This window comes from Lytechinus variegatus, chromosome 4 (genome assembly GCF_018143015.1).
Source record: "Lytechinus variegatus isolate NC3 chromosome 4, Lvar_3.0, whole genome shotgun sequence".
NCBI classification, from domain to species: Eukaryota; Metazoa; Echinodermata; class Echinoidea; order Temnopleuroida; family Toxopneustidae; genus Lytechinus; species Lytechinus variegatus.
Window position 1 is genome coordinate 62,840,229 of NC_054743.1, and position 59,878 is coordinate 62,900,106.

The following is a 59,878-nucleotide window of genomic DNA, read 5'->3' on the forward strand; positions in this document are numbered from 1 at the left end:
TGTGAACATGCAAATATTGTTGGTTGATAAATCAAATAAAAATTGAATATATTTTACAAACATACATTACCCAACACAGTGGACAGTATGCTGCCGAACATTTTAAGTGTGACCAAGATGGCACTCGATATAATTAGGTCAATAAATATCTTAAAGGTATTGTTTAACTTTGTGAGCAGCCGATTTAAAAAAATTCTCTAACCAAGATGAAACATTTGTACAAGTGCATGTATTAGAACTAATAAACCCTGAAAACAACCATTATTGAGAATGAAAAGCTAAAACTACAAGGCAAACCCCGATTTTGTAAATAGGCGTCTTATAGACACCTAAATAGGACACATAAGTGTATTGGATGAATTTTTAGAAGGTGTTTCCCGTCACTTTATATTTCAATTTTTGAAGCACTAAATAATTATTTTCGAACGCAATTTTTTCTGGGCTTCACTTTTGTAACATATCAAATACACAGGTGACAAGTGTGACCTTCTAGCTCAAATTTTTTCAAAGTCAAACCAATGTTGACCAATCACTTTAAATCCGATCTTGACCCCTATGGGATAAATAAGAAACAACCATTATTAATTGATTTTATGGTCTTCTTGAAATGAAGACCTGCTTTAGTTATTTCATTGTATTTCATTAATTGTGGATATGTATATTTTTTAATGTAGTCCTCTTGGTTTATTTCCTGTACTATGTGTCTTCTTAAAATGTAACCAGAGATACGATATCACCCTCACACTGATATGAACATTTCATTCGCTTTACTTTTGATTCCGAAATCTTTAGGGCAATTAAAATACCCATATTATTAAAGATCAAGTCCACCCAAGAACATGTTAATTTGAATGCATTGAGAAAAATAAAAGTAGCATAACGCTGAAAATTTATCAAAATCGGATTAAAAAAGGAGTTATAACATTTTTAAGTTTCGCTTATTTTTCACAAAACGGTGATATGCACAATGCAGTGACCGCATGCAAACAAGACAGTCTATGATGTCTTTCACTATTTCTTTTGTTTTTCAATGTTTGAATAATACAATATATATATATTTTCACATAATCATATTTGACAAAGACCCACTCGAATGAACCATACAAGTATTAAACAATGCTAATTCCACATGTCCAGAGTGGAATTATTGTTTCACTTGACGATGAGAAAATTAAAATATTTCATATCTTACATAATGAAACATAAAAGAAATGGGTGGATGACATCATCAGTCTCCTCATTAGCATACCGACCAGGTGGGTGTTTCATAAAGCTGTTCGTACGTTAAGAGCAACTTTAAGAATGACTGGTAATCCTTTCTTGTGGTAAATGGTTTGTTGAATTAGAGATGGTTTAGTGCTTACGAACAGCTTTATGAAACGGCTCCCAGGATATGCATATAACTGTTTTGTGAAATTAAGCAAAACTTTAAAATGTCACAACTTTCTTCATCAGATTTTGATGAAATTTTCAGTGTTATGCTATTTTTCTTGTCTTATTCAAATCAATTTTTTGTTGGGATGAACTTGTCTTTTAGGGATACTTCCTAACTTAGGACTCTAGATTTAATTTCTTTATTAATGTATGTCCATAATCTGGGAACAAAGTATGATATGATCATTTGAACAATATAAACAAAATGAACTTATTTCTCTGAACTGTCTTAAGGGTCAATGAAATTGAAAAAAAACAAGGCAAAAGCGATTTTGTGTCTCGCCCACTTATGAAAATAACCAGAAATATCGTGATTTGCGAGGGCACGCAACAGAATTGTATTGAAACTTAATTGTGAAATGACTGGGATGGAATAACAATTGACATAAGAGCCTTGCACGTAAACTTTAATGTTGACCTGAAAATGATCTTTGACCTTACCATGTGACCTCCGACTACAGCATAACGTGCAGGTCCCCAAGTCCATCTACCATCCAAGTTTGGTTGAAAAGCGACTCACGGTTGCAGAGTTTAATAGGTGTCATAAGAGAGTCTTGCATGTAAACTTTAACGTTGACCTGAAAGTGACCTTTGACCTTACCATGTGACCTCCAACTGCAGCATAATATGCAGGTCCCCAAGTACATCTTCCATCCAAGTTTGGTCGAAAAGTGACTTATGGTTGTGGAGTTATGTGTAATTAGATTTGTGACGGACGGACAACATTTGGATCCCTAGGTCTTGCCTTCACCTCTGGTGGGCAAGACGAAAATAATTTAAAGGGTATTGATTTATCTTTAATAGTATACATATTTCCTCTATATTTCATTCCGCTTGTTGCGTACCCTTCAATCTTAAAAAGATTACGAAATTGCACTCATATTGGTATATCATTTCGATGAAAAAAATAGGCTCCCTTTCATTTGCACCGGTAACAATTGCTCCGCTGCAAATTCTACACAATAATGGGATGACCAACTTTAACCCTGGATTTAACACTATACCTACCCTTAACATATCCCTCAACCTACCACAGAGCTACCAAGTCTCACGCATTATGCGTGAGACTCAAGCATTTTGGACTCTTGTTCATCCCCTCCAATCTCTGTCTCACACAACTATCACAGCCTATCCCCATATACATTGTACGCAATGTCTGTGATCTCACTCAGATTCACAGAAAATCTCACACATAGCTGGTCTTTGAACTTGGCATCTCTGCTACCATAAAACCCTATTGTAACCCTAACCCTATATCCTAGAGGAAATTAGGACCCGAAGCAATTATCGCCGGAGCAAATGTCATGTCAGCAATTAATCATTGTACTAGAGACTCCACACAACCTACTATAAAGGCTTCAAGATTAAGCTATATATCTTTTTAATTAAAATTTAGTGTAATCCTGCACCCCTTTAAAATAATAAATGTTTTATATGGAGGATAGCAGCATAAGTGTGCATTTTCAGGTGGGCAAATGTCGCAGGAGCAGACGTCATTGAATCAAATATGCAGCACAACCCAAAATGTCATTTCATATGGCTTATATTTATTGTTAATCATACACGAAGTACAAATTTGATACAGGTTGACAATACAAATTATATAAAGATACAATTTATAAGTGTATGGCAAGTTCCCCAAAGTCTGTGCAGTCCCCCTGGTCTGCGCACACGCGTATCTGCGCGTTTCTAGTATAAGAAGATAAGCAATGAACACACACTTTACACATGCAATACAGACAGATATTCAGTAAAATATCCGACTAAAAATGGTGGAAAAATAATTTTAAATTCTATGGCCCGTATTCTGAAGTCGGGTTTAACTTAAACCGTGGTCTAACTCTGTGCTAAAATTATGGGAAGCCAAAAGTGTCAAAATTGTTATTAAGTTTTATGTTTCTTATGTTTACTGTGCTCTTTCTCGATTCATCAATGGTGAAGACAATCATTTATTTATACTTTATAGACAATTATAAATGATTTGAGAGCAAAATGAGCTGAAATATGGTATCCCTACTGTTAGTGATTTATGTAACAATTGGCTGTCCATACTTAAACCACAACTTTAAACCTGAGTTTAATAAACCCGACTTCAGAATACGGGCCTATGAAATGAGACCCAATTGTCAAATCAAATCTATACAAAAGCAGATCGCAAAATTATAACTAAACTTTCAACTGCATACATGATTTATTTGGTTTCTCAGCTGAAGTTTTTTTTTTTAACTTTACAATTATACTTGCTTCTAGACATGTACATAGCACTTAACACTTACTTTTATCAGATGTCTCTAAGCACTCTTACAGTAATGCAGCATAATTAACCTGGCTCTAGCAGAGCAGCTATAAAGGGCGCTGCGTTTCAAGGAATCAATTTTTAACAGGTACCCATTCACCTCACCTGGGTTGAGTGCAACACAATGTGGATAAATTTCTTGCTGAAGGAAAACACTTTAATACCTTAATAACAGAGTTTGGTTTCATAGATGTGGAACAAATGTGATCTTATCTGCCAATATTTCTGTAAATATGTCAACAATTATCTCAAAATGTTTTTCTGTTTTTGTTTACAGTATTATCTTGGGATTTGGATGATGGGATTGTTTGAAATAAAGACATTCACAATAATAAAATATGGATTCCATGAATAAATTTCTTTTCGAGTGTGGTATTTTGAAACTCCTCACTGAAAACTAAGAGGTGCAGTGAGGCAGTCATAATAATATACAACCAGCTTGATTTGGACAGCAGTGGTTATGGCTACAGCCAAGAAGTCCTATGTACCAGGTGGACTTGCTAAGAGGAAGGTAATGGGCAATTTCAAGTTCAGTGTTGACCTTTTGATGTTGGTGTTAGGTCAATTTTTACATGATTATAACACCAATCATAAAATGAAGATTGTCCCCAAAAGTCACTCACTAGTTGTTGAGATGTCAATAATGGGATCTGGATCAGTTTTACAAACTCTGAATAAGTTTTGGATCTGGTGGAAGAAAATTTCAACACCGAAGCCAACACCGGACTTGAAATCCCCCAATGACTCTTACCATGGATGTACCTCCAACACAAGCACAAACAATTACAGAAGGACCATTCAACAAGAAGCAGCCTTGAAGGCAGAGTTAGCTGTGATCAAGAGAATGCCATCGAGGTAAAAGAGGCCACCGGTCAGAGCTTAAAGAGGCAGTCCATCAGTTTGCCCTGAAGAAGGACAAACCAAGTTCAAAGAGCCTCAGTAAGAAGGGTTTGTTGAGATATAAGCAGCATAAGATGTGGATAAGAAAGATGCAGAATCTTGTACATCACAACTGGACAACATTCTAACGGCATCTGAAGGTGAGACGATGTCATGATTATGTCGCAACCATGGTAAAAAAAAGTAATTCCAAGGACAAAAGTAGCTGGGATAAAGATAATAATTCCAAGAATGAAAATTGCAGGGATAGGGACAGTAATACCAAGGACATAAGTAGCTGGGATAATGACAGTAATTCCAAGAATGAAAATTGCAGGGATAATTCCAAGGACAAAAGTAGCTGGTGGGTGTTTCATAAAGCTGTTCATAAGATACGAATGACTGTACGCATGACTGGTGATCCTTTCTTGTGCTATGTGATATCCCTAAGTAATTGAGATATGACCCGAGATCATGTTTCAGTCGTGCGTAAAGTCGTTCATAACTTTACGAACAGCTTTATGAAACACCAACCTGGGCTAAAAACAGTCATTCTAAGGACGAAAGTAGCTGGGATAAAAAAAAATTCCAAGTACCAAAGTAGCTATAGGACAAAGACAGTAATTCCAAGGACAAAAATAGCTGGGATAAAGTCACCAACCCATTGGCACCGATGGCTCAATTCTTCAACAGGAAGCACAGTGTGGTATCAGAGAAACTGGCTGTAACTAGCCAGCTGCCCAGGCTTGAGAGACCAGGCATTCAAGGTGATTAACACACTGTGGACAATGCATTTGATGGCATGATCGATGCAAAGCTACACTATTTTAGTATCTATGTTGTGGGCGAACCGAAGGAGGTCATTGAACACTACCTACTGCTGGTACAAGCAATGCATATCGGAAAGCATGGGACCTATTTGCACAGAGGTATAGGAATGGAAGCATTATGGCATTCACTTAATTGACATATTCTTGGCATTTTTTTTTATCACTTACTGCTATATTTTTACGAGGTTAAAACCAGCTTTGCGTCCATTTTTTCCTACTATCTTCCCCCCTTCTGTTGGTCTTCAATTTTTTGCCTTCATCTGCCCCTCCTTTACCTTTCCTTTCTGTTTCTTTCCACCCACTCTTTTCCCGTCACTCTTTTTTCATCATTCGTCCTATCTCATCCTCTTTTTTTTCTTTCTCTTCCTTTTCTCATTTCCCCTTTATTTTTGTCCCAATATTACATGATTATACTTGTAATATATCATTCAATGCCCTAGTTGCGTTCTGTTCGAATTACACTTTCACACTTCTTGACGTTTGTACATGCTTCGTTGATCAATATGTTACTTTTTAAAGTTTCTTTTTTTTTGGTATATCTTTTATGATTGTGTAATATGATTATCGGTTGGTTGTAATTGTTTGCTGTTATATCATCTTTATAATATTGTACTTTGCCTTTGTTTATACTGTGCACTGGATTTTTCAGTCTTTGGACTGTTTTCCCAGTTTCTTATTGAATAAATACCATACTACTACTACTACTTCTATGCCCAAGTCATGGCTACATATTCTCAGACTTTCTGAAATTAAAAAAAAAGAGTTTTAAAGTAGCTGTGACAAACATGAAACCAGCATAATCAGTCATCATCATATCAGCCATGTTCAGCCCACTGCAGGGCGAAGGCCTCCTCAAGTTGGTGCCAAAGGTGCTTGTCTTGTGCTGACGCAATCCAATTTATACCAATGAATTTTGTGAGCTCGTCACTCCATCTCAATTTCTGTCTACCCCGATTTCGTGATCCTAGCCATGGTCTCCATTCTGTGATGCGTTTGGTCCACCTATTATCATGTGATCTTGCAAGGTGGCCAGCCCATCTCCATTTCATTGATTTAATTGCTTTGATTATGTCTATTACTTTAGTCTGGTTCCTAATCCATTGTATGGTTTTCCTGTCACGTTTTGATATCCCTAGCATTATACGTTCCATACTGTGTTGAGTGGTTTTTAATTTCTGTTCCATTTTCTTTGTTACAGACCAGGTTTCGGAACCATAGGTCATTGCCGGTATAACACATTGATTAAAGACTTTTCTTTTAAGGCAAATTGGCATATTGCTCTTCATAATGTCATTGAAATTCCCAAAAGCGATCCATCCAGCTCTTGTCCTCCTTTTAACTTCTTCCAGTTGTTCATGATCCATTCTGACATGTTGCCCAAGGTAGATATAATGATCTACTCTCTCGATTTCAGAATTATCCATTACGATTCTTTGCTCCGTAACAAGTTTGTTAAACATTACTTTTGTCTTTTTCATGTTGATCTTCAGCCCTACTTTGTTACTTTCAGTGTTGAGATCGTTAAGCATATTTTCTAGCTTGAGGCCATCATCAGTGATTAGAATGATATCATCGGCAAACCTTAGGTGATGGAGATCATAATCAGTAATGCATGCCAAAGCCCATCAATCGAATGGTTGCGTCAGGTCATGGTTGTAACAACAGAGAGCTGGAGAAGGTATGGAACAGTTCTTGTGTGTCTAGGATTGGGCTCTATTACAAAGTAATATACCGAATATATGTCACATGTAGCTCATGAGGACACATTAACAGAACACAATCTCTTTAGGGACAAATCAGAGTGGAGGACCATGGACAAACAGCTATGTGCTCGGTACAAAAGGAATCTGATGTTTCTAAAAGGACAGTGGAAGGTTCTAGTCAAGTACAGGTCGGTATCAACGACTTGGAAAAATACTTCAAGCTACGATCCTTGGTGACAGAAGGTACCCATCTCAAGTAGTTTATCTCCACATCAAGCAAGGAAACATGTCTTCTCCTTGATTCCTCTTCTTTCTTCAGGGAAGCCTCAAGATAGCGGAGTTTGCTAGAACAAGAGAATCTGCCGTGTTAGAAGAATCGCGTGCCTGCGGTTCAATGCGAGTCCGGATGAACTCCTATAAATGGGAGAAAAGCTGCAATTTAAAATGAAAGCCAACCGTCTCTTCTTCAACGATGAGTAGAGGTAATTGCTCGTTAAATTAAGCAAAGAAAGATGGCCATTAGCAGACTTCCAGATAGTTCCAAGCAGAGAACAAAGTAGAAGAATATGTATTATGCACACTGCATCATTGGTGTTTGTTCTTTTATGTGCACAGGGACCATGTTCATTGTTAGCATCAGAAGCTTCATAGCCCAGAACAACAAATAGCAGTCCTGCCAACCTGAAAAAGAACATTTCAGTATTTTAAAGCTGAAAATCAGTATTTCAGTGAGGAAATCAATATTAAAAAAAAAAACATAGGACAAGACATAAAGCTGAAACTTTAGAAATCAGTATTTTACATGAAACAAACAGTATTTCTCTCACTTTTCAGTACTAAATACTGAAAATCAGTACTAATTGGCAGCTTTGAAATAGACTAGGTTCTTATTTATGAACACGGTCAACTCTCCAACATGCCTACCGTTGACTGCCCAATACCCATAGCCCAGAACAACAAATAGCAGTCCTGCCAACCTGAAAAAGAACATTTCAGTATTTTAAAGCTGAAAATCAGTATTTCAGTGAGGAAATCAATATTTAAAAAAAAAAACATAGGACAAGACATAAAGCTGAAACTTTAGAAATCAGTATTTTACATGAAACAAACAGTATTTCTCTCACTTTTCAGTACTAAATACTGAAAATCAGTACTAATTGGCAGCTTTGAAATAGACTAGGTTCTTATTTATGAACACGGTCAACTCTCCAACATGCCTACCGTTGACTGCCCAATACCCGGCTGTGACTACTCCACACCAGACCTTGATGCTGCCCTCTTAACTACCCACAGTACCATTTACACCTCTGGACAAGCCGCAAAGGTTGAGAAGGTCAAGAGACCAACGATTGCTGCTGCTGCTGCTGCTGGCACCAGCGAGGAATGGGCATACTTCAAGTCACGGTGGTCCGACTATGTTGATGCCACTAAGATCACTGGGAAAGACAAGGTTGTACAGCTTCTTGAGTGTTGTGATGAGCCCCTACGGAAGGACCACACATGAGCTGCTGGTGGCAGCCTCACCAACAAAACTGAGGATGAGGTGCTGTTTACAAAGTTGTGAAGAAAGAATCATTCAGAGAAGGAAAGGTTCTAAAAAGTACAGATGCTATCAGGGGAGGGGCACAGGCTACTGTGGTAGATGCTATAAAAAGGACTAAATAAGAACCTTGTCTATTTTTTGCTCTGGGCTATAAAGCTTAAGATACTATGGCAGCTGACAATGAACATGGTCCCGGTGCAAATAAAAGAACGTTTATACCAATGATGCAGTGTGCATAATAGTCCCCCAAGTCTTTGGTGTGTATTGTAGAGAAGACGGCAATACCGGAACGAAGACTGAAGAAGTAAATTTAACGAAGATGGTGCAATGTCGAAATGTGTCCATAAGCAGATAAGCTCCATGTATAAAATCAAAAACCATGGGAATAACATAACTAAGGAACGTGAAAACAATGTGCAAAGTCAACACCAGTGAGTAGTAGCCGTACCTCGCAATACGTGTGAGTACCGTACTACATGTATGCAGATTATACTAGCAATCAGCATGCCATCAGTTCAGTGACAAGGCCAAACCGAGAGATTTCATTTTCAGCGAACTTGCCTGTAAGCACGTTTAGCCGGAAATCATATTATGCAGCCAAGTGGGGGCCCGTTTTTATAAGTAAGAACCTTGTCTACTTGTTGCTCTGGGCTATGAAGCTTCAGGTGCTATGGCAGCTAACAATGAACACGGTCCCTGTGCAAATAAAAGAACAAACGTTTACAACACTGATGCAGTGTGCAATTTGCAATTTACTCTGCCATTGGATATGAAGAAAACAAATAGTTGTCTGCATTCAGTTGCACAAAAAGTAGTCAATATGTCTACTGTACATCTTCAAGTAAATTACTCCTAGTCTTACAGGTTTGGTACGTGTGGAAAGATGCCTCATGCAAATATTGGCTGTGGGCCGAGAAGCAGGCATGCAAGAATGAAAGTTTTAAACTAGTTGTGACGAACATGAAACCACTATTACCAGTAATAAATGCAATAAAAATATAAGTCATGTGCAGCTCATGAGAACAAACCAACTGAACACATTACTCTTAGGAACAAACCAAAGTTGAAGACCATGGCCAAACAGCTATGTGTTCGATACAAAAGGAATTCCATGTTTCTGAAAGGACAGACGATGTGAGAAGTTGCTGGTATCAGCCACGGATTGTCAGAATATGGAGATACTATCTATTCAGACTTGGAAGGAGGTTAAAGAAACCCTGGAAGGTTCTAGTCACGGTATCAACAACTTGGAAAACTACCTTAAGATACGATCCTTTAGAAGATACCCAAATCGAGTAGTATAATCTCCACATCAAGCAAGCAAACCTGTCTTCTTCTTGATTCATCTTCTTTCTTTAGGGAAGCCTCCAAGAAGGCAGAGTTTGCTAGAACAAGAGAATCTGCCGTCTTAGAAGAATCCCTGAGCCGGCGTTTTAATGCGAGTCCGGATGAACTTCAAATGGGAGAAAAACTGCAATTGAAAATGAAAGCCAACCGCCTCTTCTTCATCAATGACTAGAGGTAATCGCTCTTTAGATTAAGTAGAGAAACATGGCCATTAGCAGACTAGCGGATAGCTCAAAACAGAGAACGAAGTTGCGAAGAAAGCATCATGCAGAGAAGGAAAAGCTTCTAAAAAGTATGGATGCTATGAGACGAGGGGCAGAGGCTACTGTGGTAGATACAATTTAACTCTGCCATGGGATATGAAGAAAAAAGATTGTTGTCCGCATGCAGTTGCACAATAAGCAGTCAATATGTTTACTGTTAAAATGTATGCCTACCCACAATATCTTCCAATAAATTACCTCTAATCTTAGGGATTTGATATATGTGGAAAGATGCCTCATGCAAATATTGGCTGTGGGCCGAGAAGCAGGCATGCAAGAATGAAAGTTTTAAACTAGTTGTGACGAACATGAAACCACTATTACCAGTAATAAATGCAATAAAAATATAAGTCATGTGCAGCTCATGAGGACAAAGCGACTGAACACTCAGGCTTAGGAACAAATCAAAGTGGAAGACCATGGCCAAACAGCTATGTGTTCGATACAAAAGGAATTCCATGTTTCTGAAAGGACAGATGATGTGAGAAGTTGCTGGTATCAGCCACGGATTGTCAGAATATGGAGATACTATCTATTCAGACTTGGAAGGAGGTTAAAGAAACCCTGGAAGGTTCTAGTCACGGTATCAACAACTTGGAAAACTACCTTAAGATACGATCCTTTAGAAGATACCCAAATCGAGTAGTATAATCTCCACATCAAGCAAGCAAACCTGTCTTCTTCTTGATTCATCTTCTTTCTTTAGGGAAGCCTCCAAGAAGGCAGAGTTTGCTAGAACAAGAGAATCTGCCGTCTTAGAAGAATCCCTGAGCCGGCGTTTTAATGCGAGTCCGGATGAACTTCAAATGGGAGAAAAACTGCAATTGAAAATGAAAGCCAACCGCCTCTTCTTCATCAATGACTAGAGGTAATCGCTCTTTAGATTAAGCAGAGAAACATGGCCATTAGCAGACTAGCGGATAGCTCAAAACAGAGAACGAAGTTGCGAAGAAAGCATCATGCAGAGAAGGAAAAGCTTCTAAAAAGTACGGATGCTATGAGACGAGGGGCAGAGGCTACTGTGGTAGATACAATTTAACTCTGCCATGGGATATGAAGAAAAAAAATTGTTGTCTGCATGCAGTTGCACAATAAGCAGTCAATATGTTTACTGTTAAAATGTATGCCTACCCACAATATCTTCCAATAAATTACCTCTAATCTTAGGGATTTGATATATGTGGAAAGATGCCTCATGCAAATATTGGCTGTGGGCCGAGAAGCAGGCATGCAAGAATGAAAGTTTTAAACTAGTTGTGACGAACATGAAACCACTATTACCAGTAATAAATGCAATGAAAATATAAGTCATGTGCAGCTCTTGAGGACAAACCAACTGAACACATTATTCTTAGGAAACACTCAAAGTGGAAGACCACGGCCAAACAGCTATGTGTTCGATACAAAAGGAATTCCATGTTTCTGAAAGGACAGATGATGTGAGAAGTTGCTGGTATCAGCCACGGATTGTCAGAATATGGAGATACTATCTATTCAGACTTGGAAGGAGGTTAAAGAAACCCTGGAAGGTTCTAGTCAAGTACAGGACGGTATCAACAACTTGGAAAACTACCTTAAGATACGATCCTTTAGAAGATACCCAAATTGAGTAGTATAATCTCCACATCAAGCAAGCAAACCTGTCTTCTTGATTCCTCTTCTTTTTTTAGGGAAGCCTCCAAGAAGGCAGAGTTTGCTAGAACAAGAGAATCTGCCGTCTTAGAAGAATCCCTGAGCCGGCGTTTTAATGCGAGTCCGGATGAACTTCAAATGGGAGAAAAACTGCAATTGAAAATGAAAGCCAACCGCCTCTTCTTCATCAATGACTAGAGGTAATCGCTCTTTAGATTAAGTAGAGAAACATGGCCATTAGCAGACTAGCGGATAGCTCAAAACAGAGAATGAAGTTGCGAAGAAAGCATCATGCAGAGAAGGAAAAGCTTCTAAAAAGTATGGATGCTATGAGACGAGGGGCAGAGGCTACTGTGGTAGATACAATTTAACTCTGCCATGGGATATGAAGAAAAAAAATTGTTGTCTGCATGCAGTTGCACAATAAGCAGTCAATATGTTTACTGTTAAAATGTATGCCTACCCACAATATCTTCCAATAAATTACCTCTAATCTTAGGGATTTGATATATGTGCAAAGATGCCTCATGCAAATATTGGCTGTGGGCCGAGAAGCAGGCATGCAAGAATGAAAGTTTTAAACTAGTTGTGACGAACATGAAACCACTATTACCAGTAATAAATGCAATAAAAATATAAGTCATGTGCAGCTCATGAGGACAAAGCGACTGAACACTCAGGCTTAGGAACAAATCAAAGTGGAAGACCATGGCCAAACAGCTATGTGTTCGATACAAAAGGAATTCCATGTTTCTGAAAGGACAGACGATGTGAGAAGTTGCTGGTATCAGCCACGGATGTCAGAATATGGAGGTACTATTCAGATTTGGAAGGAGGTAAAAGAAACCATGGAAGTTTCTAGTCCAGTACAGGACGGTATCAAAAACTTGGAAAAATACTTTAAGATACGATCTTTGGTGATAGAAGTACATGGCATTTTGAGAACCATAGTACCAACGATCCGAATACACACACAGAATGGTTATGCACTTGGAAGATGCCTTCATGAAATAAAGCAGGAGGCCTCTGGTTACCCGTCATGCTAAGACTGACGAAGAGCGACAAGCCTGTATACAAAAATTACACGGAGCATGAAGGCATTCAACTAGATCCTTCCAGACAAATCCTGGTCTTTGAGCCGCTTCTAAAATTATTATCAATATACTGTGGGGTAAATTTGCCGAACGGGATAACCTAACCCAAATAAAGTTCTTGACAAATGACTTATTGGGCTATGTTAATGACAAAACCATACATGTCAAGGACATTTTGATTCACAACAAAGACATTCTTGAAATGTAATTCTCTAAGAGCAAAGGCTTTGTTGCTCAAAACGTGAATGCCAATATCATCATCGCATTGTTTTCTAACCTTATTCTGTCCTTCAATCGTTAGATAACAGAGTATTGTATTGTGATACCAACTCTGTGGTCTTCAAAACAGATCAATCCTAACACATCAACAGGTAATTTTCTAGGTGACCAGACAGACGCGCTTGATGAGAATGGGGAGGAGTACATTAATTCAGACTTGATTTTACTAGCCTCTACCCGTATATCAATAAATTTTCTAAATACCCTATCGGACATCCGAAAATCTTACGATCAGATTTCCCTCCAATAGAAGAGATATTTGGCCTTGTCAAATGTCATATCATACCTCCCAGGAGTCTAGTTCACCCCGTCTTGCTATTCAGATCCGAAAAAATTGACTTTTCTCCTGTTTTGCACATGCGCGGAGACCCTCAATCGAGTCCCTTGTCACCATACAGATAGTGAAAGGGCTTTAGAAGGGGTCTGGGTGTCAGAGGAGATAAAGAAGGCGTTAGAAATGGGGTACACTGGTCTAAAAATCATTGAGGCATGGCATTTTGAGAAGCATAGTATGTACGATCTGATTACACGCAAAAGAGGGTTATTCACATCGTATATAGATGCCTTCATGAAAATAAAACAAGAGGGGTACACTGGTCTAAACATCATTAAGGTATGGCATTTTGAGAACCATAGTACATATGATCCAATTACATGCACAGGAGGGCTATTCGCATCATACATAGATGCCTTCATGAAAATCAAACAAGAGGCCTCTGGTTACCCGTCATGCCAAGACAGACAAAGAATGGCAAGATTATATTACAAACAAATGGAACATGAAGGCATTCAACCGGATCCTTCCGAAGTTGAAAAAAATCCCGGACTTTCAGTAATTGCTAAAATGATTAACAATGTACTGTGGGGTAAATTTGCCGAACAGGATAACCTAATGTAACCCAAACAAATTTCTTGACTATCGCAAACGATTTATTGGGCTATCTTAATGATAAAACCATAAATGTCAAGATTCACAACAAAGACATTCTTGAAATGTTCTTCTCTAAGAGCAAAGGGTTTGTTGATCAAAACGTAAATGCCAATATCATCATTGCATTGTTTTCTACACCTTGGCACATTTGAAACTGATTCTGTCCTTCAATCATTAGAAAACAGATCATTCCTTCCCACACATCAAATCTCCAACAGGTAATTTTCTAGGTGACCGGACAGACGAGCTCGATGAGAATGGGGAGGAATATATTAATTCAGACATGATTCAGCCTCTACCTGTATATCAATAAAATTTTCTAAATACCCTATCGGACATCCGAAAATCTTACGATCAGATTTCCCTCCAATAGAAGAGATATTCGGCCTTGTCAAATGTCATATCATACCTCCCAGGAGTCTAGTTCACCCCGTCTTGCCATTCAGATCCGAAAAAAAATTGACGTTTCTCCTGTGTCACACATGCGCGGAGACCCTCATCGAGTCCCTTGTCACCATACAGATAGTGAAAGGGCTTTAGAAGGGGTCTGGGTGTCAGAGGAGATAAAGAAGGCATTAGAAATGGGATACACTGGTCTAAACATCATTGAGGCATGGCATTTTGAAAACCATAGTACATACGATCCGATTACACGCAAAGGAGGGTTATTCGCATAGAATATAGATGCCTTCATGAAAATAAAACAAGAGGGGTACACTGGTCTAAACATCATTGAGGTATGGCATTTTGAGAACCATAGTACATATGATCCAATTACATGCACAGGAGGGCTATTCGCATCATATATAGATGCCTTCATGAAAATCAAACAAGAGGCTTCTGGTTACCCGTCATGCCAAGACAAAGAATGGCAATACTATATTGAAAACTAATGGAACATGAAGGCATTCAACTTGATCCTTCCAAAGTTGAAAAAAATCTCGGACTTTGAGCAATCGCTAAATGATTATCAATGTACTGTGGGGAAAATTTGCCGACCGGGATAACCTAACCCAAACGAAGTTCTGGACCACCGCAAACGACTTATTGGTCTATCTTAATGATAAAACCATTGATGTCAAGGACATTCTGATTCACACCGAGGACATTCTTGAAATGTACTTCTCTAAAAGCGATGGTTTTATTGATCAGAACGTATAATTGCATCGTTTACCACTGCCATGAAACCAGTATTATATGCATGCACTACAAAATATATGTCATGTGCAGCTCATGAAGACAAAGCGACTGAAAACTCAGCCTTAGGAGCAAATCAAACTGGAAGAACATGGCCAAATGTGTGCGATACAAGAGGAATTTCATGTTTCTGAAAAGGCAGATGATGTAAGAAGTTGCTGGTATCAGCCTAAGTTTGTCAGAAAATGGTGGTACTACTCAGATTTGGGAGGAGGTAAACAAAACCCTGAAAGTTTCTAGTCAAGTACAGGTCAGTTTCAACAACTTTGTTTTCCACCGCCTTGGCACGTTTGAAGCTGTACTCCGTCCTCCAATTGTTAGATGACAGAGTATTGTACAGTGATACGGACTCTGTTGTCTTTAAAACAGATTCATCTTTCTCGCACATCAATCCTCCAACTGGTAATTATCTAGGTGATCTGACAGATGAGATCGACGAGACTGGGGAGGAGTACATTCAGACGTTGGTATGTGGTGGACCAAAAAATTTCTCTTACAAGACAAATAAAAAACAAGATCACTTGTAAGGTAAGGGGATTTACCCTTCATGGCCTGAATTCATCGACAACCACCCATGAGACACTGAAAGAACTGATTCAAGATGAAGGAGAAAATAAACGTACCATTGATGAATCAAAAATAGTTCGGGATATCGAAACAAACGCCCTACATATGGTTCAATCCAAAAGGATGATCGTGTAGTATTCACAAAACGTGTTTAAAGAATTCTGGACTGTAATAACCTACTGTCACATTGATATTCCCCAAACATGGTTTAAAGAATAAAAGCGACATCACTCAGCAAGGAGGCTTCTTCATTCCTCTCATTTCCAATCTCGTCGGTCCCATCCTGGGTGCTCTTTTGAACCTTGTTACCGGCCGCAGATAAAAATAGAACTTGTCTACAGATGGAACACGTTCGTAAAATGGTTTTGGTCCACCAAGAAATGTAAGAACTTTACAATCTCCACAATTGAGGCAAAAAAAATCATGTCAACAAACTCGATGAACAGATAAGAACAGTGCTTGGACGAACAATTTAGATCTGTATGGTAAAGCACAACTTTTCTTTCAAAATTTTTGAAGCTCTGTGACGAAAGCAACTGATAGAGCAAACCTTCCCAAGTTGGAACCTTTAAGGTTCAACCTATCAAGGCGATCTCCAGATGGAAATGCACAGATCTTTTCTATCTCCAGACTGGAGGATGGATCCAATATCTCGACATGTCCTTACTGTGATGGCCGCCATCACCTCAAATGATGTGCAAGGTTCATGATGAAACCTATCGAAGAGTGAAAATTATTCTTCTTGAAGAGAATGTGTTTTGGTTGTGCTCTTACAGATGAACTTTGTGGTAGAGAATGTAGAAACAAGAGAGTGTGTAGAAACTGTGGAGGTAGACACCTAACATGTCTACATGAAAATAGGTTAAAGAAGACAGAAGACTAGGGAATTCCCGATCAAGGAGCCAACACAACAAAAATGAAAATTTGATTTGATATTGTGTAATTCTATGTTTTCCACTTTCTTAATCTCTTCTTTCCTCTTCATCATTTCTTTTTTCATTATTAATCTAATAATTTCGCTAGAGTTGTCACGCGACAGCGATGGCGAAGAAGGGGATATTGCTGCAGATGATGAAGGGAGTGAAGGGGCCATATTGCGCCAAGGGAGTACGAGCCACTGCCAAGAGGAGAACCAGGAGATAATGTTGGAGAAGCGGGACTCCCTAATAATCGTGAAAACAGAATTCATGGGAATGTGGAAGAGTGGCGAGTTTTGTGTTTGATGATTCCAATGAAATGTTCAGCTCACATACATGTAGATTCCAGGCCTAGACTTGGCAAATCGAGTCCGAGTCTGACTTTGCTTGAGAGGGTAGCTTGAGAGTGAGACTTACAGACCTGTAGCTGTACCGACCGCCAACTTTGATTGCTCAACCTGGCATGGATCTCTATTCATTACTTGTTTCAAATCCTTGGGTAGCACATTTGCTCCGGTCCTTATATATCTCCAGGCGCGGATCCAGGTGGGGGGGGGGGCTGAAAGTGCGCAACCCCCGTAGGAATTTAAAGAGAGCCTTTTTTTTGCTAATTAATATTTTGGTGGATGAATAATTGACCTTAAATTTAGGTGACCTTTTTATTTTTGCTTGTCAAATTTCCAATGGATAAAATGTGCCATCACTTTTTGAAAATCCTGCATCCACACCTGATCTCAGAGGGGATAGGGTTAAAGTTAAGTTTGTATTAATTTTAATTCAATAGATCCTAGAATTTTGGGATCAGCCATGTCCTCTGAACATACAAGGATAAGGATTATGGTCTATTCATTTGTGGAGGTTGGGCTCAGGGGCGGATCCAGGATTTTTCAAAAGGGGGGCTCATTTTCCCCGAGAAAAAATTTGACCGTTTCAACCAAAAATTAAGGGGATTTCGCAAACAAAAAAATTTGACAAGCCAAAAAAAAAAGGCATTCACTTTCGAAAGAGGGGGGGGGGAGGGGCACACTTCTGTTTTTATGGCACTTTTACATTACAAATCTACATTATTTGATAAGGGAAAGAGCAAGGTAGACATGATTGCGAAGCTTTGTTGCTACGTTTTATCACAAAATAAAACAATTTTATCCCTTCATCTCTTTTGGGTTTTCAGGTGTACTTGTGGCTGCTGTCACATCGAACCAAGCTTCAATGCAGGTGATCACGTATGTTGCTCAGAAGTACCAGAGGTAAGGCAGGTAGCAGATGAGTATGGTGTCAGGTTTAGAGACAAGAGAATTTGAGCCAGCAATCCTCAACCCTGTTTCTATGTACATCGCAATAAAACGAAATGAACATATAAAAAACAAGCGATTAACCCAACTACCAATATGGAAGTCATCAACCTCAATTTTCACGCGGTGAATTCGATATGTTTTGGGTGATGTAAAGTTCATGGAATTATTTTTTTGACAAAGTGATGTCTGTGATCAGATTAATGATGAAGGACGACAATGGGCTGTCAGGTTCTGAGAAAAAAGAAAAAGGGAAGTAAAAAAAGGATTCCAAGGGTATCGGTGCATGGTGATGCGTTGTTTGTCCACCTACGCAACCACTACTGTACATACGATGCCCGAGACCATGCCTCAACCTGGACGTAGGTTTAGCTCCTACCAAATGGCCTGGTTTAACTTTATTGAAAGACACCGTGTTTTCGATCACTCAAGGGTGAGGCATATTCATGTATGTAGCCTGCATTTTGATAAATCGCAGTATCATCAGACACAGCTCAAAATGTCTGAACTGGGACTCCATAAATTGCCTCCGAAGCTGTCTGAACAGATTAATGATGAAGAACGAAGATGGGCTGTCAGGTTCGGAGAAAAAAAGAAAAAGGGAAGTAAAAAAAAAGAAGCATTCCTGAGGGTATCGGTGCATGGTGATGCATTGTTTGTCCACCTACTCAACTACAACAGTACATACGATGCCCAGGCCCATGCCTAGACCTGTAGGTAGGTTTAGCTCCTACCAAATGGCATGGTTTAACTTTATCAAAAGACACCGTGTTTTCGATCACTCAAGGGTGAGGCATATTCATGTATGTAGCCTGCACTTTGATAAATCGCAGTATGATCAGACACAGCTCAAAATGTTTGAACTGGGACTTCGTAAATTGCCTCCGAAGCTGCTGGCAAATGCCATACCCCACATCTACAACCCTCCTCCTGCTGACCCTGCCAGTGGCAGTGGACATGGGTACCGTGGGCATGGCACCCTTCTACCTCCTAAAGTTAGATCTAGCACTTCAATTCTAGAGAATTCTCGACATAATACAGGAAGATGCTTCTTCGCCATGAAATTGAAGGAGTTAATGGGAACTGCCTAGCCCAAGACGAGACAAACATTCTTCATGTTTCTAGTAAGTGCAACAACAAGAGCTGCCAATGTATGAAATGATAGTGACATGCTCTTAATGGGGAAGTATGACCTGACTTTAAGGAACCCACTTGAGACAGATCATGATTACGCAGATTTACCCAACGTCTCTACTCTTTCTGACTATAAGAACTGTGTGATAGCATATATTGCTGGATATGTTGTAAAGATGTCAGAAAAACATCTTTCTTGCGAAGAGTGCATTGCTGCATTAACTACAGGAGAGGTCATGGCAAGAAGCTTGCTCGAAAAGAAAAATGGAGGTGGTTTGGTCAGACCTTCTCTTGACGTTGTAAAAGTATGTGAAACAGATAAGTGCTTTCAGAGGTTACTACAAGAGGAGACCTTCCTCAGGCGTCTGGACTTATTGACCACTTGACTGGTAGCATGTAATATTATGTGCTGGGCGAGTGTACTATCTGTACGGGGCATGTAATATTACGTGCTTGACCTCTCTTCTGGCAATAATCATATCTATGTTCTTATCAAGCATATTGCTCTATCTTACTTCAAGATAAGAATGCATCTTCTTACTAGAAGGAAAAATGAGAAGCTGCGTGGACCTGGGCCTGTTGTACGAAAACAATTATCTAAATTAATATTGTTCAAACACCGGTGAATCTCACAAGGAGAATGTGACAGTGGAGTTTTAAGACGGCATTCACATTACTTTAATAAAGACATAGATTGAGCTTTTACCTTTCAATTTTGAAGGACTCTTTATTTGTGTATTCCACTTATTCCTCTGGTTGCTTGCTTACAAACATTTATGCCTCCTTTTTTAGTAGCAATCAGGTAAAAAAAAATCACCACCATTTATCACAGTTGTGACGATGGGTTCAAATCCCACTGCAGTGCTAGCTTCCTTCCGGCAAAGCATTTATACACATTTACCACTCCCCACCCAGGTGAAGTGAATGGGGTACCAAGAGGTTAGACTTTTCCTTGAAATGCTGGCTGGGTGGCTAGGGGCTTAAGGCCTCTCCAACTTCTAAAATTAAAAGTGTACAAAAAATAATTCATGATTAGCCCCAACCCCCACTATCAAAACTTATCTACAGCCACTGTTAATACAGTGACTAATCATGCTACAGCTGTGGTAATTATGCAGCACTTACAAACATTTACATGAAGTGCTATCATAAATATTGAATACAATGATAACATTCATCATATGATGCATATCACACAAAAAAAACAGGTTTTGCTTTGTCTTTGGAAAAAAAAGAGTTATTTTCCCGGCTGTCAAATATAAACCGTTTTCAACTCTTGCTTCAATTTCACTTCACGAGTTCATCCAAAGGGGTGTTTCACAAAGAATTTAGTTACACCAACGTCTAAAACTTCCCCTTTGGCAACACATTGACAATAGCTTGCCCTTATGGAACTTAGTACTCAAAACAGTGCACCATAAACAGTGTGCGCAATTACATTTACATATCATGATCATTATTCAATGAATAAACAATGAATGAATGATACAAAAATGTCTATAGAGCTTTCATCTCGGGCACGTATGTTCGTTGCCATCTACTGGTAGGGCAGCTCAAGTAATACATGATGGCACATGTACCTTTATATCATGAATTGATCAATCAGTATAATCACATAGAAATAATCCTTATGTTTGGCACATATCACACAGGCTGCCTACCATCTACTAGCAAGATGGCTCCAGTAATGAATAATTCAATTTATATCATGTCTCTTAAATGATGACACATGTTCTATCAAAATCATGAATTGAGCTATCATGACATAAACATACAATCCACATTTTTGGCACATATCATGTCTGCTGCCATCTACTGGCAAGACGGTTCCAGCAATGAATGAATGACACATGATTTTGTATTAATATAATCAATTGATCAATCATAATCACACAGTATAACTTATCTTGGGCAAATATGTCTGCCGCCATCTACTGGCAAGATGGTTACAGTAATGAATGACACATATTATTTGATTGATATCATGAATGGATCAGTCATTACAAACACATGAACATATAAAACCCTTATCTTAGGCAAATATATCTGCCGCCATCAACTGGCAAGATGGCTCCAGTAATGAATAACACATATTATTCTATTAAGATCATGAATTGATTAATTAATAATCACATAGTATAACTGTTCTCTTGGGCAAATATGTCTGCCGCCATCTACTGGCAAAATGGCTCCAGCAAATGACTGAAGACACATGTTACACATACATTTTTATAACAAAAATTAATTAATCATTACAGTGGATGGCATGAGAAGAAGACGGAAATGGAAGACCAAAGGTAACATGGAAAGATCTTGCGAAAGATATGGTGAAGAAAGGAAGCAGTAAGGTAGGTCTGAACGAGGAAAGAAATGGAAAGAGAGAGTGCCGTCATCATAAAGTTAGAGTCAAGAACCCTTCGGAAAGGGGGAAAAGCTGACTGATTTGAATGATGATGAATGGACATGGATCATTACAACCACGTAAAGATGTAACTCTTATCTTGGGCACATAGCGTGTCTGCCGCCATCTACTGGCAAGGTGGCTCCAGTGATGAATGACGATGCATCCGATGCTAGGAAGGCAATACTCTCCGCAATCTCACCGGCTTCTCCTGGGCGGCCGAGGGCGTGCGTCATCTTACTCCTCTCCAAGAACTGCAATCAAAGAACAAAAATATACGTTTCCAATTCATCGGACCAGTTGTGAGGTACCGACTATTTATCGTTTTCACAAAATTCATGTTTTTAAAGCAAATTCGAACCAGTAGCCTTGTAGTATAGCAACACCTCAAATCTGACCAGGTTCATATAGCATAAGCAATTTTGTGAGCAGCATAGTCATGTACTCTAGGTCCACTTGAATGATAACACACAAATTCACTACTAACTACATTCATATTGCAATAGTCATGTTACCAAGTAGCAAAATAGGTCCTTTTCTTGTTAAAATATTTAGTTTCTCCATACAAATATTATACAGTGCGTCCCAGAAAAAACGAAACTGAGATTTAGCGATCATTTATCATTACTTAATCATAAATAAAATAGACAAATGACCTACCAATTTAAAGCTTAGAATCTCCTCTTTCATCTGATATTACTTAGATTATTTCTCATTCACGCATGAGTGAGCAAAAACAATTTGAAAAAAGGATACCAAAAACTCATTTGGCGGGGGTATCTGGGTTTCAAAAAGAAAACCACATTTTTGAAAAGTTCAATATCTCCTCTTTAATTTGATACCTAAATTACAGAAAATGGTCAAGAAATAACAAAGTTCTGGTCATTTGAAATAAGGCTTGAATTTCAATAATTTCATAAAATGAAGAGGTTCTCCAGGCTGGCTTTCAAACTCACTCGACACTCTGTTTTGTTGACGATCAGCCATGCATTAAATCTTTTGTTCACCATGCGAAAGCTTCTGTGGGAAACCGGTGAAAACACGTTTATCTCATGAAATTATGGAAATACAAGCCTTATTTCAAATGACCAGAACTTTTTTATTTCTTGACCATTTTCTGTAATTTAGGCACCAAATTAAAGAGCAGATATTGAACTTTTCAGAAATGTGGTTTTCTTTTTGAAACCCAGATACCCCCCGCCAAATGAGTTTTTGGTATCCTTTCTTCAAATTGTTTTTGCTCACTCATGCGTGAATAAGAAATAACCTAAGTAATATCAGATGAAAGAGGAGATTCTCAGCTTTAAATTGGTAGGTCATTTGTCTATTCTATTTATGATTAAGTTATGAAAAATGATCGCTAAATCTCGGTTTCGTTTATTCTGGGACGCACTGTATAGACTATTCTATGTTTATATATCATTAATAGTTATCTTAGAGTAGTATATTTCAATTCTCACATTTCATCCACGACACACTATCGTAGAATCCAAGGAAAGCTGCTGTTGAAGCTGCTTAGCACCTTCATTACTGCTTAAAGGTACAGTCCGACCTCTCTTATCCGGCCTCCCCTTATCCGGATCTCTCTATTATCCGGACGCACACTTGCCGAGATTTTTTTTTTTTTAATCTAGTACCGGTACGTGAGGAAATAAGATATCAATCTAAACTCAATCCTATACGTAAACTCAATTTGATTACATATATTTCCCAACATAGTCACCCTACACCAAACATATATTTCATGAAAATATCTCACACAAATCACCAAAAGAACTTCAGGAATGATAATTTCCAGTAAATCAGGGTGCAGCGCAAACATTTCATCACGTTTCTCTTTTTGCTTCGCGGGAAAAACAACACATGTCTTGCTAGCTAACTTTAGGCCTCAATACGGACAGCGCCATCTATCATGTTTGAGCCTACAGTCAGTGTAACAATGGCTGACATTGCGAAGCTGCGATACCCGCCGCAATGATCTAATTTTAAAACTTGGTTTCATCGAGTCATTCTCTTTCTTTCGAGGTATGCTCGATGTATACCTCAGTCATTTTAGCAGGTAAATTATCCAAGAGTTTTGGCCATCGATCGATTTCATTTCCATAAAAACACTGCCTATAATTTGCACTGACTCTGCAGTGAATATTGTCTTTACCGTATGCCCACTACAATAGTGTAGCTACCGCCGGTGGCCTGGGGAGGCAGCCGGCAGCGCAGCTGCGTGTATTTAATATTGGGTCTCCCAGATCCGGATAAATCCCTTATCCGGATTGGTGCTGGTCCCAACGTACGTCCAGATAAGAGAGGTCGGACTGTATTGTTTAATTCTGTGAGCAGCCAATTTAAAAAAATTCTCAAACCAAGATGAAACATGAGTACAAGTGCATGTATTAGAATAAACCCTGAAAACAACCATTATTGAGAATGAAAAGCTAAAACTACAAGTCAAACCCTGATTTTGTAAATAGGCATCTTATAGACACCTAAATAGTACACATAAGTGCATGGGATAAAATGAAGATGGTGTTTCCGGTCACTTTATATTTCAATTTTGGAAGCACTAAATAATTATTTTCGAACGCAAATTTTTCTGCGCTTCATTTTTGTAACATATCACAGACACAGGTGACAAGTGTGACCTTCTAGCTCAGATTTTTTAAAAAGTCAAACCAATGTTAACCAATCACTTTAAAAGACACTGCAACAACTAATCATGCCTTGGGGTGATACACAAACCAGGCTAACTTTGTTGATAGGAAGCAACAGAAGTTTGATCTGCAAGATTTATTGCAATAAAATATCTGTCACTATAGAAAGACATCTCTATTTCACTGCATTTTTTTAACACTATCATTATCATCTTAGTTTCAACTTACATTAGCATAAGCTTCATCGCTAAGGCCCCCTCGCTTCTGCAGTTCAGTTATTGTTACTCCAGGGCTATAGAAATCAAAAGGAAACAAATATTTTGTTTTATGGTTTATTATAATTCATGCTATTTCCATTAAAAACAAAGCCCCCCCCCTTCTGCAGCTCAGTTATTGTTACTCCAGAAACAGAAACTAGCACTATTTGTAAACAAAATATGTAAACAAATTTTCGGCAGATTATAATTTCCTCCTATTATAAGCCTCTTTATTTACTGTCTATTGTACACAGTGGACTGCATTTGTATATAAATGCGTCAGAAAGACGAGGATCAAGGGTATTTCAATGTATTCCAGTTCAACGTGACAACCAGAATAGCCTGGAGGTTAAGTCGCTGCCCGGAAAGCAGTAGATGGCAGGTTCGAATCCCACTGGTTCCAATTTTTTTTACTTATGATTTTCATTACAGATCGAGCATGCAATCTTAAAGTTATACGAGTAATGCCGAAAATTTGTTTACAAATTATTCGTCATTATAGTACCTGCGTTTTACAAATGGAACATATTATTATTATATAAACCTTTTACTACATGTTTATCCATAACATAGACAACCAAATACAAGATGTCAATTTTTTTTTAGCATGTACTTAAAAAAGACAAGCAACTACAAGAGGATAATTTGTCATGTTTTGCCCATTGTTTCTGTCTCCTTCCAGAGTAAGTGCTGCTACAAATAACTGTCTGGGTTATGACAGGGAAAAAAAACATTCCCTGATATAGTTTACAGAAATGCTTACTTGACAGAATTCACCCTCACTCCCTTGGGGGCTAGATCTGTAAAATAAAAGAAAAAAAAACATTCAATTACAGATCAATATTAAGTCAAAATTTTTAAAGAAAGAGCTCAACCTGATGATCAGTTGAATTCAATAGAAGCAGAAAAAAATTAATCTCTTCAGAGTATGTATGACTGCATATATGCACGTTTGTAAACTTCACACAAGCCAGATTTAAGGTGGGTAAGAGGCTGACTTAGATTTAAGCACTATACCAAGCCAAAAAATACATTTAAATACCAAAGACATTGAGGGATTTTCCTATAAATCACAATACTGACAAAAATAATTAAAATTCTGGCTTAAGTATCAAATTGAATACCAGGGGGGTGTTTCACAAAGATTTAAGCATGACTTAAGTCGCACTTAAATGCCGACGCGTACATGATATGCAACGCGCGATCGTATTGATATATACGCATTAGTGCGCGTCCTCATGACACGATCTGACCAATGCGGTCAAGCCTTTCATACCGTACGCAACTTGGTATTTAAGTGCGACTCTAAGTCATACATAAATCTTTTTGAAACACCCCCCAGCACAGATAACTGAATTGCACTGTATATCACACAAGCCTTGAGTGTAACTCACCTAGTGCAGCACATCTTGTAAATTGATCCAAAGCGGCCTTTGACATGCAGTAACTCAAAACTCCTGCAAACTAAAAATAATAAAACAAATAATTACCCGATCAATCTTGAATGAAGATTTTCCAATGATCAAAATCATTTGAAAAAGGAGGAATGTAAGGAAAACTCTTTAATGATCTTTTTGACTTTTCTGAACCTTCTGAAGTTTACACCGGCAGGGCAGTAGTCTGCAAATCGCCAGCGTGCTGCTCACGTGTGGGTTAGAGTGTTGCTCTAAAACTTTCTACTGATGTTTTGTTTTTGATATCGGGATTCGAGTCATTCCAAGCTCTGATTGTTCTTGGAAAGAATGAGTTTTTGTAAGTATCTGTCCGGGCAAATGGCACTTCTATGCGAGTACCACTATTATTCCTTGTCTCTCTTGTCGAAATCAAGTTAATGTATTCCTCTTTGTTTATATCAACATTATCATTACTTCCCAGTGGGCTTTAATTTCTAAAAATCATTTTCTTCTTCTCTTCCTCCCTCTTGCTTTTTTCTGTTGCTCTTGTTCTTCTCTCCTTCATCGTTTCCTTATTGGTCTTCCTAGGCTTTCTACTAGTCTGCAGGCACAGACGTTGGTATTCCCCATTCACATAGTGCATAATGCAGAGGCTGATTTAGGCCGTGTTTATGCTTCCACTTTTCAGGCCAGAATCAGCGTTTCCAAACGTGATTAGTCCAAAACACGGTTGCGTCCATGCTTACTTTCATTTAAACGCTGTTTCAAAATGCCGATCGTAAACTCACAAAAAGGTGCGTTTGTAAACGTCGTTTGACCAGAATCAGGCTTTCTGAGGAAGTATAAACAGAACCACGATCGTAAACGTGTTTAAATGACGTCATTTGGCACATGCTTCCGGTGAGATGAAAATCCGCGGGCAAATACAGTCGTATTACTCCATGTTATCTCCACGTAATAACAACAATCGGAAAAAAAACTTTCGAAAAAAGGCGCGCCCAATTTGACCTCGCTTTACGATGCGAAGCCAGCTTCATGATTTGCTCTGAAAAGCATAAACAGCACTCCCAGAACCACGTTTACGATCGGCGTTTTGAATCAACGTTTGAAATCGCTGATTCTGTCCTCGCAATGGAAGCATAAACACACTCTTAGTGAAGCTAGATTCACTATGTGCTGTGGCTGGCTCTACTATAAAGGACAGAATCTTTGGAGTCTAGTCTTCACTCTAGACCCGTTATGGTTGAAGTGTCAAATATGGGTCTGTGCCTTCAGACTAGCTTTCTACTTCTCCATCTTCCTCCCTCATGTTGTTTTGTTGTTGTTTCTCCTTCTTTGTCTTCTTTGGCTTTCTTCTCCTTCCTCTCCTCCCTATCTCCCCTCCTCCATTTCCGTATCTCCCCCCTTTTCTTTCTTCTTCCTTCTTCTCTCTTCTTCTCTCTTCTTCCTTCTTCTTCCTTCTTCTTTCTTCTTCTCTCTTCTTCTCTCTTCTTCCTTCTTCTTCCTTCTTTTTCCTTCTTTTTCCTTCTCTCTTCTTCTCTCTTCCTTCTTCTTCCTTCTCTCTTCTTCCTTCTTCTTCCTTCTCTCTTCTTCTCTCTTCTTCCTTCTTCTTCCTTCTTCTTTCTTCTTCTCTCTTCTTCCTTCTTCTCTCTTCTTCCTTCTTCTTCCTTCTTTTTCCTTCTCTCTTCTTCTCTCTTCTTCTCTCTTCTTCCTTCTTCTTCCTTCTTCCTTCTCTCTTCTTCTCTCTTCTTCCTTCTTCCTTCTCTCTTCTTCTCTCTTCTTCCTTCTTCTTCCTTCTTCTTCCTTCTTCTTCCTTCTCTCTTCTTCTCTCTTCTTCCTTCTTCTTCCTTCTTCTTCCTTCTTCTCTCTTCTTCTCTCTTCTTCTCTCTTCTTCCTTCTTCTTCCTTCTTCTTTCTCCTTCTCCTTCTCCCTTGTACTTTTTTATATCATTATTCTTTAATGCTTTAATGATTTCAAACATAGAATTGCCACTTGAATAATATCATCATCATTATTAACATTGTTCCAGGTAGGTTTGTGAAATAGATAAATGACAGGTACTCACTGCTCGTATCCCATTCACACTGGATACATTTACTATGTTTCCTCTGGTGTCAATGAGGTGAGGCACTGCTAATGATGTTAGATGGAACACGGACCTAGATAATTAATCATAATTTAAAAATATGTACTTCAGACATATGTGTGGAGGCGCTGTGGCTCAGTGGAATAGTCTTTGGATTGATTTCAGCATTGTAATCATAAATGAAAAAAAAAATATTTTTAGAATATATATATTTCAGAGCTGTTTTGGCTCCCTGGAATAGTGTTTGGATTGATAATTGTATGGTATGCAAGGAAAAACAATCTGGGATGCTCCTGCTGAAGATATTTATATCTCACTAAATAGAGTAAAATTCAGAGCAAAATGCTGAAAATTTTATCAAAATCAGATAATAAATAACAGTTATTGAATTTTAAAGATTTGCATTATTCAGGTGAAACAGTTCTGGGCATGATATCATGAATATTCATTAAGTTGGCCGATGTCATATCCCCACTTGTTCTTTTGTATTTTATCATATGAAATTGTTTATTCAAAAATTTTCTACTAAGAACTAAACAATTGAACTGACAACTGATTAAATGCATTAGTAATTTCTTGCAGCAACTTATTTCTTCATAATGGAGACACATCATTTACACATTTATGAAAAAATGAAACTATGATTTCATGTAATAACATGAGAAAAAGGAAAATGGGGATGCGACATCATCAGCCCACGAAATAAATATTCATGAAGACATGCCTAGAACTGTTTCACCGGAATAATGCAAATCTTTAAAACTCAATAACTTCTCATTTGTTATCCAATTTTGATCCAATTGTCAGCATTTTGCTCGGTGAATTTCACTCTAAGATATAAATATCTTCAGCCCAGAGCATCCCTTTAAGACCCTGGATGAAGGTAAACAATCCCTTTAAATGCAGTTAAGAAGAGATTGCAGTGGCTGGCTTGTCTTTTCTCATATTGTCAAAATGTAACTTCTTTTCACTTATATTATTATTTTTGTGATTTATGCTTATTACTTTTGCTGTTAAAGCTTTGATATTTCATGTAATTTTTACCATTGGTATACAAAGTTAAATTTATAGTGCATTCCATTAATATTCCTTATCAATTCTTATAATTTTCCTTTGTAAACTTTTATATTCATGTACTTTGTTAATACGCTCTGGCTGAGTAATAAATAATAGTCAAGTGGCGGACTCTTTATTTATAAATTTTATTACTTTTTTGTATTCCTTACACAATCGTCACATTCTGGCATTACTTTGTTATAATCAATTTCTTACCTGTCCTCTCCTCATTAAGACCAAATTTTTTTCTGGATCCTGCAGACTTAAAGGGGAAGTTCACCCTGAAGAAAACTTTCTTGTAAAAATAGCAGAAAAAATAGTAAAAAATATTGGTGAAGGTTTGAGGAAAATCCGTTAAAAGAGTAAGAAAGTTATTAGAGTTCAAAGTTTTGGATTTGTTACGTCATAAACGAGCAGCTGTCCCATGTGTTATGTAATATAAAATGCATAAATTTATAACTTTGTATGGTTCCGATGACTTAATTTTGTTTTCTTTTCATGATCGGGTGTGAAACAATTTGTCTATTGATATACAAAAGTTACAGTGAAAACCATTTTCAATTTTCTGAGAAAATGACATTTCATTGATTTTTTACCATTCGCTATGTAGGAATGCTGCTCGCATATGACGTCACAAATCAAATAATTGAAATTCTAATAACTTTTTAATTATTTGATGAATTTTTCTCAAACCTTCGGCAATATTTTCATTAATTTTTCTGCTATTTTTACAATAAACTTTTTGTCAGGGTGAACTTCCCCTTTAACAAGCCTTGCTTTTTTAGCAGGTTCCCTCATATTTCACTCCTTTAAATTGTCTTTAATTCCAAATCGCTATTCTCTTTAATTTGAATTAATTGTTATGCCTTGTCTAATTTGTATTCTCATAAGTTTTCTGATATTGTTTTCATAATTTTGTTTGTACTTGTGAAATATGTGAAATATTTTGTTTTGTTTTGTGCATGGGCCATGGTGAATTTTATGTGTACCAATTTACAAAGAATTCCAAGAGGGTCGGGTGCAAAATTGCACATTCATTGGGTGAATTGGCATGGAATGACCCCATAATAAAAAAAAGGTAAGAAGAAGATATCATACCGAACATTAACATCCATCATGGTGTCATAGTTCTCCAGAGTACTGTTCTCAATAGATCCTAGAGATATAATCCCAGCATTGTTGACCTGAATAAATAAAGATAGTGTAGAGCTGTTGTGTGAACAGGGTTTTAAGTTGGAATAGTTATGTTACTTTAATAGATGTCTTCTGCATTATTCTTGATCATCCTCTCTTCTCTGTTAGTCATCAAAATTCCATCCTTTCTTCCATCACCTTCTTTACATGCCTTTCAACATACCAGATTCACTCTTCCATCCATTTCTTTTGTTCATGCTCATGTTCACTCATACTTCACTCTTGCTATTAGTTCTTATTCTCTGATTGGTTCTCTCCCTCTGACTTAAGTTCATTAATATTCATTAGCAGCTATTCATTTGCCATGTATATTCATGTATTTCTTTTATTTGCAATCTTTGATATTTGAATATTCATTATTTTCCTTTGTTATATATATATCATGTGTGTTAATATTTTATGCCTAATAAACCCCTGAGGTTTAAAGTAACTCAGCCCAGGGCAGTTCATCACAGGCAATCACTGAGTGAGGTTGTCTCTGTAAGTTCTTAGAACCACGCCCTTTACCGCTCTGGCCACACTACAAATTGGTAGCAGCGTTGGTCCCCACAACTTCAGGCAGAGACTCAAGCAAGTGATAGCCTCAAGCTATATTCACCCTACTTCGAGTTTAGCTTGCATTTTGCATGATATTTCACCCTACTTCATGGTTGGCAATTTTCATCCTACTTCAGAGATTTTGATATTCACCCTGCTTCAAGATAGACATCTTTGCTCTTCTCAGCGTGAATTTACTTAGATGTGGAGTCCCTGTTCTTCAATTTAGACAGATTTCTTCCTCCATCTTGAATTTTGACAAATACAGAAAGTCAAGTCTCCATTGATTGAGTAAGTCTTCAAACTTTTACTCTATTATATTTTTACATATGTCATCCTACTTCAGACAAGGTTGATACTTAGCTTCAAATTCTGCCAAGTGCATGACAGCAATTACAAGATTTGATCTTCCTTCTTCGAGACTGATGTTTGACAGCTTTATAATTATTCTCTTTTAAGCTTAGTATTGAATGACTGCATGATATTGTTGGTAGAAATTACATATCTACCTTCTTCATGTAACATGCAATCTTCTTTACTTGTTTGAGAGATAATTAGTCATCCTTCATCACAGAGAGAGAAGAAGTCATCGCCACATAGTCTTCCTTCTTCATGTACGTATTTTGATTCCTGTTACCTGTTTCTCTCAAATATGAATAATTTTCGCCTAGAATTACCAGAAATTTTCTCAGGTGAAGATGGAAAAGATTTCCACCAATGGATCCGCCGCTTTGAGTTAGCAATCCAAGTTATTCCTGATGGTCCTAGCAAGGCCCATATTCTTCTGCCAGCTAGACTGACTGGTTCGGCGTTCACAGTATACGAAGGATTGCCAGAATCTCAAAAAAAGAACTTTAACTTAATCAAGGCCAAGTTATCACAAGTTTTTGGAAGATCCCAGTACATAGAAACTTTCAAATCATGTATTACAGCCAGGGTTAGGCAGTACAACGAGCCCTTGGAAGTCTTTGCTTCTGCCATTATCACTATGGTTGAAGAGGCTTTTCCTAGCTACGATCAGGAGGCAAAAGAGGGGGAATGTTTTCGCCGGTTCATCGCTGGTCTCGACACTCAGTTACAAGTGAAGATACATGAACTTGGTGGTATGACTCTCAACGACGCACTTCAAATCGCATTAAGAGTCGAAAGAGCGCAGCAAACAGAGAAGACGCAACAAGTCTCCCTTAATCCAACTCCAAGTCCTGTTGCAGCAACATCACTAGATCCCCTGTACTTGAAGTTGATACAACGACTGGACAATATAGAGAAGAAGATGGATGGTTTGTCGCTTTCTCCTTCTTTGCATGACACCCACCATCGTCAGGCTGACCGCCATAGGTCTCCTAGTCCTCCACCCTATCCTCACCAATCTTCTCGTTATCGATCACCAAGTCCACGTCGCTATGATGATCGTCGTAGGTCAACACACCCTGAACGTTATCGATCACCAAGTCCACGTCGCTATGATGATCGTCGTAGGTCAACACACCATGAACGTTATCGATCACCAAGTCCACGTCGCTATGATGATCATGGTAGGTCAACACACCCTACACAACGACCTCGATCTCCATCCATTACTAAAGAACCTAGACGCAGTTTTGATCAACGATTCCAACGATCACCCTCTCGTCATGTTCGTTTTGAAGAGGGAAACTACCAATAGTTGGTGACGAGGGTCAGTCATCAACAGTCACTACCCCGACCCATGTTGACATAGAATATGACTCCTCAAAGGAACAGCAACCACCCTACATCCCTATCACTTTTGATAACAAGTATGTTTTGGCATACATTGATTCAGGCTCTTACATCTCTGTCATCAGCAGTGAGTTTTACGAGTCCATACCCAAATCTAAAAGGAGCCCCTTAATGAAGTGTCATTTAGCAGCTACTTCAATCACTCGAGAAGTACTAGACATTATAGGATCGATTCACTCCTTGGTCCATCTAGGCAACACCAGTAGACGACACACATTCATAGTCGCAAGAGGTATTAGTCACTCCGTCGTAATAGGATGGGACTTTTTCTGGAAGTTTGATGCTACAGTCTCCCCTACTTCCTTCACTCTACCAGGTCAGACAATACCACTTGTAAGCAAAGATCAACATCAAGAGCAATCATCCTTGAAATGCAGTGTTTCACTCCTCCCTACTTCAGACATTTCTCAGAGTCAACAGAAGAATGCTGAACAGTTACTCTCAGCCTACTCAGATGTCTTCAGTTCATCATCTGATGACATTGGCAAGACAGATTCAACCTATCATCATATCACCACCACAAGTGATGTTCCCATCTGTCAGAGAGCTTACCGCACTTCTCCAGCTATGCGTGTAGAAATTCAATCCCAAGTCGACGAACTTTTACGAAGAGGAATCATCGAAAAGAGTTACAGTCCTTGGGCAAGTCCGATCGTGATGGTCAAGAAAAAGGACAAGACGTTTCGCTTCTGCGTAGACTACCGAGCCTTAAATGCCGTGACCATCAAAGATTCACATCCCATACCCAGGCAAGATGACTCAATCGACGCCCTCTCATCCTCAAAGTTCTTTTCAGTAATCGACTTATCAAGCGGCTACTGGCAAGTCCCACTTAACCCAGAGGACAAAGAAAAAACAGCGTTCACTACTGGCACAGGGTTATACCACTTCAACGTAATGCCCTTTGGACTGAAGAACGCTCCAATGACCTTCCAACGACTAATGGAATCAGTTCTACATGGTCTTCATTGGTCCATCTGCTTAGTCTATCTAGATGATGTTATCGTCTTAGGGAAAAACTTCGAAGAGCATCTACGCAACCTAAAAGACGTCCTCCATCGCTTCAGAGAAGCTGGTCTAAAGTTGAAGGCGTCCAAGTGCCAATTCTTTCGTAGAGAAGTTACTTACCTAGGCTATGTGATCAATGCCAATGGTGTTCTACCTGATCCTTCAAACATCACCAAGGTATCATCCTGGCCTCGACCTCGAAGCCCAACCAACATCAGGTCATTCCTTGGTCTTGCTTCGTTCTACCGCCGGTTTATTCAAGATTTCTCGAAGATAGCATCTCCGCTCACCAATCTTACACAGAAAGGTGCCAAATTCATCTGGACAGAGCAATGTGATGTCGCATTCAACACTTTGAAGAGAGCTCTTACCAATCCTCCATTGCTAGCTTACCCTGACTTCTCAGTAGAATTCAACCTCTCAACAGATGCCTCGCTCAATGCTATAGGTGCTGTACTATCTCAAGTACAAGACGGCCAAGAGAGAGTTGTTGCCTACTTCAGCCAGATGCTCTCAAAATCTCAGCAGAAATGGTCAACCTACGATAGAGAGCTTTGGGCCATCATCGCTTCTGTTCGCAACTTCAGGCATTATCTTAGAGGTCAGCAATTCACCATCTTCACTGACCATCAACCTCTTCTTGGTTATGAGAAAGTGCCTATTCAGGACGATCTCTCTGGACGACGAGCTCGTTGGATAATCGAACTGGATGCCTATTCTTTCCACATCAAGCATCGCAAAGGTCGTCAGAACAGCAATGCTGATGCTATGTCTCGTCTTCCTACATCTTCTCCTGAACAAGTCGCTAATGATGAGGTAATGACAAGGAACCACACTTCCTCTACTCGAGTCGCCCTTCCATTAGAGTGCAATGTGATGCAGACTCGTTCTTCTACTCAAGCCACACATGAAAGCCAGACTGAAGACAAGTCCCAGCCTACATCCACTCAACCCCAAGATGCACCAGAGACCTTCACCCTTACTGGTCAAGAATCTGAGCTACGATACTATCAGAACAAAGATAGAGACATTCGACATGTAAAAGAGTTTGTCAAGGATGGATATAGACCCTCTGTAAGAGAAATTCGCAACTACAATCCGCGAATGAGGAAATTTCTTTGGGAGTATCCTCGTCTAGTCATCGACCAAGACATCCTCTATCGTACAAAGCTAGATCAGTTTGGTGCAACAACACAACAACCAGTAATACCAGCAAGCCTCATCCCGAAGGTATTACAAGAGCTTCATGGTCATCCGTCTTCAGGTCACTTTGGTCTCCAACGTACATTACTTCGAGCTGAAGCAACCTGCTACTGGCCATGTATGCGTAGGGACATAACTAACCACTGTTCAACATGTGCAACATGTGAAGCATTCCGCTCTCCTAATCCGAAGTACCAAGCTCCACTACGCAACATAACTACAGATCACCCTCTGCAAATGGTCTTTGCAGATATCGCAGAACTTCCTACATCTCGCCGAGGATATAAGTATATCTTAGTCATCGTAGATCATTTCAGCAAATACGTTAACATCTATCCGATGAAGAATCAAACTGCTCAGACTGTTGCAAAACATATCTTCGAGGACTATATAACTGAACATGGTATCCCAGAAGTTCTACACACAGACCAAGGTCGCCAGTTCGAATCCAGACTAGTCCAACAGTTATGCCAGAAACTAGGAATTCGCAAGTCAAGGTCAACACCTTATCACCCACAGGGAGCTGGACTTGTGGAAAGAGCTAACCGTGTCATAAAGGAACAACTTGCACGGTACGTTAGAGATCAAGGCGGAGATTGGGACAACCACCTTCATCAACTCCAACTCGCTTACAATTCTAGCGTTCACTCAACCACTGGCATGACCCCTTACTTCATCCTTCATGGACGAGAAGCCAGAGTACCAGCCAACATCACATGCCCAGTACCTATCCAATATGCTGATCCTCCCGAACAGTATGCGCTGGATCTTCACTCCCGTTTGAAGAAGTCCTTCCAGTATGTTCAGCAGAAAACTCAATCCTCCCAAAGACAACAGAAAGAGGGATATGATAAGAAGGTTCGCACACAAAAGTACAACATCAATGATCTTGTTTGGCTACATGATCCTACAAATGTCAGGAACAAACTCAATCCAAATTGGACAGGTCCATACTCAATCCTATCTTCTTCAGACGATGGACTGAACTACAGAATAGCTGATATTCACAACGAAAAATATCAGAAGGTAGTCCATCACAATCGTCTCAAGTTATGGAGATCCAAAGTTCCACAATCAAAGACAGTAACAGACAAACAGCCTAACCAAAGTCATCCTATCAACCCTCCTTCAAACACTCAACCACAGTTTGAACCTTCCTACATCGAATGGTCAACTGACCATCCCCAACAGCAGGCAGATACTGACCAACCTTCATGGTCAGGGCAGTCTGTCCCAGCACAAGAAGTTCACCCACGAACTCTTCCTTCATCTTCTGATCAACCTTCATGGTCAGAATCAACAGTTGGTCTTCCTTCATCTTCTGATCAACCATCATGGTCAGATAAGTCTACATCAGGTCCCAATGATCACTTATCATGGTCAGAGGAACCTATCCAGCCGAGACCAGATACCCTGCATCATCCAGACATGACTGACCACCAGCCACGGTCAAGAAAGTCGAAAACCAATCCAGGCTCTGAATCTTACTCAAAAACCAATCCAGGCTCTATAACTACATCGAAAACCAATCTAAGGTCTGCATCAAACCAAAGACAAGTAGCTGACCCCCCGTCAGTTAACACCAATCCAGGATCTACACTACAACAAAGAAGAGTAGCTGACCCCCCGTCAGCTAACGACGACCCAAACCCAGTCCAACCACCAGGCCCAGGTTCAGCCGATGTCCAACACGCCAACGCCCATGATAAAACTCAACCAAAAGACGATACTGTTACCATCTCGCGTTACGGAAGAAGAATTGTTAGACCAGAAGAATTGTTAGACCAGAACGCTTTCGTAATTCACAGAAATGATAAACTTTGATATTTGACTATAATTCATCATTGTGCATGACATTGACTAATGATAATCAATAATTAAAAGACTGAATATGAAAGACCGAACATTATCATCGACATTATCTTTCCGAGATGAACATTATCTTTCCGAGATGAATCAGAAATCAAGGACATTTTAAATATTTCGCGTAAGAGAAGAAACTGACCTTTTCCATATATTAATTGATCACATATGGCCAACTTGAACTTTCATCATATATATAGTTTCAGCTTCATCGACGTATTTTTCATCAAGATGATATATTCTGGACTCTCATCAAATATTGATTATAAAGACCTTTCATTGATAATGTAAACGACATCTGAAGCAAATTATTTCAATGTGCCATTAGATTTTCTTTTATGCATTAGTGAAATTTTGTATAGTTTCATGCTACATTTGAATATCGCCCATATACATGTACATGTTTATCCCCTTCATGATTGATGCTATTTTACACATATTCCAATCTATTACAGGAATATACTAGTACAAAATTCTGATTTCACGTTATGATTTTGATTGGCAGTTTTCTTCATAAAATTGAAAATTGTCAAATGTGTATTCAATTTTGCAAAAAAAAAAGGTTTGGAAATTGTGTAAATTTTGCAGAACGAAAATGAAAAGGTTCAGAATTTGTTCTTTTTATAAAGAAACAAGTATATTGATTTTTTTTTGCAAAGAAGCATTTTAAAAAAAGGACACATTTGTATTGTTTCAAGTCTTGCAACAGAAGTCCTTAAAAAAAAAAAAGGAAGGAAACAGTATTTTAGAAGATACAATTTTTTTTTTTTTGCACAATTTGAAAAAAAAAGTTTACTTAGATAAAAAGTAACAAGAGAAAAAAAGTTATTTCTTTTGTATTTTAGAATATATATGATCCAAATTTGAAATCATTTAATTCTTGGGTCATATGTGAAAGAAAATTATCCATATTTTTTTATGTATCAAAAATATTGATGTCGGACAGTTTTGGTTCTAAACCATATAAAAATCCGATTCAAAGAAGAGTTCATAAAGTTTTGTTTACAAAATAAGGTTGCATTTTATTAGTAAAATGAAAAGTTTGCAATGTACATATTTTTCTCCAAAGGTAAACTTCGATACATTTTGAATGACGTACAAGATTTGTCAGTTGAATTGTGAAAAGTTCAATTTAGGTGATATTTAATTTTTTTATAGAAAAAAGTATTGAGATAAAAATGTCATTTTTAAGGAAATTTGAAGTTTGCTTTCCCTACAAAAAATACTTAGCTTGGATATTAATTTGATAATGTTAGATAATTATTGAATTATTGTATTAAGAAAAAAAAATGTATATTTAGTCTTTTTATGAAAAAAAAAAAGTTTTCAAAGTTTTGGTCAAATTGATTATGACTTCGACAAATTGATGTAATTTGTTTTTCTCTGATCATAAAATTTGAAAGATACTCTTTTATGATGAAACAGTTATTTTAACATGTTAATTGATCGTCACTTCTTTGATCAATGTAAAATTTTCATTGCAGAATTGATTTGCATATAAAAAAAATACATATATATATATTTTTTTTTTTTAAACTTCAAACGTTATATTTCGAAGTCACCATGATTGATATGAAATATAAACTTGATATGTACTTTATTTAGATATCATGAATATCATAGTTGAAAACATGCATTTTTATGTTTTATATTTTTTTTTCCTCATACATGAAGATTAATTTTAAAATGAGGACATTTTATTTGTAAGAGGAGATATTGTTTGTAGAGCTGTTGTGTGAACAGGGTTTTAAGTTGGAATAGTTATGTTACTTTAATAGATGTCTTCTGCATTATTCTTGATCATCCTCTCTTCTCTGTTAGTCATCAAAATTCCATCCTTTCTTCCATCACCTTCTTTACATTCCTTTCAACATACCAGATTCACTCTTCCATCCATTTCTTTTGTTCATGCTCATGTTCACTCATACTTCACTCTTGCTATTAGTTCTTATTCTCTGATTGGTTCTCTCCCTCTGACTTAAGTTCATTAATATTCATTAGCAGCTATTCATTTGCCATGTATATTCATGTATTTCTTTTATTTGCAATCTTTGATATTTGAATATTCATTATTTTCCTTTGTTATATATATATCATGCATGTTAATATTTTATGCCTAATAAACCCCTGAGGTTTAAAGTAACTCAGCCCAGGGCAGTTCATCACAGGCAATCACTGAGTGAGGTTGTCTCTGTAAGTTCTTAGAACCACGCCCTTTACCGCTCTGGCCACACTACAATAGCTCAGTGAGTTGTGTTACTAGGCAGTGCTGCACCATCCCGAGTTTGCCAATCTCAAGATTTTAGCCAGATCAGCCCTCTTCGCGATTCAAGAAGCCCCGTCTCCACCATCGCAAGAAGAGCGATTCTTGCTCGAGTGAGGCATCAATGCATTATGGTCTGACGCCTATATAAATAATCCTGAGTGCGTCTCCACCTCCGAATTAGTGCAATAATTCGTAAAATAGCGTGCTATTTTGCAAATAAACTAGGTGACTTGGGATTGCAATCTTGAGATTAATCCTACGAAATAGCTCGATAATTGCGTCTCCATTGCAAATAATCTCGAGATTGTTCAGATCGGGATAATTTGCCGGATCAGAAATAGCGCGCTAATTTGAAACTCGGGAAGGTGCAGACGGCCCTACTCTGCCACTCACAATACCCACAATAATATCTTTCACATTTGCTCTGCGGTGGGCGTATGGCGAGTCAAAAACAGCACTTTTAACATTTCACAGCTTATTATAGGTGGTTTGAATAAAAATGAATAAACAGCTGATTTCATATCCTAAGCTCTTTAAAATGATATAAAAATCCAATGAATTGCCAGCTCTAATGTTGTGCCTATTATTTTTCCCCATTTGCCTTATATCTAAATATGCCCTCTAGAAAATGGCCTTCCCCTACAAATATAAAAGAATAAGGCCTGAATATCCAATCACAAGTGAATTTTCATCGGTATGCCTATTTGATTTTTCTTCATTGATTTGAATACATACATAAGGTGTTGTATGGGATAATTTGTAATTTTTAAAGTTACAATCTGAAAATAATCTCTCACCAAAATATCCAGCTTTCCATACTTCTCCACCGTCCGCTCAACAAGGTTTTCTCTGTATGAACTATCTCTCAGCTCTCCGACAACCAGAAGAGGCTATTAGAATAATCAAGACGTCAACAAAAATTAATTAATTAATCATATGAATAGGACACGATGGATTTTTTAACAGGAAATTTTGATAAATATGCCTCTACCATGGGTCCTGTTTCATATTTAAGAATCGTTAAAATTATAAAAATACAATGTTTCTATAACAAGTTTACTTTCAGCCAATTAAATGGAAGGATTTTATTAGCTGTTACTCAAATTTATTATAGGAAATTTATATGAATTACATGTACTTAATTTTACTGAAAATTGCAAAAAACAATGATTAGAGAATTTAATCTAAATAAAACTACAACATGAAATACAATTCTCAGTGCCAGGGGCTACCATTGGAAAAAATGTACATGTAGCTCCAAATCAGAAATAAATTCAATCTAACATTTTTTTTAAAATCATCATCATCGTGTCATTCTATGGGACACAAAATCAGTCTAGAATATCATATGACCCCTCCACTAAAATTGGAAAAATATACCAAAGAATTCAAGCATCATATTATTATCTGATAATGATAATTATCTAAGACATTTAGCAAGGAAAAGATGGGCACATATACCCCATCACCATCATCATCTGCTATATTCTTGAAAGGGCTCTGGAGCCTTTCTCTGTCAAGATATCTAATGAAAGCCATTCCCAACCCAATGGAAGCGATTATTTACACTGTAGTCAGAAAAAAATAAATATGCTGTACTCCAGAGTCTAGACTTGTTGCAAAGACTTGCAATATTACTTTATAATGTAACCACTTTGTAATGTAACCCGTTCCCGTTGCAGTATGGGTTAACCTGCCGGTATGCCCTCGATCGCGGGTTGCGGGCCGAGTTCATTCTCAAACCCGCAGACCGTCGTATGAAAAAAAGGGAGAAGTAACGACGCATAATAAAAACATTTACTATGAAAATTGAGTTATGATCATGTGCTTCTTACGTGGCGGATTCTTTTGGAGACGTAGATATTTCCTTTAAAAAAATGCCGGTGAATTTTTGTCTTGTGAACAGTGAACAGGACAGACAATTTGACATAATACATCGAGTTGCTCTTTCAAAGGAGCGCCAGTGCAGCACAGTAAAAATCAATCGCATTATCGAATGAAATACAAAAACAGAAGGAAATAATATGGAGATACACAAGAAAAAATTGACTGTATCATTATCCAGGTACTTATTTCAATTTTGATTACTTTATAGACAAGGTCCCATAGAATTGAATATTGTAATTATGATTGTTGTGAGTCGCCGTGTCGACCGACCTGGACTGAAAAACAACATTGCCGATCTTTGCTGGGCAGCCTGGGATAGCTAGCGCGTGCCAAGCTGCAGCTCCGATCCGAGGCATTAATTGTGTAATGCTTTCAATTTAGAGATCAGAGGACACATTTCGTGGTACAAAGTCACAAAAAAAAACATCAACCAATCAAGGAGACAAAAACAGTCAACCTGCCCGAAACATTGAATCTCTCTACTCATCATCATCTCTACTCGCCGACTCAAGCCAGCATCTCCTCATCCATCCTACTACTCAAGCTGTTTTTTTCAACTCATCAATCTCTTCTGGTTTACAGTCCTTAATTTCAGGACTACATTCAAGAAAGATTACTCTACTCTCAAAACTCAATTTTCTCGCCTCTCCATTTCCTTTTTCTTCTTCTATCCACTGTTACTATATATCTCTCATGTTGTACCGTAAACCACTCATTCAATGAACAAGGTTATGATATAACCTTGTTCTCACTTAGTTATATCTCCATGTGTGGCAAAATAAGGGTGGCAATGTTTGGCTTATTTTCTCTTTTTCTTTGGGCAAATGCTTGATTTTTTTGCACTGACAATTTCCATTACACCTATTATTCATACAACTTGACTCTTATTTAAATTTGATTCTTTAAATCATTTTTTTCTTAATTAAAAATAGAGATCAAAAAATGAAAATTTTCTTACCATATTACTTTCCACCAATAGAGGGCGTACAAAAAATATGCCCAAATTCAAGTTTTGAGCGCTCTGGTGAATACAAAAATTATTCCCAAGTTACTAGTGAAAAATAAATTGCAACTGTATGGAAATAAGTAATTTTGGTCACAATTGATATTTTATTGATTTTTTAAAGTGTGTGCTCTGTACAACATTGGCATACCATAGTCCTACCTGTAGATTCCCCACAGGCAGGGTGGTAGCAGTGAACAAGTGCCGTAAACCACATCAGCGATGCCACCATGCACACCTTCAAACAACATCCAAGGCATATTATGTCACTTCAATTATATTTGTTCATTGGATATGGAAATAAAATGAAATGAGAAAAATCCTACCTCCTCGTCTCCTGTCTGCATGCACGCATCTCTCGTCCTCTTCAAGTTATCCTCCTTTCGACCGGCAAGGACTAGCTTTGAACCAAGCCGAGAAAACAGGATGCTTGTTGCTGCTCCTATCCCTGAGCTGGCTCCTATAATTGTATACAAGAGAAAAGAATGACCTCTTTGACCTTGTAGGGATATGAAACACAGGTGCGAGCATAACGCCTGAATGAAAGAAAGTTATGTAAAATACTAACAGGTGCAAGCATAATGTTCAGGCATAGACCCTGAAGTGAATGAAAGTTATAAATGTAAAAATACTTACATGTACAGGCACAAGCATAACTCTTGAGCATAGAGCATGAATGAATGAAAGAAAGTTATGTACAATACAGATCAGCCTGTATTGTCTGCCTGCACAAGGCCAGGTGTGGAAATGAATAGGACAAACTTTTGGGTTGGTTTTTAGGCTGAGTCCTGGAAAGGACCCTTGATATTGAAGAGATTCAACCAATAACATTTGTTTCTTTTAAGTTCTCTTTTATCACCAGGAAAACAGCCTCTGCCACTCCTCTGTATAATTAGCACTACATAATAACAATGTACTTTAGGCCTGTGCTATAGTTGTATAACTCCAACCATCCACAAGAAACATCATCTCACCAACTGATCATGAAATATCAAAGTCTTCTAAAGTTCTTCTGACTTCAGAGAGTGAGAGCAGCTGAGACCAGCAAGCAGTCTCTACTTTCCAGAATGCAGTCTGACTCCTCTTCCTAAAGAATGACTAGCTGGATCTACACAGTCCAAGACAAAGGGAATCACTCACCCACCAACACCTTTACAAATTACATGCAAGAGGGAAAATGCCACAATACCTCTCTAATCATCCCTATAGGGTGTTAGCACATTGAGCATTAGAGGTACCCCCAAAAGGTGGGGGAAAGCAAGGTCATTGTCTGCATAGGATGGGGTCTTACTTTGATCTGCCCGATACCCAGATACAATTCCTATAAAACAGAACTACCTGATACAAAATACACATAAATACATTATGATATAATTACATCTTACAACAATATGTAACACAGTTGACATACATGTACCCTGCAACTTGGCAGTTCGCTCTTCAACCTTGTAGTTGTGCGCATTATGTGAACCTGGAGTTAATTAAAAACTGAACTGAGATAAGAAGGAGATGAGAATAAAGTGATTTACATTTTCTATCCCCACATGTTATTTCGTGCCCATTTCCTTCAACCTCATGACCCCAAAATTGTCACTCCTATATCCATGCTAAGACCAAGTTGGAAGTTAATCCACGAAATACTTCTTCAGTTATAGAGAGAACAAAGGGCAGATTGATGAAGAGAAGAAAGGGAAGACCCAAAACCCTCTCTGCCACACATCCTTTGAAAATGCAATTAAAATCACAATGGAGAGCTGAGAGGCTTTTGTCAAAAGTTGGTGGACTGGGACAGCAGATCAACTGAAGATTTGCACTGGACAAACAACTGCAAATATGTCATTGTCCAGAGTCAAGCGATTCGCATGCTGTCCCAGTCCACCAACTTTTGACAAAACCTCTCACTCTCACTCTCAGCTCACCATTGTGATTTGAGGGTTTCCCAGTACTAAATGTGAAAAGTCTGGAACATCATAGTCAGCGGAGGCATAATAAACTGAAATTTAATGGCAGAGATTATCAAAAACTTGACATTATTAAAGAGGAATCCAACCAAACTAATTTTTTTTTTTTAAGTAAAAATAAAAATCTCAAGTGCATAGGTGAAAGTTTGAATATCGGAAAAACTATTTAAGAAAGTTATGAATCTTTAAAAGCTGAAAGAAAAATTGGTAATCACTATAACCATGAAGAATTCAAATTGGCCACAATGGTGAAGTTGTGGTGATGCAAGGCAAGGGCTTTTCTTCGATTTACTCCAATACATGGAAATTACTAAAATATCTTCTTTTAAAAAAAAATTTACTTCAAATTATATTTTTCTTTCATGAGGACATAAACATTACTACCTTGGTTATAATATTCTTATTACTGCCCCAGGGTAAGAAGCACTTAGGAGAAAACTACAAATCCCTGAAAATTAAAGGACAAGTCCCCCAACAAAAAGTTGATTTTAATAAAAGAGGAAAATCCAACAAGCATAACACTGAAAATTTCATCAAAATCAGATGTAAAATAAGAAAGTTATGACATTATAAAGTTTTGCTTAATTTCACTAAACAGTTATATGCACATCCTGGCTGGTATGCAAATGAAGAGACTATGTCATCCACTCACTATTTCTTTTGTATTTTATTACATGAAATATTCAAATTGCTGCCATTGCTGCTCTAAATATTGACCAAATTTCATGCTTTTGGTATCTTTGTAAAGAAGAATTATTCTTTCAGGTCATGTGTTTGGATTTTTAAAAGGATGTTGTAATATAGGGACAACTTTTGATCTAAAACATGAAACAAAATAATTTTTTCATGCAACAAATGTTGTTGTTTTCACACTTAATTTCTGTTTGAGCACAAAGCTTTCATATCATATGGTTTTTATAAGATGTATTTTCAATGGGTCAGCAGCCAGCATTTCATAGATTAAGTACATTTAGCAGCTCAAAAACAAAAATACTGCGCTCTGATAGGTCATAGAAACCACACACCCACGCAAATTTCAATGTTCCCCACACTGGGCCTCTGCAAGGTCACACTCACCATGTGGTAATCTCTTCAAATTAGCCGCGCTTGTTGTTCTGAAAACATTATTCAGCCAATCAGAACTCTGGATTTTATGTTACTCAGAAATTTCAGAAATCTCGTCTTGCATCTTGATGGAAAAAGCTGGCTGCTGACCCATCACTTACCGTGTTTACACATTGACTCGGCTCGGGTGTTGAATCCGCGAGCCGGGTTGAACACTGCGAAGAAGGGATCAGAGATCGCGTTTATACGTACATATAAAAAGGCGAGTTCAAAACGGCTCGCGGATCTCGAAAGGAAGAAGAAATTCACCGCCGGAATCAAATCTTGTCCGTGCGAACAACAACAATGCCAAAAGTGAAAGCGCCCGCAGTGACCTGGTCAAGAGAGTTCGACACGGCTTTCTGTTTACACACAAAAAAATTGCCAAGTCTGACTCGGCTTGCGGGTTGAAACCTACGATTTTGTAGGATCGATAAAGCCGTGTTCGACACGGCTCGCGGATCACTCTGATCGCGTTTACACAGCATAAAATTGCCGTGTTGAGCATGGCTCGCGTGTCGAACCCCCGAGCCGTGTCACTGTGTAAACACGGTACAAAAGATGCTACATATCAAGAGTGACATCGAGAGTATAGAGTTTGAGCTTTCTGATGATATAAATAATGTTGGTGCCTTCAGGTAAAAAATACACTTATCAAAAAATTTCATTCAAAAGAAATGACCAATATAAAAGAGTAACATTTACTTTTACCTATGTACAAAAATAATCAATATTACTCAAAGAGAAAGTGGTTATATTCTTTGAGAAAGAAAGTCTCACAATTCATGAGATTTTGCAGGGACATGAATTCAGCCACAAGAGGACTTGGATAAATCTTGCTCATTTGCTCATTAACACAGGGGCTTGCCGACTGACTGGGTCAACATCATCTCCTCACCTTCTAAATTGTCATCATCATCAATTACATGATCACTTCCCTCCTCATTTCGGGCCCCAATCAATCTTCTTCATCATTATTATCTGATCATTTTGTCAACACCATCACATCATTATTGTCTTTACCATCACTTTAAAGTCCTTATCATGACATCAATCAATCATATTCATTCACTCTGTCTCTAAGTCTAATGTTACTCAAAGATAAAATCAAATATATGCTTTCATTAAAAACATATATTTATCTTATTTTTGAGTAATTCTAGACTTAACTAAGAGACAGAGTGAATGAATTTCTAAATCTAAATTCCATGACATCAATTTGATAAAGCAGAGCCAGATCAACATCTCTAGATCTAACTGTTGGTTAATCAATTCAGCAACACACCAACAAACACTAGACAACAGGAAGTGCACTCAAAGACAAGATACATGCCCCCCCCCCCTGAAAAAAAGGCAGATACCGGTACTAGATGTAGATCTAGTGAAAAAAAATTTAATTTTTTTTAATTTAGGCTTTAAAGTTGAATGAAGGTCATGTTTGTGGACTTCAAACTTCATATGGCTACGCAAGACTTTCATTGGCGTTGGCAAAATAAGTAAATTACAATTACAAAACAGTTCACCATTCAGTGCACGTAGCCTGGAGGCGTTTGGGGAGTAAAAGTCATCTAGTACTCTACGTAGGCTTACTCCCCACCGACGCCTGGGATGCCAAGCTATATTCACCCACGTACGGGTACAAAACCTGAAACTTTCGCCCCCGAGATTTCTACTTTCCCTCTAAACGATCTAGCCTTAAAACATGTACATGGGGTTCAACTTCATTTCCAACATTTCTGCGAGATTGATTTCATTTTTAAAGAAGAATTCATTAATAAACCAAGAAAAATGTTATGAAAAGATGGGATTAGCTTTCGGCCGTGTTTACGTCGCCATCTAGATTTTGTTGTCTTCCGCTTGGCGACAACACGCAAATCGCGCGATCAGGGGGCGAAAGTTTCAGGTTTTGTACCAGTACGTGGGTGAATGTAGCTTGGCATCCCTAGACCAAAAGCTTCGGTCTCTGTTATGTTGGTTGTTCAGCTGAACTCCATTGGCTTCACTCACCAAATACAGTAGCGATCGCAACGGGTTCGCGTTTAACACATTTCCTATTCTGCCAACACACAAAATGGGCAAAATTCATTGAGCCAGTGTATCAACATTTCAAATCCTTTTTTCATAAAATGTTACGATCTTTTTCTATTATATCTAAACTTAAGGCCGTTTTCGAAAGCACCACCTGTCCGTCGTCACACAATGGAAGTCGCCATTTTGGAAAATATGACTCCAGAACCAGGTTAATCTTGCAAGTTACTTTTACTTGTTGACGCCCTCTAGGGGCATCAAATAACCATGTGTTATGTATCATTAAAATCGGCAGACTTTCTTCTACAAGTTAGTGACGATTTCAGTTCAATGTCGGCAATGTTTTTCGTTACAAAAAGGAGTTTTTTGGACACTTAAGGTAAATCATGTTTCTATTTTCTTACTTCAAAGCCGTATAAACAGAAAATTTCCCAGGGAACAGTCAAATATCAGATATAAATTAATTCTTTGAAGTGTATTTGTATCAGAAAATCTAATTTTGATATATAAGAATGTGTCGCATAGCTGCGCAAGAGGCGAATGCAAGCCCATGTTGTGCCGCCTAGAGTGTGATTTTGGTGCCATGGCTGACCGAAAGGAGTGAGTGGGCGTGGTGGCCGTGGTACTTGATGCATGTATGTTATTGTTAAACCCATTGAAATTAGTTGTAGGTGATAAGTTGTGCATTTGATTTCTGCATGAATTATGTGTATTGATGATAAATTAATGATAATTTCAACTTAATATTTCAAGAAAAAAAAAACAGGCGGGAATTAAAGCATGTTTAATTCCAGTCTCATTTTTTTTTCATGGTGTACAGGCGCAGACCATGCATTGACTGCTGCCTGGTACTGGTATTAAAATGAATAGATACATGACTATATCTATATTCTGTTGTTTTGTGTCATCATCAATGAGCTGTCTCATCAATTCACATAATGCACACAATAATGGGTCCCTGTTTTATTATGTTTACTAGGAGGGAGATTATTTTGTAAATTTATGTGATTTTAAATGTAGTAGAAATTCAGATGTCAGAGATTTGCTTTTTAACTTTATATATTCCAATATATTTAATGTTAATATATTCTATAATTCTAAGCAGTGGAGTACATTTCTAGCTACTGTTGCAGCTCCAGCTGTCTGATCTCGCATTCTCGGATCTGCAAACAAGTTTGAGACATCATGGTAATTATACAGAATACAGAGTGAACATGGACAAACAGAAAGAAAAAAAAATTTACATGCAAAACTTAATTTTCTACTTTTGAATGATATACAGATACCGGGAAGTATAGTGGGACATTCATTTTGATTTTCTGATTAAAGTCTGTTGAAGAATGAGACCCCCAAGAGTTGATTAATTTTTTTTAACAACGCAAAGTGTCCCATGCACTTCTCTTGTCTTATTCTAATTTGTTATCTTTCTTCTTGTATACTATATTTTCACAAATAGAAGCTGTTTGAATAAGAAAAATATGAAGGTAACACAGCCATGCTCTACAAGATCACCTCTTGTGTTGCATTTTAGTCAAATTAACTTAGTAACCTACATGAAAAAAAGTATGGAAGTTTCTTAGATCTACAAGTACCTGTAGATCTGCCACCCAATGGGTACCGTACTTGTCTTGGGTGGCAGAAAAGTTCCGCGTATAGCGTCCCTTTAAGAGGCCATATCTTCAGTTATGGTGCTCCAATTGTAATTTGGTCTTCACCATTGAATTTGTCTTGAAAAAACCTTTCAAGTGATGTATAATTTGTATTTAAAAAAAAAAAAAAAATCATGTAATATAGCTAAATACAGAGACCGAAGTTCTAGCGCGGTCTGTACAGGGGACTCAATGGCCATAATATGTTTATGTACTTAAGATCAGATAAAACGGGGGCATAATCGTGATATAGTCCCTAAATCCAAAATGGGGATTATTAGAATCACACCTACCAGAACGCATGAAAATCACTTCCTTTCTCCAGAACACAGTCCCCAACTCTCGCACAGCTCTGTAGCAAAATGATAACACACACAAATGAAACACACTGTATATAAACACTAGGGTTCTCTCCCTATTATATACTCGTGATACAGTCCCCACTCAATGGGAAATCAAGTTTGATTTTCACGGCGGTGGGGACAGTTTCAACAGTATAGTATACTCGTGATACAGTCCCCACGCTATGGGATACACAGTTCACTTTGTACGCAGTGGGGACAGTTTCAACAGTATAGTATACTCGTGATACAGTCCCCACGCTATGGGATACACAGTTCGTTTGGCACGCAGTGGGGATAGCTCCAACAGTATCATACTCGTGATACCGTCCCCTCACAACATAAAATCGTGCTCGTTCAACAAGGGGATGGGGACAGTTTCCCGATGCAATGTGACAAGGATAAAGCATTTTAGGGTATGGCTGCGGAAGTTGGGGGGGGGGGGCTTCAGCCCCTCCCTTTTTCCAAACATAAACGTGAAAATATGACCATAGGATTGTGATTTTATGTGCAGCTTCCCCCTTTTGCACCCACAAATGTAATGCACTTTACCCACGAATGTAATATTTTTTGATCGCCCACAGATGTAATCCTTCTAAACTAAAATCCTATAGAACTTCCTTCATATAGCACAAAAGTGCAAAGTCTTTTTTCCAGACCCGGTTAATTAAAAATTATAATGTAAGTCCAGTGTCTTTTTTCCAGACCCGGTTGTTTCCAAACTTATAATATAGGTTCAAAGTCTTTTTTTCCAGACCCGGTTAATTGTTGTTGTTGTTGTTGTTTTAGCTTATACGGCGCGTGTCATTCAGTAGTGAATATTTGCGCCAGCATAATTTGCGGTAATTTTATTTACAAATTTTTCTGTACTTAAATCAATTCAGTAAAAGTCAGGTACGGCGCTGCATTATTCGCGCAATTTTGGAGATTCACAACAGACTGTCATCACAAATCACTTAACCACTTACGATGTATTTTCTGGCCAAGCCCGGATCGGTACATTGATCAGGTTTCTCAGCTACTGCATGATGCGCATGCGTAGCCTTAGGCCCCCCCAATACCAGTCAAGGCTGTGTGATGTCTGTTGACGAAGTGATCTCCTTCAACCGAGTTTCAAAATAGCTCTATGTTAATATGTTAATACAAATGGTTAGGTTCGAGACAAAACAAACGTTCTGAGTCTTGTGCAGTTATAGTGCATTGGGTTAATTTTCACATCTCATAGTTTGTTCAATATATCAAATATTTACAAATTAATAAGATCATACGGAAGACATATATGTAATTCATTCATATCTAACACATTCATATCTAACACGTATATCATTATATATACACATATATATACATATATATACATATATATATATATATATACATATATATATACATACATACATATACATACACATACATATATCTTTTTTTCCCCAACATGGGTTTATAAGACTCAACAAACATATCAATATTCATATATGAATGGAACTAATACAACGTTCAATTATTTCAATTAACAATATGTTTAAAATGACTCGAATATACTATGTGAATCTTTGGGTCCTTCTTACGAAGGATACCAAAGCTTTTTGATGCGAGAACTCTGCTGAATTGAGAAGTCTCTTTATATCCAATTCGCTTTCATTTATTTCAAGTAAGAGCCTTTCCCTTTCTTGTGAGTATTATAATGTAAGCCCAAAGTCTTTTTTCCAGACCCGGTTGTTTAATTTATTAGTAGTATATATTCATTTTTATTTGAAAGATCTGGATGTAAGACTACGCTATATTTCCATGTTATTTAATATTAATAAGAGAGTGGGGATCTTTGTTACTTTTTGACTCTAAGAAATGATTTGTAAAACTGGGTCTGGAAAAAAAAGACTTTGAACCTATAATTTTTTAAACAACGGGTCTGGAAAAAAGACTTTGGGCTTACATTATAATTTATTAATCAACCGGGTCTGGAAAAAAAAGACTGAACCTATATTACAAGTTTGGAAACAACCGGGTCTGGAAAAAAAGACTTTGGACTTACATTATAATTTTTAATTAACTGGGTCTGGAAAAAAAGACTTTGAACCTATATTACAAGTTTGGAAACAACCGGGTCTGGAAAAAAAGACTTTGGACTTACATTATAATTTTTAATTAACCGGGTCTGGAAAAAAAGACTTTGAACCTATATTACAAGTTTGGAAACAATCGGGTCTGGAAAAAAGACTTTGGACTTACATTATTTTTAATTAACCGGGTCTGGAAAAAAAGACTGCACTTTTGTGCTATATGAAGGAAGTTCTATAGGATTTTAGTTTAGAAGGATTACATCTGTGGGCGATCAAAAAATATTACATTCGTGGGTAAAGTGCATTACATTTGTGGGTGCAAAAGGGGGAAGCTGCACATAAAATCACAATCCTATGGTCATATTTTCACGTTTATGTTTGGAAAAAGGGAGGGGCTGAAGCCCCCCCCCCAACTTCCGCAGCCATACCCTAAAATGCTTTATCCTTGTCACATTGCATCGGGAAACTGTCCCCATCCCCTTGTTGAACGAGCACGATTTTATGTTGTGAGGGGACGGTATCACGAGTATGATACTGTTGGAGCTATCCCCACTGCGTGCCAAACGAACTGTGTATCCCATAGCGTGGGGACTGTATCACGAGTATACTATACTGTTGAAACTGTCCCCACTGCGTACAAAGTGAACTGTGTATCCCATAGCGTGGGGACTGTATCACGAGTATACTATACTGTTGAAACTGTCCCCACTGCGTACAAAGTGAACTGTGTATCCCATAGAATGGGGACTGCATCACGAGTATACTATACTGTTGGAACTGTCCCCACTGCGTACAAAGTGAACTGTGTATCCCATAGCGTGGGGACTGTATCACGAGTATACTATACTGTTGAAACTGTCCCCACTGCGTACAAAGTGAACTGTGTATCCCATAGCGTGGGGACTGTATCACGAGTATAGCTATACTGTTGAAACTGTCCCCACTGCGTACAAAGTGAACTGTGTATCCCATAGCGTGGGGACTGTATCACGAGTATACTATACTGTTGAAACTGTCCCCACCGCCGTGAAAATCAAACTTGATTTCCCATTTAGTGGGGACTGTATCACGAGTATATAATAGGGAGAGAACCCTAGTGTTTATATACAGTGTGTTTCATCTGTGTGTGTTATCATTTTGATACAGAGCTGTGCGAGAGTTGGGGACTGTGTTCTGGAGAAAGGAAGTGATTTTCATGCGTTCTGGTAGGTGTGATTCTAATTATCCCCACTTTTGGATTTGGGGACTATATCACGATTATGCAAACGGGGAAGTGAATTTGCGCAACAGCCGAGGTAAGTCACTATTTGTGTTCCTTTTAACTTGATTTTTCTCCGTTTTGGGGCAATTAAGGCAAGAGCATTTAATTTGCATTTTGGTTGCGTTAATTTTCAAAAATTTTAATTTTATTCATTAAAGACAAAATTGAAGAGCCCCTACGGGGGATTTTGCATTGAAAGTCCCCTAATGGTGGCTGCACAATAGCGAGCCGTCTGTGTACGAGGAGAAATATTTTTAAAACTTTAAAAAATGTTAAAAAACTCCTCGAAACAGACGGCTGCCAGCTGTCTAGGCGTCCCAGGCGTCAGTGAGGAGTAAGCCTACGTAGAGTAGACGACTTTTACTCCCTAGGCTAAGTGCACGTACACGGACAAAAACAACAGTCTGCGCACATGACGTGAGATTGAGAGCCTGCTGCTGCCCGGCCTGGGAAACACAAACGTCTGCCTTGCCACGCTTGCCTTGCCACGCTTGCCTTGCCGTGCCGTGCAGAACGGCCGTCGGGAGGAGTCATACGAGAAGCCCTAACTGAACGGAGAGCGACACATCGTCATCGATTCACGACAGGCAATAATAACTCAATTCAATAAGACTTGTAGTTGTACCATTTCCTGACCTAACTTTGAAGCTCAAAATCCGGTCTTTTATCACTCCGAATAATTACTTAAATTGCAGCTGTGCATTACAGGGTTCAAATAAGGCGAATTATTGGTGCATACCTGTGATGATAGCAACTTTACCCGCAAGAGAAGTAGACGCCATGGATGCTGCCATTTTGGATTGCTGAAAAGTGCCTTAACCACGCCCCGGCCGGCCTGGCCACGCCCAGTCGAGTGATGGCCTATGGACGACTTGTAATAATGGGAAAACATGTCATGCTATTTTTTTTTCATTTTGGAGGTTCTGTTTTGTTTTAACTCCACTCGCTCACAGCCTTTCAGAAAATGCCCCCATTATCGCCATGGCCCCTCAATTTTGTGAACGAATGGTACACTTGCATGGTGCCTCGACTAAAAATAATTAAATGAGTCGAGGGACCTAGTTAGGAAAAGGAAAATCACTCATTCTTTTCAGTAGGGGCCCAAGTAGGGGTTAACGAAATAACTGACTCGGGGCAAATTTTTCGGAGGAAAATTTTGAAACCCCCAAAAAAGGTTTTCAATTTCAAAAGAGGGGGCACACCTCTGTTTTAATGTTTTTTATACAGACCCCCTGGGTCCGCCAGTGGATCGGCAGGGCACCACTTACTGCATCGATCATTATGACGATGGGCTGCTTATTTAAAGAATAGTTTACTCCGGGAGTTTACTATCATAAGACCTACTCCCGAGGCTCGCCCCCCCCCAAAAAAAAAAGTGGAGGTGACGGCTGGCAAGACCCTGTCCCCCCCCCTCCCCTAAACGGGCCCGCACCTTCCATTTTAGTTTACAGTGCAAACGGTTTAAACCCTTCTCTTGAGAAAAGTGGTCAAAATGCAAAAATCCTCGAATGCAGGGATTTTGGCAAATGGCAGCGCACCATGCCCCACAGCGGATGCAATCTTCGCCACTTGAATCTCGCACTATTTTTCTGCGATGTTTTCCAAAAGAAAACTTCGATCATGTTCATCTTTTCTTTTCTCTCTGCTTTATTTGTTCCTCTTCTTTCTTTTTTTTCCTGAGAAGCAGCCTGGTTAAACATTGTAAATATGATGACATATTCCAGGAGCGGATCCAGGATTTTCCAACAGGGGGCAAATTTTTCGGAGGAAAATTTGACAAACGGAAAAAAAGGATTTTCAACCAAAAATTAAGGATATTTCGTACCCGACATATTTTTAAGCGCAAAAAAGGGACTTCATTTTCAAAAGAGGGGGCACACCTCGGTTTCAATGACATTTTTATATTACAAATTTTAACTTTTCTTCTCAAAGGGATGGGGGGGGGGCTCCCCCAGATTTTCGCCTGATATATTCCAATTCAATTTCCATTTACCGTCTGATAAACCCAGCAGACAATCTAATCCTCCAATGTAATGATTTTCCAATAATTGCACAATTCCGGATAACACAAAATCACCAAGATGTAACAAAAAGTATAACTTGGCTATATAGCGCAAGCGATATTTGGATGACAGGGTAAAAAGTTTAGGATTGTCTCTTGAATTTCCTCCATGCAGGTGAGATGTATGATCATAATAACGAAATATTAAAAAAAATGATTGAATTGATAAATCTCAGAAAGGGTGATGTCCCGGATGTAATGTTTATTCCTAATGAGATAATGGAAGCAAGCTGATGAGTTCCTCATTGGCGGCAGAAACATCAAAATTTAGGGGGAGGGATAGGGGAACAAATTTTCACCCACATTTTTGTTTAGGGTGTATAGTCCCCACTAATACATTAAAGTTTTTTTTTCTTACAAATAAGACTAGATATCTAATAAGATTTTAAGTAATGATGCGAGCTGATTTTTTTTTACATTTTGACCTGAAAAAAATGGAGAGTTTGAACACGTTTTTAATAAACAGGGAATGTGAGCACAACGCGCTAGCGAAACCTTTATTTTTATATGACTTGATTTTTGGTTCATTTTTCAACTATTGCCATCCCCTTATTTCATATACATTTCCTTTTCTTCTTATCTTGCTCTAATATTTCTCTTCTCCTTCCTTTTCCCCTTCCCGCGGCAGGTGTGGTCCAGGGAGCATAGCCCTCACTGTTAGAAAAAATAAAAGAAGTTCCTGCAGCAGAGTCTCGAGAACACCTGTAATCTTACCGAATTGCGTAATAATCATTCTGTAAATTCATAAAACAAGAATTTTTCTGCAATTTAACAGAACAGGTCTGTTTAAAAAGGGGGAAAATGGTGTTTTATTCAAGGAAATTTGTAAGATTCCATACATCAAATACCAATTTCCTGTAAGATTACGCAATTCGGTAAGATTACAGGTGTTCTCGAGACTCTGCTGCAGGAACTTCTTCTATTTTTTCTAACAGTGAAGCTTAGCGTCTACAAAATTCTAATTTTTCTAGAGGGCATTTTGTGATAAGAATATTCATATGAAATCAATATCAGGGGCGGATCCAGCCTTCGCCAATAGGGGGGGGGGGGCCCGGATTTTTTTCAGCCATATTTTCCCCGATCGGCCGCTCAAATATGATTTTTGCCGGGATTTTTTGTTTCTTTGAACAGTTGAAGGGGTAGTCCTAATGGTCACTTTTTAGCTTTATTCTTATGAAACATAAATGTATAATACCATAACCCTTATTTATATAATGCGAGCGCGGAGCGCGAGCTAATTTTTTTTGGAAATCTTATGTACTTTTTCCTAAAATTTTGAACATTCTGGGAAACGTTTGTCTTCCTGAAAAAAAAAGATGTGTATGCAAGTTAATAATTACTACGAACGTAAAGAATGAGCAGAAATGAAGTGATGGAAAGGGTACTGTTAAATACTTGCTTGCAATTAGCCATGAAGACGTTACACATTTTTAAAAATCAAATAATGCGAGCGCGAGCCGAAATTTTTTGACATTTTTACCTAAGGAATGGAAATTCTTAGCACGTTTTGTTTAACAGAATAGGTATATAATTAAACATGCGAGCACGAAGCGTGAGCAAAAAATTTCGAGATTTAGACCTACTGAACAAGACATTCTATCATGAAAAGGATGAGTAAGTGGGGATCTTCCTTACATTAATAATGCGAGCGCAGAGCGCGAGCAGAAAATTTTTGTATACGTTTTGAACTGCTCGAAATTGTACCTGTTATGGACTGCTTGCATTTAGCCATGAAGACGTTACATATTTCAACATTCAAATATTGCGAGCGCGAAGCGCGAGCTGAAAAATTTTGACCTTTTTTACCTGAATAATGGAAATGCTAAGCACTTTTTGTAATCTTGGAAGGACTCTAAGTATATAAACTAAACTTTATTGATGCGAGCACGAAGCAGAAAAATTCTGGACACTCTATTCATGTTTTGTAAATCATGAAAAGGATAAGTTATTTATCCGCGAGCAGACACTTTTTGATATTGTGATCTGAAACTGGATATTGATTTAAATAGAGAACAATCTGCGTATCTGAATTAACGTGTGTTTTAGATTTCGACCTAGAATTTGGGTATTCTAAGTACCTTTCTTATCATGAAAATCAATAAAGCGAGCGCAAAGCGCGAGCTAAAAACATATGATATTCCGATCTAACAAAGGGTCAATTTAAGCTCTGTATTGCAAACACTTAATTTGTGGGAAAATTGTGAATCGTGATGGATGACAGTTAAAAAAGAGCTGATGTATTTTATTATTATTACTTTGAGTTTTTACATAGGACCGGTACATTCTATAAGCCAAGGGCATTATGTCATCATAAGAAAATGATGACTATCTTCCTATTTCTCTTCCTAAGCATGAGAGCGCGAAATCTGTTAATATTATGGCCTGAAAACTGGACATTTAAAGTACTTTTGTAATTATGCATAAAATGCATGATATCTATCAATGCGAGCGGAAATCGCGAGCCGAAATTTTTGATAAACTGTCATCAGAGTAGTTTGAGTTAGAATGCTAGCGTGCAGCGCTGGCTGATACGTTTTGACAATCTGACCTGAATAGGGAACTTTTTGAGAACTTTATGGAATACAGGAAAATAATAGGTACCTGACAAATCAAATTTTGCGAGTGCGCAGCGCAAGCAGAAAATGATAATATTCAGACCATAACACAGACATTTTTACAGAGCACTTTTTTAAAATCAATTTGTAAATCAAACAAAATAATGAAAGTTCAATTTCCCAGCTGAAATATGTTTTGTACATGGACTTCAAAGTTTGATATTTCAAGCTCCATATTGAGCAAGTTATGCAAATCCCCTAAAAGACAATAAGAGCGCGAAGCGCGAGCGAAAATTTTATATCCTAACAAATAGATTTTTCAAAAAATTATTTTCAAAGTCTTCCCCTCATGTTATTTTATTCAATCATGTTCCTCCTCTTATGTTTGCCTTTCTTCTTTTCTCCCCTCTTTTCCCTTCCTTTTCTTTTTTCCTTTCTTTTTCCCTTTTTTCTTTTTTTTGCTCCGCCAATAGGGGGGGGGGGGGGGCCGGCCCCTCGGCCCCCCTAGATCCGCCTATGAATATCCTAAAACATTGTCAAGTTAATCATAATTATTAGAAAAAAAACTATTGAAAGATATAAGATCTGGAAACATGCGGGAAAGGCGTTTTTTTTTGGGGGGGGTTGTTTATTTGTTTTTATAAATATATAATGGGAAATGAGGGGGCTTAGATAGAAAAAATGGCGGGGGATGCGAGCTAGCACAGAGGGTGAGCTTGAAAAGTTCCGCGCACTTTCAGATTCATATCTATTTCTATCAATATATTTGTGTTTCCAGTCTTTTTACTACTAATATTCGTCATATTCCGTAACATTGCGTTATACAGAGGCGTCGATCCTGGCGGGGGAGGGGGGGGGGGGAGGGCCGATCGCCCCATCAATGAAAATATTGGAAAACAAACATGCATAATATATGTTGACGTCGCTGGCAGTCCATTAGCGATTGATCTTATCAATCGTTACTCTTTGTAAGACGGGGCCCAGAAAAGCAAGAAACAAAGGGCCTTTTCACACGTGAATCTTCAATCATCATAATCGTGACTGTGATTAGCGTTCTTGATTCTAATCATGTTCCAGTTTGGTTTCACACGCGCCAAATATTCGTCAGTAGCCTTATTTTTCACTGGAACCATCATTCAATTACGATTTTTTTTACCGTGTGAAAGGGCGGGAAGAAATGTGAGATCAGAGCTGCTAATTCGGGAAAAGGGGAATGGGAATTTCTTAGCTCTATATGCCCTGTGCAATATACCTTTGTTGAATTTTATAATTATTAATATTTCACTATTTAATTTCACTTATCAAATTATGAATTCATGTTGATTTAGTAATCAGAATTGTTTGTACCAGCCTTCCAAGTGTATTTACAAGGAAGATTTTTTTAAAACAATAAACCGAAATGAATGAAACAAATCATTTTCCCCCAGTTCTTTTATTCTCTCTGTTTTATTTTCCATTTTTTTTGTTCTTGTTTTCCTATTCCCTTTACTTTCGTTCTTTTTCTTCCCGTTTACTTTCCTTTCTGTCATCTTCTTTGAATTCATTGTAGTTTCTCTGTTTTTTGTTCTTTTCCCTTTTTAAAACTTCCTTTCACCAATGAACAATGCGAAACTTTGTAATGTCAAACGTTATTCCTCCTCCCATTTGATAAAATTGTCAGGAATGAATTTTTCTTTTGCCTTAATTTCTATTTCAAAGTATCAAAATAATATATTTTACTCTTTTTCTTTCTTCTCCTTTATTGTTACTTTTTGTTTCTTTGTCGTCAGGGCCTGCTCCCCCCATTCGTTCTGTAGTTTTCAGTGTTTCTTTTTTTTTCTTTCTTTCTTTCTTTTTCTTTTTTTTCTTTCTTTCTTTCTTTTTTTCTCTGGTATTCTCTCTTTTTTCTTTCTTTAGTTTCTTCCTTTTTTCCTTTCTTTACTCTTTTTCTTTATTCATTTCTCCCTCTTATTTTAATTTTCTTCATATTTTTCCCTCCTTTTTATCTTTTCTCCCTGGATTAAAATCTGGATTATTTTCATAACTTCTTTTTTTTCACCATTTAACGAGTAAATTTAATGAGAAAATTATTTTTCTTCATTTTTCTGTCTTTACTTACTTTCTTTCTTCTTTCATTCCTTCTCCTTGTTTTCTATAGATTCCCTTTTATTTTCATTAATCTTATTTTTCATTTTTATCTTAATCTGTTCTCTCTCCTCTTTCTTCTTCCTCTCTTTTTGGTTTTCATTATTCTCTTTCTCTTCTTTCCTTCTCCTCCTCATACTCTTCTTCTTTCATTTCTCCCTCTTATTTCCCTTTCTTCCTATTTTCCCCTCCTTTTCATCTCCCAGGATTGAAATCTGAATTATTTTCTGAACTTCTGTTCTTTCACCATTTAACGAAAAAATTGAATTTTTTGCAACCGAGTTTTCTCACATCCACTTTTATAGGAAATATAATCCCTTCATTCCCTTTCCCTCACCATTTCCCCTTTGCATTTCTCCTCTTCACTTTTTCTGTTTGCTGTTATTCTTCTCCAAGTGTTTCTTGAAGTTTCTTTCTAATTTTATCTAATCTCTCCCTTTGTTGTGTTTTTTGTTCTGATTTTCATTTGACTTGAACTTCTTGCTATCTTCTACCCTGGTAAATATTGATAAATTTCACTGTAGGTTGCCCAGGTCATATTGAAGGGGAATCCAACCCAAATAAAAACTTGCTTTTAGAGGAAAAAGGAAAATCGGACAAGCCATAGGACAATATTGGACAAACAATAAGAAAGTTTTTAAAGTTGTGAATATTGGTAAATCCCTATACCATGGAGATTTCAAATTGGCAACAAATGTGATGTCAACGTGATGTAAGGCAAGGACTACTCTTCCATGACATACTCCAATACATAAAGTGACTAAAATAACATTATTTCAATGTTTTAATTCAGTTTTTTTAATCAATATCATATCTGTACATTTGGTATTC

The 59,878-nt window shown here is 37.9% G+C and overlaps 1 protein-coding gene and 1 long non-coding RNA gene across 6 annotated transcripts; one reads left to right on the forward strand and one right to left on the reverse strand.

The window, feature by feature from the left end:
• The first annotated feature begins 8,221 nt into the window (after nucleotides 1-8,221).
• LOC121414481 lies at nucleotides 8,222-17,620 on the forward strand. Its single transcript, XR_005969862.1, has 2 exons — nucleotides 8,222-10,866; nucleotides 11,825-17,620. It is a non-coding gene; the product is annotated as an uncharacterized LOC121414481 (long non-coding RNA).
• A 2,426-nt stretch (nucleotides 17,621-20,046) lies between these two features.
• LOC121414480 (3-oxoacyl-[acyl-carrier-protein] reductase FabG-like) lies at nucleotides 20,047-53,152 on the reverse strand. Of its 5 annotated transcripts, none has more exons than XM_041607669.1 (9): nucleotides 53,046-53,152; nucleotides 42,229-42,362; nucleotides 39,810-39,902; nucleotides 30,279-30,364; nucleotides 28,104-28,197; nucleotides 26,039-26,108; nucleotides 25,408-25,444; nucleotides 24,616-24,679; nucleotides 20,047-21,993 (listed from the first exon to the last, which is right to left on the reverse strand). In XM_041607669.1, the coding sequence occupies exons 1-9, from the start codon at nucleotides 53,098-53,100 to the stop codon at nucleotides 21,835-21,837; spliced, it is 792 nt and encodes a 263-aa protein (XP_041463603.1). In that variant the 5' UTR covers nucleotides 53,101-53,152; the 3' UTR covers nucleotides 20,047-21,834. The 5 variants fall into 5 exon arrangements, with proteins under 5 accessions (XP_041463603.1, XP_041463606.1, XP_041463604.1 ...); XM_041607672.1 differs by lacking the exon at nucleotides 53,046-53,152 and adding an exon at nucleotides 43,314-43,412; XM_041607670.1 differs by lacking the exon at nucleotides 53,046-53,152 and adding an exon at nucleotides 42,846-42,999.
• Between the last annotated feature and the right edge of the window lie 6,726 nt (nucleotides 53,153-59,878).

Bases quoted from the DNA above. Each gene is read 5' to 3' on its own strand.
- LOC121414480 (XM_041607669.1), bottom strand. From the start codon at position 53,100: ATGGCAGCATCCATGGCGTCTACTTCTCTTGCGGGTAAAGTTGCTATC. The intron at 30,365-39,809 runs GTGAGAGATTAT...TTATTTATTCAG, and splicing joins ATGGAAAGCTGGATATTTTG to GTCAACAATGCTGGGATTAT. The intron at 28,198-30,278 runs GTATGATATCTT...TTAATTATCTAG, and splicing joins ATGATGGATGTTAATGTTCG to GTCCGTGTTCCATCTAACAT.